Genomic DNA, 72,067 nt, shown 5'->3' with positions numbered 1-72,067 from the left:
GAGCTGAAAGCAGGCCTGTAATGACAGAGAGCTGCGTAGATGGACTGGTGTTTGGTCTCCCCCTTTCCTTTTGGCTTTCACAGTCCAATCCACAGACTGTTCTGGTATGATTTTCAGTGTTCAGCCAGCAGAGTTGCTGCTCTGAGTGCTGAATTTCAGAGCAAATTTCACAGCTCCAGCTGCTTTTAGGGTACCTACATGAGTAGTAGTCTGTGTGTGCAGCAGAGAAAATTCTGCTTTTCCTGTAGCCCTGTTATGGCACCCACATCTCTCTACCTTCTCCACCAAAACCCCGTCAAATTTGAGCAAACTATCTGAAAGGGTGCATACAAAGAAACAAAACTGGAGTGAACTCTACTTAAAACAGTGTTTAAGTAATTTGTTGTGCTGATGTGTGCAAAGACAGCAAAGGTCTTTCAAGATTCAAGCAGCGATCCCATTTGCAAGTGAGGTGCTGTTTCTCATGATAGGTCAAAAAATGGGTCACCCCAGGACAGAACTCTTGGTTCTGTTCCTCCCTGAGACTCCCTGAAGCCTCACGTGTCATGGACTAGCAAAGTCTGCTTCCCAGGAAGGGCTGGCTACCTGTCGTTCTTCCATGTCTCTTCAGGACAGATATTATCACAGACACCCCTGGCAAAGCCCAGAAGTGTCTGGACTGCCATCTCTCTGCGAGGTGGGCACTCAGGCAATGTTTGATTGGCCTGGGAATATTCCCAGGGTGTGTTACTCTATAGAAATAACTTAATGTAGATGTTTGCACCCTGTTTTAGGTTTCCCCTGCTTGCTTTGCACCACAGCAAATAAACACTGGCTAGGGACAAGCCCGTGTATAGACTTGCAAGCTGGAGTTGCGGTACAGAGAAAGCAGGGGTAAAGTAAGAGAGCCTCTTGATAGAGGGTAACATAAATCTGTAGTATCGGACTGGTTGTCTGAGGAAGCCCCGTGAGGTATAGGAGCTCCTTCAGGTGATGCGAGGCCATCAGAATGGCCTGAACTGCAGCTCTCCAGCATGTGGTGCTATCTCTGAGATAATCTTCAGGACCAAGCAGGTAGGAATAGCCTTTCACAGTTTGGAGTTACCCAGGAAGTGTGTAGCAAGGTAAATGGTTAGTGCTCTTCGTTTTCCTCCTGGCATCAGTGCAACAAAGGGGGTGTGTAAGTACCACCCCCTTATGTGAGGCCCCTTGTCCCTGAAAGTTTCAGTTTATAGGAATCAGTTACTGTATATTTTAGTAGCTTAATTCACCTGTATTTTTTTTTTTTAGTTAGTTGGATTACAATTTTTTAAAATACTTATATCTAAGAGTGTAAGGAGACTGCTAGGATGAGAAAAGAGAAGGTATTAGGGTTGTAGCTGAAAGGAGCTGCGCATGATGCATGAAGTCATTATTTTAAATCTGTTCTTCATTTTTTCAGCATGTGTGATGAAGGCTTCCTGCTACATCTCAGTTAGATTTCCCAACAGAAAAATATCCAGGAAAGAGCTGGGGTGAAAAGAAACTGGTAGTTTGGAAAGCAGTTTAAGAATAATGCTGCCTAGAAAAAAAAAAGAAAAAAAAAAAAAAAAGAAAAGCTAGAAGAGAGATGAAGGGTAAGGAAGGCTGTAAAAGAAGCAGCAGCAAAACAGATTGTTTTATAGTCTATGGATGAAAGCATGACAGAGCTGTGAAGTAATTTACTAGATTCACTGATATATGTATATCTGTAGGTATAACTCTATAAATGGACAAACCCATGAAAACCAGATTTTTCAGGTAAGGACAAAAGCAGCAAACTTTAAACTGCTTCTAAATGCGTATGTTTTTTTCTGACTGTTGGTCAGAAAGCTGTTTGTTGGTTTATTTTTACCTTTCTGACAAACATCTCCTTTGTCTAAAGTTGGCATGAGTGATGAGGAAGCAGAGAAAGACGGAAGAAAGCACATGGATTTGAATATGAGAGAAATCTTGCTGTTTTTTAGCAAGTGCTATGCAATATTTAAAGTGTTCCCAAGCAAAAGAAAATACTTACACCATATTTGTGTGCAATTTGACAAAAAAGAGTTAATGGGGCAGCTGGTGGGGTGGATATTCCAGGTGCATGGTGGTAACAGGTGAGTTCCTTAGCCCCCTCCTAGCAGTACAGCCAGTTAAGGAAGTGGCAGGCTGAAAGGAGAGGAGGGTTGCATTACTTTAGCATGTGTGTTAATTTCAGCGCTGGAGTCTGAGATGTCCAATTGATATTTACTTTATAAGTAAATTTCTCTCCTGTCCACCAAAAGTATGAACAGTATTCCAAAGTCAGTAAGTTTGTTTGACATCCACTTTTTTAAGGTTTTAGACAGTAATCAGATTTTTTAAGAACTGAAATATAAATGCATTTAAGCAACACAAAGTCTCTTGGTTGAAAACAAAAGTAAAAAAATACATATTCTAAAAATACTTTAGAGATGTGTTTAGCAATTCCCACTAGCCTTTCCCAACATATAGTTCTTCACAATGAAAGTCAAAGTATCAATTATGTGTTAGCAGAAATAAAGGCACATAGGGGCTGATCTTGAACAAGAGTGGCAGCTGGGAAGTGCTTGAAATATCGAGACAGTAATTGAATGTCAAATGGTCCAGAAGAGCTAAGGAGGTGTCAGGAAGATTGAGCTGTTGATAGGCAAGCTTCTACTGTAAATATGACAAAACCAAACATGTAGTCAGCGGGATGTATTGGGAAGACTGCTCCATTTGGAAGGCCTACAGTCAGTCAGGAGAGATGAGAATGGCTGTAAGAGTTTTCAAAAAGATAAGATGCTGGCTGATTCTGGTTGTGTTTTTTGTTTCATTTTGTTTTGTTTTTTTTTTTTCTCCATTAGCTGGAGTTGGCACTGTTAGACCCAGACACAGATGTATTAGAAGGACTAAGGTGACTGCAGACTCCAATGAGCCCAGCAATGTGCAGCACATTCGTGTCTTTCTTATGGTTCAGCCATGCAATTACCCTTCCTTCCCCTTTCCTTCCAGTTCAGATGGGGGCTGTGTGTGGCCCCACAGCACTGATGGCTGTACAGGGTGGAGGCTTCGGGCTGCAGGGCCGCCCCGCTGTGGATGACAAAGGCAGAGCTGTCCCCAGACAGCAGTGGGAGGCTGAATGTGGCGTGTTGCAAGCCAGGGAGAACAGCAGAACAGCAAAGAAAATAAAGACAGTCCGTCACCAGAAGATATGCTGCCAGTGGCTTTCCACTTGGTCTTTTTATTACACTTAAACATCGTGCCAAAGGTTTGGGAGCCTCACTGGCTCATGACCAAACAGTAAGGCTTGTTTAGCACACACAATTTCAGCATGAAGCCAGTGCAGAAAGGGGGTGGTGGTAGGAAGAGAGAAGAAAGTATGAGAACTGTTCTGAGAAAGAAGATGGATTTGGGTGTAGCCACACAGAGTAGGCGAGTCCATTTTTGACAAATTCCATAAGATTAATGGATTCGAATGAAAGAAATAGTAAACTTTGGGAGGGGAGTGGAAACTGAAAAGTGGAGTTTCCTGGAAAGGAGAGAATGGGAGTTGAGGAGAGCTTGGGAGCAGAATCTGGGAGAGGGAGGTGGTGAAGGAAGTCATGAGAAGGACAAGCATGCAGAAGGCATACAAAGAAACACCTGAAGAAAAAACAGAGAGGTGTCTCATGAATGTAGAAAGGGAGGGTGAGAATCAGTATTCTGCTGGGAGGCTCATCCACACAGGGTGAAGTTTGCTGCAGGACTTCCAGATGAGAAATCTGGGAAGGGCTATGATTTTTCTGGAGCTGTTTGACTGGATAAAAAATATGGGTCCTATCGAGACACCAGAGATGACTATGGGGGAAATTTTCAGACTGCTCTGGAATATCTTCTCCAGGTGGAGAGCATTTTATACCATAAATGAAATGTTAATAACAAAACCACACTTATTCTATTTTGTGAACACAGTAATTACTCCGGAATAAAATCAGTTTTATTCATGCTAGAGAATTTGCGTGACTTATGCTAGTGCATTTGGCAAAGTACAGAGGTCCAAATGATGGCTATAAAACTTTTTGGGTCTTGGACTGAATACATTGAAGTTGTGTTGTTTTATTAGCATATTGTTTTTTACAATCTTGCTGTTAAATGGTATTGCGTGTTATGCTTGAGGGATGTGCCTTTCTGATTATGGACTTATTTGGGTGGAGGAACTAGCAGAGAGAGGAATGTGACTCAAGGAAGGGATGTGGGGGTTACTGCTGATGCCTGCGGGAGAAAGTGGAATCAGAGATCTCCTGAAAATTTGTTAACTTGTGTAATGTCTTAGCTACTAAGCAGGAATGGGCTCAGGAGACAGATGAAAATGTAAAACCTCTTCTACTATTACTCTAAACTCTTTTACTAACCACGTAAAGGTACTTTGTCCAAGATGGATAAACCACAGCCTTACTTACAGGGTACTTTTGCCAAGATGACTGTCACACATGGTCTGCCCTTACACACCAACTGATGAATAATCACAACTTTAATAATTAAACTTCAGTTATCCCAGTGTCTCTGTAGTTTAAAACACAAAATCAAAAAAATACCAAGATACCCCAATGCAACTTCTGATTTATGTAATTTCTGTTTTCTTTCCTGCGTTTTCTTAATGAGCAGAATCTTTCAGAAGTTAAGGACTCGGGAATTTGCAGTTAGAGTGCAGTAACTCTTTAAAATGCACTTCTAATATGAAAAATTATACAGCCATAACCAAGAAGTAATAGCAGTAATATCCTGCAAATCGTTGATTTATAAGACTGTAATCCTTGTTTTGATGCTTGGGTTTTTGTTTGAATACGTTCACTTTTCTATCCCGTTTGTTATGAGGGTAGCCCTAAAAATCAGATTTTTCAAGTGCTTTTGAGCTTCAGGAAGTCTGATCAGTTGTGACTGGGAAGTGTTCATATCTGAAGATGAAGCAGTACACTTTTTAAGCTTTAGTACACAGCATTTGTGCCACTTGGTGCAAGCAGCAAAGAGGCTGCCATCCTCACATCTGCAGGCAGCGTTACTTAGCGTTACTTCTTGTGTGGAGCGTACATGGTCACAGTGTGAATGTCCCTGTATAAAGGACAGTAGGGATTGTGACCTGAGCAGTCCTGGGTGTGATAATGACCAAGTGCTCCTTAGGGATTGGCTGTGTGTGGGGAAAGGGATGGGGACGAGCACAAAGCTTCTCTTCTGGAGCTTGCACACCGTGTAGAAGTCCTGCTCAGCGTCTATGTGAGGTTGGCTCTGTCACTACACTGCTTTCAAATAAAGAAGCTGACAGTCTTCAGGCACACAAAAGTATGATATTAATTTGTACTCTACTGTGACTCACTAATATAATTAGAAACACACTGTGTTTATTTGTCTCCCTAAAACTAATGAGCCTAACTTACTCCTCCTTTAGGAATATTGAGGTACATCCCGTGTTTCCGTGGATCACAAGCAGAGGCTAGCATTTTCACACTCACCATCTTTGTTTACTTAAAAATTTTATAATTCCCTACCACACATTAATTCCCAGATGCAACCACTCATAAATCAATACAGAGCAGCTTGTTTATCTTGGGAGTGAGGCATCAATTCAGCAGGTTAGGAATTTTGTAACAAAAGCATTTTGGACAACTGTGATTTGCTGCAATCACAGCTGCTAATGAGTGACTCAGAGTTGACAGGACTTTTACTGAGGGTGCTCACTGCATGCAATTTTTGCTTAAAACCAAAGAAGCTCCCAAAGCAGCACCCCTACAAGGAATGCTGATGCCCTGCAGTTAAATAGTTGTCACATGTTGGACTGAGGAGGGACTTCATTGAGTTTCTTATGTCTCAGAAGTGCTTTGGTGTGCCTGTCATGAGCAATGTCAGGGCTGTCCTATGCACTATGTTGAAATTCCTGGGAAAATGAAAACATGTGGCACCTGAGACCATAGGAATGGATGATTTTGTGGGTTGCAGGTGAATAGTCTGATGATTTGCTCCAGCTGATACTTGGATGTCTCTACAGTCTGTGCTGGGTCGAGCAAGAGTCAGACAGAAAGAGCCATGTTACGGTGTCCATATCCTCATGAAAATGACTTTCAGCTGGCTTGGGGCAGACCCAGGAACCAAAATCCTGCCCTGTCAGAGGAGCCTTCCACATGGGTAATGTGATTGCCAGCTCTGAGTCTCTGATCCTCAGTTTCTTTGCAGGAAGTCTTGAAGGATATGGTTTTCTCCCTATGTGGGGTAGGGATATGTTTCAAAGTTAGAACGCTTTCCAGGCATTCCTACTAACCCTTTCTGAACTGTAATTGTCTTAACATACAGTATTCTTTAATTTTACTAGTAAAACTTATGAAATACCTGCCCAGTCTTATTCAGTAAGGGTAATGTACAATCTTTATTTTTATGGTATATTCAGTTACTGTAACAAAGGTATAGGAATTAAGGTAAAATAATGCATCATGAGGATCTAGATCGTGAGGAAACTAGTAGGGTGTAGCAGGATGAGGTATCTAAATGTAGTCATTTTGAATAACCAGTCCACATCACAGTTGTCACAGAAAGTCAAATTTTCACTATTAGATCCTAGTGAAATGAAGGTTCATATCAGCATTCAGTGCAGGTTTTTCTCCTACTTTGTATGTTATCATTTAGAAAATAAAGGTGCTCTTTTTTTTTTTTTTCCTTCAACTTTTCACTTTTCAGAATCGTTTCCAATTTGTATGATTAAGATTGATTATGTTGGATGTCAGTACATTCCCTATTTTTATAATAATGTGATTTTGAAATGCAATACATTACAGTGCTTGGTTTAGTGTAATATGACTACACCACCATAAAAACAGTTTGTTCCCCCAAAATCCAAACAAACAAAACATGTTCTGTGTTTACTTGATGGGTTCAACCACAAGAAATTTGACCTTTACTGAATTTGCATGCTTTTTCTGCAGTTGAAAATGTACTACATCCAACACATTCATCTAATCTTGTATTAAAACTACTGTAAGAGATTATTGTTTCAATATGTAACATCTCAAAATAATACAAGTGGAGCATTTTTTATTTGCTATACAATGCAAGAGCAAACATTTAATACTTTAAAAAGATAAAAAGACTTAATTTCAGGTGGCAGTTGATATTATATAGGGAGAAAGCTGCCTGTGTTTGTGGATACCATTATTTGTTTATGTAGGACTTTATATATCTTTATATCATTCTCTTTATCCCTCTGACCTCATTTAGTTTATGAAGGTTGTAGGGAGGGGTTGCAAGCAAGACTTACTGACTTTGCTGGCTTATGCCATCTGCAGATTTGTCTTCCTTTGTCTTTGGTAACCAGAAGTTACGGGATCAGTAAACTTGGAGACCAGAGCACTGATCGTGGAGAATGTGGGTTCCAAAAAAATCAGGCTAGTTTTTATAAAGTACAGAGCTGAACTTCCCAGTAGTGCCAACCATCTGGGACTCTGTGCAGAATCAGCAGAAACCATCAGACAGTGTAACTGTACATTTGGAAAGAGGACAACAACCCTGCAATTTGTGTTTCTGGGTGTTAGAGCAGAACTGATCAACCCAGTTCCCTTGTAGCCCTTGCACATCAGTGCATAGGGTTGAGATGGAATAAGGGAAACTGGAAGCTGGTCTCACAGTGAAGCTAAAGTAGCTTTATGTAACTATGTCAATAATGTTTAGTTAACGGGGCCAAGAGGTTATGCAAGTTTCACAAAAAATCTTGAAAGTAGAATGAGGGAATGGATGCTGTGACCAAATGTGCCAGTGTTGCTCCATGCATTTTTGTACTCTTTTGTATTCTTTTGGGACCGCTGCAATTCTGGAAGCCTCTTGGGTGTTACAATCTGCATAAACTCCTCCAAAGTGTGCAAAGATTAGCTAAGACTGGCAAAGAGTGATCTAAACAAATCTGACTGTTTCTCCAGGGTTACCTCAATAACAACAAGCTCAGCATCATTTTGAAACCACAGGCCATATCAAACCACAAATCATAACATTCCTAAGTGGTTCAAAATATGGCTATGTGTGCAAAGACAAGAAGGTCACATTTAAAAAGCTGTGTTTAAGAGGCATTTGAACACCTAACTACTGTAGCCATAAGCCTAGGTTCATAAAGTAGCTCCGTGACTCACTTTCTGATTTTTTTTTTCCTTTAGATATCAGTTTCTGTCTCCAGAGAGTAAAGTCCTTAAAGAACCGGCCTAAATAAAAATTCCCTCTTCACACAGAAGAAATCTCTGCCCAGAACAGAGATAAAACCACTGTCAGCCCCGCTGCACATGAATGTACTAATGAGAGGCTTTGCTTTACCACAAGGAGTTGCAGGGCTCTGTGTACCTACCTACTGGAGCTGGTTTCTGGAGCTTAGGAACAAAATGATCCATGTCAAACAAGATGTAAAATAAGAAAGAGGGAAAAAAAAAAAAAAAAAAAAAAGACTGGAGCACCTTCCTGTTGCCTGGATTTCACTGCCCAGTCTCTAATGCAGTGGGTTTTTAAGAGCTAGGCCTCTGAGTAAATCCACCAAAGCGCAATGCATGGGTAAATAATTGCTAGAGGAAAGAAACGATGGCGAAGTGTTAATAAAAGCCTAAGAGCCTATGCCTTCCTGAGTGTATTGTGTTGTGGCCAGGTGTACCAGTATTAACCACTCAATGGCAAGATGCTGGTGTACATGACACCAAAATACATGATTCCAGAAGGTGCTGCATACCCTGGAGGTCCCACCGACCTGGTGCTTCTCAGGGTTTGCTAAGCACCAGAGCATCCTCGTTTGGTCCATGGCCAAGCTGATTGATAGGCAGTTTGAAAGCAAGCAAAACACAAGTTGGTTATTTGTTAAATTTTTGGAAGGATAAAGGTGTACTAGTATTTCTAGTCCTGAATTTATCTTAATAGATCTAAGCCAATCCACTGACGCTGTAAGGAAAATGCAGACAGCTGCATGATACTCTTAGATGTCTGGTTAAATAGAGGTAAATTAATGACAGCAAAAGGGAGAATTTTTATGTTCGGGTTTTTTTGAGGGTGGGGAGGCAGTGAAATGTTGCAACACACATTTTTCCAGTTGAAGCCTTATCTGGAATTTGTAAATGCATTTGTCTCCTCCTTTCCACACAGCTGGATGTGCAGGTTGTGTCCTGGAGCTGGAACGATCAGTCTTTCTTATCTGGACAGTGTTAGCCAAGCACTGCTTTTGAGCAGCAGCATCTCATGGCACCTTTGTCTAATGCATAACAACTAGAAAAAGAGAAACTGTGTTTGAAGAGAGTTCTTAAATATTTACACAATTCAGAAGATGCTATTAAAATACTTCTATTCCATAAGCTTGCTGAAACACAGTAAGTAAACCAAAAGGGAGGAAAGGTTATTCCATGAGCAATGGAGCTAATGTAGCATGATTTCCTCCAAATTTGTATGTTCTGTCACCCAATACCTCTCCCTGCAATAGGCCAGTTTCCTTTCCAGTCTCCCATGAGATCTGCATGTCAGTAACTTGAGATCTTCTTGTCCTGACAGTATTTCCAGTCCAGCACTTGACTCTATGATCCTGTTTATTTTTTTTCCCTTGTGCTTCTGAGGTGAGAAACACAAACTAGAACTAGGAATGGGCTGATGAGCCAGGCAGCACCATGTGCTGAGGGGTCACCCAATATACATGCACTGAACAGCCTGCTACATGATGCCAAAGGGAAATGGGAATAACTTGTTCTCCAGATCTGACCTCTTTAAGAATCTCTCTCTCTCTCTCTTTAAAAAAAAAAAAAAAAAAAAAAAAAAAAAAAAAAAAAAAAAAACAAACAAACAAACAAACAAAAAAGAAGAACCATAGAATGGCTTGGGTTGGAAGGGACCTTAAAAATCATCTAGTTCCAACCCCCCTGACATAGGCAGGGATGCCAGAAATCCTCCTGTAGATATTTAACAGCTCAGTCATTAGCTATCTTTGAGATACCTAGTTTAGTCACACAAGCTGAAATGGATCAAGTTCAAAAGTGAGAACAAGAGACTGAAAAAGCTTTCTTCCCTGGACAGGTATGCTGAAAATATGTAAACTAGTAAGAATATCTGCCATTTAGGAGTAATACACATAGTGTAAGCTATCTGAGAGATATTGAATGCATGTAATGATTATTGTATAAAAATTTATATAAATTAAAAAATGGGCAATTTATTAGTTGGGTAATTCAATGTGTATAAAGTTTGGCATAACAGCCAAAAGGCTGCCCTCTTGTGCCATTGAGCTGGAGGTGTCATTTGTAAATTAGTAAATGGGCTCAGTGCCTGTTCTTAGTTTTTTAGTCTTAATTATCTAGTTTATGAAGAACAGAATTCATGCTGTACATATCCTTTTCTTGAAGTGCCGTCCTCTTTAAAAGAAGAACCAAAAGGATCTCTGACTTTGTAGATTACTTATTGATTAAGGTTGGATAAATGTATTTAGGCTTTTGAAATTTTATTTGTTTTCCATCACTCAGCCGTGACAACTTTAGTCTACTAACTAAACATTGGTATATGCAGCCATTCAAAAAAATCTAATAAACTGAGTTTATGAGAGCTGTGACGTCATATCCACACTGCATATGTAATTTTCCACATATCTTCACTTACTGAGTGCTTTAACCCTTACATGCACACAAATCCTGTCCTTCTCATATTAATATATTTTCTCATCATTTTTGATGTCTCTATAGTTCTTCACATAAGAATACGGTTTATCTGAAGTTCTTTCTTGGAAATAGTATATATGAAGCTCTTTCTACTATTTCGTCTTAGCATTTAAAATTTGATTTCTATGTTTTTAATAACCCATACCATTGTATGTGGTGTAACTTGGTTACTTCCAAGAGGTTTTCTAGTGTTGGTCACACTTGGAGAGTTTTCTGCACATGGCTCTGGCAATTACATTCAAGTCTCAAGAAATGTGACTGTATGCTTAAACTATTTTCTGCCCTTCTCTTTCCTTCTGGACCAGGTGGTATCTTTTTGGCAAGGATCACCCACGTCCATTGTGCCCTTTGGGCGGCCTTTAGTAATTGCTGCCCATGCCCATTACTACTGCAACAAAGCATCCTGGGGTGGGGTGGCTGCTTGCTCTGTCAGCGTCAAAAGATACCCTTCAGAACTGGAGAGACTTTATTGCAGGTCATTATGTTAATTTTTTAGAAGGGCTCCTCCTATGTTTTGTCATATGTTCAATCCAGGTTGCTCATCTGTCTGATACCTGAGCTACCTGGTCGTCTCAGAGTTTCTCCTGCCTCTCTCCTTCAGTCTTCATAAGATTCAGCTCAAATAATATGTTAAAAAGAGCAAGGGTAAGGCAAACATGCTTCAAGAAAAAGTGGAATTGAAAAGGCGCTCATGAGAAGAGGTGCAGAGACAGGTGAAGTATAGAAAACAAGAAAGGGTAATTCAAAAACCTTGAGCTGCTTCTTGGTGTTTGTATGGGATCTGGACCTTGTCAATGCATCCTCAAAGAGTACCTCTGCTTTTACGTGATCTCAGGGTATCAAAAAGAGTCTCTGTCATGTGAAATATAGTGTGTCCTAGAACTGTATAGCTTAGTTATATTTTGTGGGTTTTGGCTTAGTTGGTTTCTGAGTAACAATAACAGAATGTAAATCTTCATCTAAGCTTTCTCACCAAGACTCTCTTTTCTGATCATTTCCTGTCTGGAAAACTTCTTGTTGCCTTCTACCAGAGCCTTACTCTCATCTGTCAAAACCAGATGAATTAACCATAGACTCCTTGAACCCAAAGGGACCTCTTGTCTTGCCTGGTTTTACAACTGAACAAATCTGATGATTATCTCTGACTGAGCATTTTTATTATTATTTTTTGAATCTTCACATCTTTCCCGTAACCTCCATTTTGATGTCCATTTTAAGCAAGATTAATTTTATATGTAGAGAGCCAATTGGTGAAGCTTTTTCCAATGCTCCAGTGGCAGCATATGCTGTATAATCTTTCTCGACAATTTGAAAGTACTGCTGGTTTATCTGAGAGTAGGATAATGCTCTCTATCTTAAACGGGTTAAAATGTTAAATGCTGAGGTAGTAAAATGCTGAACTGAATAAGACTGGGACCAGGTGTCTCCAAACACATGGTGAAGTCAGACTTGTGGCTCTCCACTGTCTGATGTAGTTTTTTTAACCATGTGCTGGAAAACAGTTCATGGCCATGTCAGCATATTCTGTCTCTTGATCAAAAGCTTGTTATGGCCTACACTTTGTCCAGAAGTCCTCCCAACCATTCCATAAATCCTTTACATTTTTTCAGAGGCAGATGGTTTATATTTTCCATTCTCTGTTAAAGCTGTTTTGGGATAAAGTCTTTTATCTTTCAATGACTTGAATTGAGAAATAAACACCCATCCATTATATTATTTTTCTTCAGCTGAGAAAGATTCTGCAAAATGCTCTTTAAGATTATTACCTTTGCACTAGAAGTCTTAGGACTATGTAAAGGGGTTTTATTTGAAATACTTACCATAGGGTTTATAACATTAAGTCACAAATCAGTCTTAATTTATGCTGAATTCATATAGTGCTTTGCAGACAAAGTATTTTATAGGAAAACTCTAATTAAGCTCTAAAGCTGTTTCTGAGGCAGTGAAAAATGGATGAGAATGCCTAAAGCAGATATATGGAGATGCTAAGTAGCCTGAAGTGGTGCTGCTGCAGGAAGGAGACAGAACTGACTGAGATCCCTAGTTTCTAGGCTCCAGTGCTTAGCCGTGGGACAGTGCTTTTCTGACTATTGGTCGAGGACAGTATTTTTTCCTGTCTTCTGGGCTCCAGAGAAATAACAGTGTTGACCTGTTTCCTTTCTCATCTGCTCCTCTGAGAATGAATTGTTTGTTTTAATGTATTTTAACTGGAAACTGTCTTCTTCAGCCAGTGCTGCATAGAAGTGGGTGTAGCCTCCATGCAAGTCATTCTTTCACTAATTGAGCAGTCCAAACATAAAGTTCAGAGGAAGCAAAGTCGTATCACTTGCAGTAAATTTTCTTTTGCTAACATTCTTAATAAGAATCCAACTGTATTATGCTAACCATGAATTAACTCTAGCTTGTCAGCCTTCAGACATCTAGATTTTAGTTGGGAAGAGCCACATGACATAGTGAGCCACATGACCCAGTGAGCGATACTCTACGTGCATTTATGGTATTTACCTTAGAGATACAAAAATTCATCCAATATGAGTGGAAAGGGACAATCAACAATTCACCATTTCTATACTTCCCTTCTTCTTCTCTCTCTATTTTTTTTTTAAATAAGGATGGGGTGGTGGGGGGTGGGGAATTGAGGGGGGGGGCTCACATTCTTTCCTATTGCTTTCACAGAGAGTAACACAGCTCAGCACAGGAGGGGTGAACAGCTGTATGGGGCAGGAACAGAAAGTCAAGAGTGAAGGAGGATGGGAAAAAACAGTGTTGCCACTAGACACATTGTGCAGTGAAACTGCACCCTCTCTGATACCAGAGTCAAGATTTAGTAATGTACCAAAAAGTCGTGTGGTGATATTCTTGTCTGTATGCATTGAATCACCAGAAAGCAGAGTTAGCTGAAGCAAGATACAGTTCTTGAAAAATTCCTGCATCTCTACATGTTTTTCTTTTCACCTTAGTTGAAGGATATTTTTTTATCTGAAATTTAAATCCTTCATTTTGAATTTAGATCCTTGTATATTGTTGAGGGATTTTTGAAACAGCAAAGATCCCATGGCTTGCTGCAGCTGAGCAAACCAAGCTACCAGGACGACTATGAGAAGTTCCCTTGACAGTGTTCCCACATCGCCCAATTGAGGAATTCAGAAAAATATTGTTGCCAGCAGCTGGCTTCAAGGACAAGGTCTATGTGACTGCTAATCACAAGGGGGTTGTTTTCTTGCAGGTGGGGTTGTTTTCGTGCAGTTGTTTGTCTGAGTGCTTTTGACCAATAATCTTGTGTGAGACACTATCCGCCCCTGTTAAGTTCACTATAAAAGTCAGGCTATTCGGGTAATAAAATGGAGCATGATCTGACCATACTAGTGTCTGTCGTGATTTCAGCTGCTTTTCCTGCAACAGTAGATATGTTGCTATTCCTTATTTTTATAGTTACCAGTTGATCATATATCTGTCCATAGTTACTTTTTTGCTAGAATTATAATTAGTATTTTGAGAAGTATACCAAATGGTAATTGCTGCCATTAGTGAATGATATTCAGATATTTAACTGTTTGCTGTTCATAGCTGATATTAAAAAAGATAACACAAAATGTATAAAAATAAAATAAAAAGTGGAAAAAAAAGTGAACAAAGGTAATTAAGATAATTGTGAAAACAAACAAACAAACAAAGAAACAAACACAATCCAATCCAATCCATTCAATGTTTTATTTCATTGTACTTTATTTGCTAATTTGAAGTGTCATTTTCAGATTTTTCACCCAAATTAGTGCTTTCTATTTGCTGTGAAAGATATCTACATATCTATATCTGCATCTATATCACTTATATCTATGCCATCTATATCATCTATATCTACATTGCCTATACATCCTACCACTGCTATATAGCAGTATTTGTCTTGGAAGCTGAGCTAACACATGTACATACAACCTTCTTCTGTCTGTTGTTGGCAAAAGCAAAGCTAAGGATTGAGTCTTGAGTGGGACATCTCAGGTTTTAAAGGCTTTTGAAGAGGAAGCAAGAAGCAATAGAAGAAAAAAAAAAAAAAAAAAAAAAAAAAAAGGAACAAAGCCTGCAATACAGGAATACCAAATGCAACACACTGGTATTATTTCACTACTTAAAGCCTGTATTGCTAAGCTATTTTACTCCTTATCTGTTTTGCTGGAACCTAACAATCTCTCCTAACAATAGCTTCTCTTTATTTCACCAGTTGGTCACAGTGGATTGAATGTTCAAGATCTGATTTCTGAAGGTATTGGAGAGGCTGGTCCTCTCTGTGTGTTTAGATGGTTTGTTAGTTCTGTGTGTGCATTTTTTGATACTGCAGCCATTTTGTGGTGGTAATCATTTTTATGCAAAAGAGAAAAGATAAAAGAGTTTTGGAAGCAACCACAAGGACTTTTAGGTATTTGAGAAAGGAGTGTGTTTGCATGAAGTTTTTAGCATATGAAGTGTAGTATTAGATATTTATTGTTTGTTTGTTCATTTGTTTGTTTTGCAACAACAGTCTTTCACACCACTTTGCTTGAGCCCCCCTGACCATCATGGGTCTTCCCTCTAGGTCAGACCAGATGTCTTCCAGAGGTCTCTGACAACCTCAACCAATTCTGTGTTACAAATATTAAAACATGCAATGCAAATAAGTAAGCAGATGTTCAGAATTTCCCCTCTCAGTCTCTCTCCCTCCCCCCTCTTTCTCTCTCTCTCTGTTCAAAACCTATTGTTCCAGTTCTATAATTGTTTGGACCCACTCCTGGAATTCTTATTTTTAACTTAAATATTCCAGAAATTTGTCTTGCTGTTTGTCTCCCTCATTCTTTTCCAATTAGAAACAAAACTGCTTTGCTGACAGTACTTACAATACAAAATAACAGAATCTTTAAATGCCTGTAATTCAGTTGTACATGTTCACACAAAATACTCTAACAAAACCATAAAATGGTTTGGTTTGGTTTGGTTTGGTTTGGTTTGGTTTGGTTTGGTTTGGTTTGGTGTGGCTTGGAAGAAACCTTAACGGACACCCACTTCCATGGGATGGGACAGCTCCCACTAGACCAGGTTGTCCAGGGCCTTGTCCAACCTGACCTTGAACACTTCCAGGGATGGAGCATCCACAGCTTCTCTGGGCAGCCTGTGCCAGCTCTTCATCACCCTCTGAATGAAGGATTTTTTCCTTATATCTAATGTAAACCTACACTCTTTTGGTTTAAAACCATTACTCTTTGTCCTGTCACTCTACTCCCTGACACAGAGTCCCTCCCCAGCTTTTCTGTAGGCCCCCTTTAGGTACTGGAAGGCCGCTAGAAGGTCTTCCCAGAGCCATCCAGGCTGAACTCCAGGCTGAACAACCCCAACTCCTTCAGCCTGTCTTCACAGGAGAGGTGCTCCAGACCTCTGATCATCCTCATGACCCTCCTCTGGACTTACTTAAATAACTCTGTGTTCTTCTTGTGTTGGGGGCCCAAGAGCTGAATGCAGCACTCAGGTGAGGTCTCACAAGAGCAGAGCAGACCAAAGGGGAAGAATCACCTACCTCAACCGGCTGGCCACGCTTCTTTTGATGCAGCCCAGGACATGGTTGGCTTTCTTATCAGCCAACATCCCGAAGCCCTTTTCTTCAGAACTGCTCTTAATCCATTCTCTGCCCACCCTGTACTTGTGCTTGGAGTTGCTCTGGCTCAGATGCAGGATCTTGCACTTGGTCTTGTTGAACTTCATGAGGTTCACACAGGCCCACTTCTCAAGCCTGTTCAGGTCCATCTAGATGGCATCCCTTCCTTCCAGTGTGTCCACTGCACCACATAGCTTGGTGTCATCAGCAAACTTGCTGAGGGTGCACTAGATCCCACTGTCCATGTCATCAACAAAGACGTTAAACAGCACAGGCCCCAGTACAGACCCCTGAAGAGCACCACTCATTGCTAGTCTTCACCTGGACATAGAGCCATTGACCACAACTCTTTGTGTGATCATCAAGCCAATTCCTTACCCACCAAGTGGTCCATCCATCAAGTCCATTTTCCTTCATTTTAGAGGCAAGAATGCTGTGGGGGACAGTGTCAAATGCCTTGCACAAGTCCAGGCAGATTATATCAGTTGCTCTTCACTTATCCACCAATGCTGTAATCCCATCATAGAAGCCACCAAATTTATCAGGCTGGATTCACCTTTAGTGAAGTCATGCTTGCTGTCACCAATCACCTCCTTTTTTTTCCATGTGCCTTAGCATAGTTTCTATGAGGATCTGCTCCATCACCTTGCCAGGCACAGATATGAGACTGACTGGCCTATAGTTCCCCAGGTCTTCCTTTTTCCCTTTTTACCAATGGGGATGATTTTCCCCCTCTGGGGGCTATTTTTCCCCTTTTTCCTTCTGAGGTCAGTGGGAACTTCATCAGACTGCCATGACTTCTCAAATGTGATGAAACATGCTTAGCAACTTCATTGGCCAGTTCAATCAGGACCCTTGGATGCATCTCATCAGGTCCCCAGGGACTTGTGCACCTTCAGGTTCTTCAGGTGGTCTTGAACTTGATTTCTCACAGTGGGCAAGTACATCATTCTCCCAGTCCTTGGATGTGGATTCTGTGAATTAGGCAGTGATAGTAGTAAGGGAAAAAGCATGGCAGCAAAGGTGGCAATAACAATAAACACAGTCGTTGGGCAAGAGTCAGCTTAGTCCCAGTTTCAGAGGGACAGACATAATGTTAAAATGAAATCACCATTCCCCATTGTGAAGTCTTCAGTTCTTGAGTTCTTGCTTATTATGATCACACCACTTTTTTTTTTTTTTTTTTTTCACAGATGACACAATGAATTTGGGTAGAGTACTGAGATAATCCTTGGGATATACTCCAGCCATCATTGTTTCTGCTACATGCTACTCACAAAAAGGAACCATTAAGATATTTTGTTTGATCCCAGATTGTCATTTTATGATACAATAAAATATGTTGATGTAACTGAAGTATTTATTATGTGAGTGAAGAAGAAAATGATTAAGTAGTAAAAGTAGCATGGTGGCAGAAATTTAGCTTTTTTTTTTTTTTTTTTTTTTAGATATAACAATTGTGTTAACTAAACTTTGAAAATATTCCCAGTTTGAAAAATAAAAGTAATCAAAGTGAGTAAATTCTGTTGTTCTATTCAGAGATAGAATTCTGTATCACTGCATTTGGTCCAATAAGTTTGTTTGGGATACTTCCCCTAAATTTTTTAAAAGAAAGTACACAGTATCTGAGCAAATTCTCCAGCAATAGGATTGATTCCATAATTTAAAGAATGAAAATGGAAGTAATGAAACTGAGAGTGGGATAAAACAATTTAATGGTGTGCTTTAACACTCGTATAGAGTTATTTAAGGGTGACTTAATTACCAAGGGATAGAAGAGTAATGTGTATCTGGAGAGGTAGCTCCTAAAGGTGTAACAGAAAGAGCAAATAAATCTTCAGATGAGAGCAGATATATCTTTAGAAAGTATATCACACACTGTGCTCAGTGTTGCTTTTTTTTTTCTCTTTCATTTAACAACATTTTTCTGGCCCTGAGAAGCAGCAGTTAAATACAGTATGCCAAACAATGCCATATTAATGGTACTGCCATGATATATATATATATGTATATATATATATATATATATATATATATATATATATGTAATATTATATGTGCTGTGCTATGCTCATTTCCTGAGTAGGCTGCACCTACCCTGTATCTTATTACAGCATTGGCCAACAATTACAATCCAGAGATTTGTGGAAAGAGCTCAGCTGCTGTGAAGTCTGTGTTTTGCCCTCTGTGCTTTCCAAATCAAAATGGAGAGATGATGTTAGAGTTCAACACTTGAGGTTTCCAGGTCTTTTGAAATGAGGTTTGAAAGAATTATGTGAAGTGCTGGGGTTTAATGTACTCTTGTTGCTATACCAATGTTAAGAAAGAAAATACAGCCCTAACAGCAAAAATATGAAAAGGGGAATAAGGATGAGGGAGAACAGAGTCAGATTTGGCAGAAGGGTCAAAGGGTCACTTGGGGTTATTAATGTTTTGCAAAATCAGCCATCCTGGGAGTTGAAACATCTGTAATGGCAAGCCCACGTCAAATAAATGTGATGCCAGTAAACAAATCCAAGGAAAAGAAACTGGAGGTTCTCAGGTAATGACTCTGCATGTTAAACACAATTCTTCAGGTCCACCTACAAATATTGTGAATCCCAAAGACCTCCACGTACAAACATGGAGTTTGTGCATGCCTCTGAGGAAATCACAACCAGCTGTCTGCCTAAACAAGTTCTCAGAGCCCAACCCCAGGGCTAGCAACATGCTAAAGTGTGCAGAGAAGGATGATCGGTGGACAAAAAGGATGAAAAAAATTACAAGTGATTATTTCTTATTGCTATGGGGCAACGTATTCAGTTCTAAATCAGTTCTGTGATTTTTTTAGCAGCAATATTTCTTCCTTTACAAATTCTATACAGTTCTGGCACACCAGCATAGAGCAGAAATTAATCTGATGGAGTAAATGGGATACATATGTGAAAGTGAATATGAGACAAGAAAGTGATCCTTTGTTTAACGTCAGTGAGATGTCTCAGCATTTGCCTGTGTGATGATGGAGGTAACTGTTCGCTGAATATGCTTTTATGTATAAACTTTTGTTGTGTAATCCATGAAAAATAGGAGTGTCCATATGGATGACCATCAAACTATTCAAATACAAACATCTGCATGTTGTGGGTAATATTCACTTTGAAATATGTTATCTCTGGTTTTATCAAGGTAAAGAAAAGCTGATGAATGTATTAGTAAAATATAAGTAATGTAATTCTATGCAGTGGTCTCCAAAAATGTGTTGCCATAGAGGGCCAGCACTGGTACCATTTTTTAACAGCCCTTGATAGACTTTCTTGCCTTTTATGATTCATGACAAAATCATTCTGCATTTTTACACTTTCCCTGTTACTCATTTGCCTGTGTTTTGAAATGTCTTGATTTGTGGAACAATGTTCTACTGCAGCTCAATGTAGCTACAAACACAAGGTATTACTGAGATGTAAAGACATGCACTGCCCATGCTGAGATTCACCTTTGTGTATCAACCACTGCAGTAAAAAAAAAAAAAAAAAAACACAACCTGTGCTGTGAAGTATCTGTTTATAACCTCTGAGATGCCATCAGCTGAAGTAGAGTATGGAACAGTAGCCATCTGAACAGGGAAGAGAACACTTTGTTATAGTACAGAAATAAACACTTTGGAGCTTACATATTCTTGGCACAATGACTACTGTGAGCACATGTTAAGGAACGAAGTCATGCAACAAGGGACTGAGGGAATATTAAATGAGTAGATGGATTGAGGGGGTGCTTGAATGGGGTAATCAAAACCAGGAGGATTTGATATTTTAGGAAAGGAAACACTACAAAGCATAGACTATTCATCCTGGACATAACTTGGAGTGTCCACAAAATGGGTGTGGGGTTGGTAATAATGGCTGAGCTTGCTTGAAAAGCATCCAATATCGTCCCATGAGATCTCCAGAACAAAAGTTATTTTAGAATTCCTTTTTGTAAGTGAACCTATCATAATCCTGGTATAGCTATGTTGGACATCTGCTTGGGCTTTGAGGATTATCTCTCCATCAGGGTCAGCTTCAGGGTGTAGAACATGGATCTTGTGGGATGAAATTTTTCAGTTCTGGTCAAAATTGCTGTTGTGACTGCAGGGTTACTTCATTCCCATTGGGAGGGTCCGCAGGGAAGAAAATAAGACTCATTCATAATGTTAGGGTCAAGAACTGTAAGCATCTGACTCTGTACATTATTGTTCTTATGTAAGAGCCCTTTCCTTTGTCACAGCATTGGAGCCTCCACAGAAAAGGCCTCCAGCCATTCTTTTCCTTCTGCCATGTACTTACACAGATACAGGCATGAAGGGATGCTGTTCAGACTTTATGTGATTCTTTCCTTTGCACAGACTGAAAGGAAATTTATGATCTCTGCACGGGTCTGTTCTGACTAGATGTGACTGGCATAAGCCCAAGAATAGTGTGTGATGCTAGCAATGCATCCTTCAAAGAAAAAGGGAGATCTAGAAGCATGCTGGTATTTAAGGATGGATGTGACACAGTCAGTATGAGCAAAGCAGCAAAGGAAGCATGCTGAGCCAAAGAGGTCCACTGAGACAAGAATGAAACCAATTAGAGACAGCAGTTGGGAATATTACCTAGGTAGTAAAGTTCATCAAAAACATACCAAACATTTTTCTCTCTAAGTCTCTGAGTGGATTATTCAATTTCCCAGAAGTGATCAGCCGACAATTAAAAAAATGACGGTATGTGACGTAGACAAGCTTTAAGACAAGGACAGGTGACTTATCTGTTTTGCCATTCATTGGATTCTCTTTTTTCACACTGAGACTGAGGATACAGTTTTTTAAAACTGGTATGGATGGCTCACCAAGCCCAGTTTAGTCATCACAGATCTCCCCAAAGGCTCACTGGGCAGTAGGGTGGGATGAACCCCAAGGCCACCCTGCTCCCGAGTGGCTAGTGCAACAACTCAGTACTCTTCCCCTGTGTTCAGCATCAAGCTCCACAAAACCTGGAGCTTTGAACACTTTCCCAGAACATTCTTGCTTTTTCCCTGAATTTTTTTTGGGTTATCTGCCTGCTAGGCTTCCCTCTACTCTTGTCTCTCTGCTGGATTTGTTAGTTTCAGAGCGAGGAGTGTGGCTGGGCACCCATTACTGCACTTCTCTGACATAATTCTTTTTGCTTTCAGAACAGGCCAAAAATATACACTGCATGCACCCAAACTTTCTGAGTCTTGCCTTAATTATTTCATTAGCCTGTCAGAGTATTTGGTCATTTCTCATTTTTTGGAGGGAGATCTGTTTCTGTCACTCCTATAGGAAGCACAAAGAATTTGAGATAATCCTTTGTGTGATGTGTTTCTCTGCCCCTTACAAAACTTTGAGGTAATTTTAACCACAGTGCACTTAGGAGTGGCACCTGCCTGCTGATGGGAAGCAGTGAATGAATTTCTTGGTTTGCTTTGCTTGTGCATGTGACTTTTGCTTTACCTGTTGAACGGTCTTTATCTCAATCCATGAGTTCTCATACTTTTACCTTTCCAATTCCCTTGCCCATCCCACCTGGGGAGAGAGACTGAGCAGCTGTGTGGGGCTCAGCTTCCTGCCAGGAAACAGTTGGTAACTTTACTGTTGCACAAAGATGAGTTTTAGGCAAAGACTACTCCTGTTCTATTGTGAGTCCTATTTCTGTATCCTGTTCTGTGTCACATTCTCAGTGAGAAAGTGACCTGTAGGACAGCCCTGGGTGTTTCCCTTTGTGTCTCTACCCACACAAAGGTTTTATGAATCATATTTGGAAATTCATGTTTTTCAATACCCTTCCTCGACTTTTTCATGTACAGGTTTTCCGGTGCCATGTTGCATTTCACCAGGCACAAAGATTTGCCAAAAATGTTTAAACTGTTAGCCAGCCAATCATACAGGCTTTGGTAGAGGCCTTCCTCTTTTATGAATGAGTGTATCAGACAGCCCAAAATCACTTGAGAGTTTGTAAAACCAAACCCAGCAAGGAGGAACAGAGAAGTGCAGTGGGATGGCAGGCTGCACCATGGCAGCAATGCTGAACTCTGTGCTCTGAGATTCAAGGAGATTAAAGGAGCTGTTTTCCTCCATTTATACACCAGGTTCAAGCCTGAAGTAGGCTCTCTGGAATATGTAAGGTTGCACAGATCTCTGGCCAAGTTGATCAAAAAATGCAACCACATTCTGTGAAGCAGGAAAAAGCACCAGTCCCAAGACAGACCACTGAGGGACACTGCTCATCACCAGCCTCCACCTGGACATAGAGCCATTGACCACCACTCTCTGGGTGCAGCTATTGAGCCAATACCTTATCCACTGCTTGGTCCACCCTACAAATCCACATATTTCCAATTTAGAGATTTTGGTTTAATTTATTTGAAAGGAATCCAGTTTGTGCACACTGAAACTTCTCTGCAGTGTGAATCAGAATCTAGTAATAGAAATGACTGGGAAACTGACCTCAGAAGTGGAGAAGGACAGAGCGCTGCCCACCAAGCTGGACAGCCATGCTGGCTGGCACCTGCCACATGAGGATAAAATGTTTATTTCTGAAAGGAGCAGTCATGACTCACTCTTCTGCTGTCTTCCTCATAGCAACAGGAGAGCAAGACCAATGCTCCAAGTTTATTTATTTATTTTTTATTATTATTATTTCTCTTTTGGTTCCTCATGTGGCTCTAGGCTGAAGTACGCTTTGTGAAGCATTTCCTGTATTGGGCTGTTGCAATCTCAGGCCTGCATACCATACCAGAGCCCTGCTTGCAAGAAAACAGATGAAATGAGAATAGACACGTGTCCTTGCTCCAGTGTTGTTGGTCTATCACCATGGGTGAGGAATAGTCTATGGTATCTCAATATGTCATTTCCTCAATTTGCTATTCCTTCTGGAGAGCTGGTAAATCTTAGCACGCCTAGCACTCAGAGGACAAATACCACATTGCTGGTTCTTTTCAGTGATGTTGACAGAAAAATACTAGGCATCTGAAAACTGAATAAAAAAGCACTTGATAAAAAAGGCCAAAAACTCTGAGAATGCCACCATTCATCATATTAAGAAATATCAATCTACTGACATTCAATGCCATTTAAAAAAAATAAATCCACTTGTAAGTGATTTCTGGTCAAATGTTTACTTGTTTTCATGCCATCTCACAAGACACGAGCCCAACAATGTTGGTACATTTGGAGAAAAGTTGATATCTATTCAAGTTTCTAAATGCACTGACAATCAGAAAACATTAAATATCACACACACAAATTAAATTCCGTTTGGAAGAGAGCTTCACATGCTGCAAATGATTCATGCATTCCCTCATCCTTTTCTTATTAAAGCCTTAAAAGATGTTCAAAACTTCATTCTAATTAACGGTGCATTGTTAATTATTTTTTTTTCCTGCTAAACAAACCGGTAAGAACATGATACACATCTTTCCTGTATATCCTCAGTTGCAAGATTTGGTTTTATCAGTCTTACTGATTGCCCACAAAAGCTTAGAAGCCAGCTGATGGGTAGAGTTACCAACTATACAAAGAAATTACTGATAAAACTGTGACCTCCTAAATTCCAGCTAGCAGAACCTCTTGCAATTTTCATCTCCTGTTCATATTCTGGATAGTGGTTTTCTCATCTGCTGTCGTTACTTCTTTGTTACTTTCTGGTTCGTTGAGTGGAGCTTCTTGTGTTCTCTGGAGATGGTTTTGTGACCCTCCTCAGGGGATGTGACTCTCACAGGTATCATACCTGCAGACAGGGCTGCAGGCCTCTCTTGCATGTTTGAGCACCCTGAGGTGTTTGGAGGGAGCCTTCTCCATCCCTGAGTGAAACTCCACCCAACTGATGCAATCATTTTGTTGATACTCTGTTTTATGGTTCATCATTGTGGTTTTACCCATGTCATTTAGGTATTACTGTATTCTCCTCCACAAGTAGAAATACCCAATGAAGTTATAACAGAATCACAGATCCAAAAAATGGTTTGGGTTTGCAGGGTCACTTCCCACCAGACAGGTTTCTCAAAGCCCCATCCAGCCTGGCCTTGGACACTTCCAGGGATGGGGTATCCACAGTTTCTCTGGGCAACTGGTGCCAGTGCCTCACCACCTTCTGAGTGAAGGATTTTTTCCTTGTATCTAATGTTAACCTAACATCTTTTGGCTTAAAATCATTCCTCCTTGTTCTACCACTGCACTCCCTAATAAAGAGACCTTCCCCCAGATTTCCCGTAGGTCCACTTGGGGCTGGAATGTCTCCATGGGGTCTCCCTGAAGCGTTTTCTTCTCCAGGCTGAAGAGCCCCATCTCTCTCAGTATTTCTTCACAGGAGAGGTGCTCCAGCCCTCTGAGCATCCTTGTAGCACCAGTGCTTGCTTTTGCCCTCTTCCTGTCTTTTCTACAGCAGTGTTTACTTGAGGTTGTTGTTGCTGCCTCCTGTTTGTTCTGGAAGATCCAAACCAACATGTTGATACATAGGTCCAAAGAGGTAGTCAGCAAGGTAAAAGTTCATGGCTCATCCCTTGAACGAGAACAAAAGTTTAAAACAAAGTTTTGCATTGTTTGGTAGCCAGTGAGACAGCCAGAGGATTTTAAGTGTCTTGTTCATTCAAAATACCAAGGAACAATTTTTAATTAAAGCATCAGTTAAAAAATACTTTACAATATCAGACATCATTGCCAATAATGGCAGACTTTCAAGCATCCTCCCCTACACAAAAGTTTTGAATACAGGTGTATGACTAATTGTGGTGAAAATACTTTTATTTCTTACATGGTGACTACTGTGCAAGGACATCTCACTCCAAACCTTTCATTAGCTTGAGTTTTTAATATCAAGTCTTTTGTACAGGCTCTGATGTTTGGTCAAATGTGACTATTTGAAGTTGGAAGCCTGCTCTGTATTGCCTTTCTCTTACCTACCTGTACCAGTCAGTTAAAGCAATCTTGCCAATACAAATGCGGATCTATGCTTAGTTGTGGCTGCGCCACCTTGTAACATGAAATCACCAATAGATCTATACAGAGAGCATACAAAATCTCCTTAAGAACAGAAACATTTAAACTGAGATTTTAGTGTTGTATTCTTTTTTCCTTATTAAGGAAAGGAGACCACCTTCTTTTGAGTCTAACCTAAACTTCTTGCTAGCTAATAACACCTATGTTGACCTTGACATTGAAGATACATTCACCTTGAAAGAGGATGTAAAGTAGTTATCCTAAGCCTCCAGGAAAGCTGAGTGCTTCTTTGATGTGCCTGGTAAGAAGTTTTGGTCCTCAACAGCTCATGCTTGGCTCACTGTGCTTATTTATAACTAATTCTGCCTACCTATATATCACACTTCTTCAGATGTCTGGGAATCTTGAAATATCCATTAAATCAAACATACAGAGCAACAGCAAATGTCTACAACTTCAGCATTTCCTATGGAGTAGCTCCTGCCAAAGATACTACCAGGCATTACAACATTTTCAGCTCTGATACGTCATTTATCAGTTAAAGAAGGAAAATAAACAGTGCGTAGGAAATCATAGTCCTTAAAACAAACAGCTCAAATTAAAAAATAAAAATTAAAAAATGGAGATTTCATGGACATGAGTGTAGATGGTACACATGAATCCCTCATGCCTAGGGGAAATATTGTTCTAGCTTTGTAAATACAGCAAAAATGAGGCATCTCCATAAAACCTGAAAAGAAAACAAGATTACAGTTCTGTTAAAAACAAAGACAAAGTTGATCAGCAGCAGTGCCACTGCTAGAACTGCTAAGCTATTGGAAACTCTTAAGTCAGGTTGAATGAAACACGAGCAATATGACGTAGGGAATCATCTTTCAGCCTAACAATGATGTCACTTTACTTAAACACGTGATGAACCTTTTCCTTATCATTTGGTGTATGATTTGCACTGATAGCACAGAATTTCTTTACAAAAACAGTACTAACAACCTGAAAATCTTGATGAAATGGGTGACTGCAATATTTTGCTAATTGAAATTTCATGCCAAATTTCCTGGCCAACTAGCACGTGAAGTGTAGTTTACCTTTCTGTGCCTTAGTGGATAGCAAAAATCGTGCTGCCATATGCGACCTTCTCTTGTTTAAAATTCAGGGAACATCAATGGGACTTTGAACAGCCAGCAAGCATGGCACAGACCCCTTAGGCTGGAATGAGATAGTTAAGTTTGTCAGGTGCTTTGGTGTCCTTCAGAGTGACAGAGCTGTCTGAGTCCATTTATAACAGGTGATTTGTTCTACCTCCAGGTGTGTACTAGAGGCTTTGGCTGACTTAAACACAAGTCTCCTGTTTCCATCCAAGGTCAGGATTTGGGCTGAGCTGTGGCCTGACATGGAATTGTGTCCAAGATGTCATAGCCACAGTACCTGTCCCCGGCCCATGATTGCCATGGCTTTGACTTCAGGAACACATTGCTCAGACATCTTAACTCTGTAAATGCACTCATCAGGTTGGCAAACTGTATTATCTGCAGCAGAAGCCACTTGCCTGTATTGCACTGCACCAAAAGTGTTTCAAACGAGTGAGTGTCTGTGTTACCAGTGTGGGGGGGGAATTCACAACCGTGGGTTAATAAAAGCCTTCACCCATCAGTTGCTTTGTAGGGTAACTGTTCTAAATCATTTGGGAAAAGAGGTTAAAAAACTTTTAAAAATACGTACTGTAGGTCATTACTATTGTGCTTTTATTACGTGCTAACTTAGGAAAGGAATAGGTTTGAATTCTCCACTGCAAGCAAGAGAAAATAAAGTATGTTTAATGGCTATGATTTGTAAACATTAAAACAGATCCTGCACCATTAAGAAGGGCAAAGTTCCCCTGGAGTCTCTACAGTTTTCAGGCTTATTGCCGAGCAGTCCTGCTTGTTTTTGCAGACACGGAATGAAATGGCTCACAATTTTGATTTCGCCTGTGCCTTGTTTTGGGGGGTGAGTGGGTAAGCACATTTTTACTGAACAATGTTGAAGCTGTATTTGGAATGCAGGACATTAAAATCCTCTATAATTTTCTGCAGTGTGTGGGCTTTTCCATTAGAAATGCTGGTGCCCTTCTACAATTTCTTCTCCCTGTCAGCTCTTCCTTTGCAGCACCGTCCTTTCTTTCCTGACCTTTCTGGGAGTTCTTGACCACTCATCTCACCCAGGCTCTGCAGTGTGTCAGCACTTGCACTGAACAGCCCTCAGGGCTGTCTCTGGGCTTCCTGCAGGCACCATTGCAGAAGAGACCCATGGACAGCAAACAGTTTTCTGGCAGTGAGAGGGAGAAGATGTCTGCCTGAGAACCCCTGAGAACATTTTCTATGCAGTCATTCCCATGACTGGTAGTGGGTCACACAGGTGCAAGGGCTGTTAGTGCAGGGCTGTGGGTCCAGGGACCTCCAAGGAGTGCTCTGTCCAGTGGCAATGCTGCAGTTTGTAGGAGCTTGTCATGAAGCCTTGCAGTGAAATAATAGATGTTGCCAGGCAGGCTGGAAGAAAAGGGAGAAGTTGTTGATGTGCAGGGTGAAAAGAGCAGAGGTGTATGAGGCATGAGGAAGGAGAGGAGGGTGAGAGAACGGAGGATGGAGTGGAAAGAGCATGGAGGCCTGAAACAGAGACACAGAAAAAGGTCCCAGGCATGGTGGAAGGGAAGACTTGGTTAAACAGGTGGTAAACGAGAACAGAGTGAGAAGAGAAGCACAGAAGCAGAAGTAAGCACACACAAATCTCCTGAAAGATAGCAGAAGGAGGTGGGGCAGTGTGGGAAGCCAGCCTGTTGGGAAACCAGTGGGTAATGGCAGCACAGGCACCGGGCAGAAGGCTGACGAGGCGAGCCCTCAGCCAGCAGGATGGGCTGGCAGAGGGGATCCCTGACATCCCTCCAGCAACAGGCAAATGGCAGGTGCTGGGACCAGAAGCTTTCTTTGTTCGGTGGCACGGATCCGTCCCCTAGACCCGCAGCAGCCAGCCTTGCTGTGCCTAGCAGGAGGAAAGTGATAGCTGCCTTCTGTTCATTACCACGGGACGGGCATCTCTCTCAATTAACAGATATATATTATCAGGAGGGATGGCCTTTAGTGAGGCCTTTGAGGTGAATTTACTTTAGCCATCTCAGCTTTACCTGTGGTGGCAGAACAGAGCTCAGTACCTAACCCAAATGCCTCGGTTTTGTAGGCATCGGGGGACACATTTAGCGTTGGGCGGCAGCTGTTGTATGAACCACGAGCCCAAGGAAATGGGCTAAGATCAGAACAACAGCAAAGGAAAAAAAAATAAATAAAAGTGAAAAAGGAAAAGGAGAGGAGGGAAAAACTGCCTGCCATCCAGATTTGGGAGTGCCCGAGGCTCTGGCACGCAAGGGCCGCTGTCCCTGGCTGCTGCCCCGGCTGCTGCGGGGCTCGCGGTGTTTTAGGGGACGAGCTGCAACCAAGCAAAACCGGCGGGCAGGGCTGCGAAAGAGACCGCGACTGAAGCTGGCGCTCATCTGCCGCCCCGTTTAGGTACCGCTCCGGGCCGGCAGCACCACACGGGTCCCCCCGACACATTTCAGGGCGGTCGGCGTGCGCGGGGCGACGGGGGGGTCCGCGGTGTGCGTAGAGGGGGTGCGGGGAGAAGCGAGGGACCACCCCCTACCTCCTATCCGCATCCTCACTCCCCATCCCCATCCCCATCCCCATCGCTGTCCCTACCCCTACCCCTACCCCTACCCCTGTCCCCGTCCCCGTCCCCGTCCCCGTCCCCATCCCACCCCTTCCCGCCGCAGGTGCCGCCGCCCCCCGCACCGCCCCCCCGGCTCCGCCGCCCCGTAAGTACCGGGCGCTCCGGGCGGCCGAGCAGCCGCGATGGGCGCCCGCGGCGGCTCGGGGCTCTACGTGGGGCGCCGGGCGGCCGCCCTGGTGGCCGCGGTGCTGCTGGCCCTGCTGGCCGCCCTGCTGGCCCTCGCCGCCCTCTACGGGCGCTGCCGCGGGCAGGCGGCGCCCCCGGCGCCCCCCTCGCCCCCCGACGGGGCGGCCGGAGGAGCCGGTGTCCCCGGGGGTCCGCCGGGGGTCCCGTCGTGGCGGCGGCTGCCCCGGCACCTGCTGCCGCTGCACTACGACCTGGAGCTGTGGCCGCGGGTACGGCCGGGGCAGGCGGGACCCTTCTCTTTCGTCGGGCAGGTGAACATCACGGTGCGCTGCCGGCAGGACACGCGGGCCGCGGTGCTGCACAGCGCCGGGCTGCGCATCCGGGGAGCAGCCGTCCGGGGACCCCTGCCCGAGCCGGGAGACGCCGTCTGGGGGTCCCTGCCCAACCCCGGAGTCGCCGTGGAGGTGCCGGAGCCGCCGCAGGAGGCAGCGGGAGAGGTGGCGGTGCTGGAGCTCCGCGGGCGAATGCAGGCCGGGCGGCGCTACGTGCTGCAGCTCGGCTTCCAGGGCCACCTGGAGGAGGACCTGGACGGGCTCTTCCTCACCCGCTACACCGACCAGGGGCGCAGCAGGTAGGTGGCCTCGTCGGCGGCTGTGTGGAGATGCGGGCTCCTGGCTCCACGCCTGACCGCAAGGGGCTGCAGGGTGCATGGTGCAGGAAGATGTGTCATCCCAACGCTGTCCCCAAACCCATCATGAACTCCAACCCCATCCCCATTACCATCCCCATTCCCTTCCCAGTTTCTGTCCCCATCCCTGTCCCCATTCTCGTCTCCATCCTTGTCTCCATCCTCGTCTAAAACCACATCTCCAACCCCATCCCTATTCCTGTCCCCAACTCCATACCTATCCCTGTCCCCAATCCCGTCTCCAACCTAATCTCCAGCCCTTTTCCCATCCCCATTCCCGTCCTTAACTGCAACCCCCACCTGCTGAGAGCACTGCCCAGCACCATCTTCTCCTCCCCTCCCCCTGCCATCCCCAGTCCTCTGCTTTTTGCCCTATGGCAGTGGGACCAGGGCAGTGTGAGCCTGCCAGACAGGCCATCACTCAAATCAGGTTTTGTCCTCAAAGCAAGGCATGCTTGCTTATTTGTTTATTTTAGTTGGGAATCTTCTCAGGGTACTTTTCATTCTGAATGTGAAATTTCCTGCAGACAAGTGAAGCTTAAGTTTGTGATTTCAGTGGTTCTGGTTGCAGGCAAATTTCTCAAAATAGGTGTTTAATGTAGGGGTAGGAAAAGCGCTTATTTTAAAGGTACTTCTAGGTACTTATACTTAAAGGTACTTTCTAATAATTAAAGACGTGGTGAATTGCTGCAGGACATGAAGCAAGTCAGAAAGGAAGCTAGAGTTAAAATTCAAGTGTTCTTGGCTCCCAGCCCACTGATGAGTTCACCGACGAAGTAAACTCCCTCAAGCAGTTCATGGAGCTCTGGTCCAACCAAGTAATGCTCAGTTACCTGCAGGATCCATATGTGCATGTCACTGTATGCATACTAAAAATCACAAGCCATGAAATAAATAGTTTTTATTGAAACAGAAGAGAGCTGTGTGACTTCTCTGTAACAAGTAGTAGCCTTTTTTATTTTAAGGAGATAAGTTGATTATCCTTAGAGAAAAGAACAGTATGTTATTGAGGGATTTTAAGAAATTTCTTTTTCTTTCTTTCTTTCTTTCTTTCTTTCTTTCTTTCTTTCTTTCTTTCTTTCTTTCTTTCTTTCTTTCTTTCTTTCTTTCTTTCTTTCTTTCTTTCTTCCTTTCTTCCTTTCTTCCTTTCTTCCTTTCTTCCTTTCTTCCTTTCTTCCTTTCTTCCTTTCTTCCTTCCTTCCTTCCTTCCTTCCTTCCTTCCTTCCTTCCTTCCTTCCTTCCTTCCTTCCTTCCTTCCTTCCTTCCTTCCTTCCTTCCTTCCTTCCTTCCTTCCTTCCTTCCTTCCTTCCTTCCTTCCTTCCTTCCTTCCTTCCTTCCTTCCTTCCTTCTTTCTTCTTTCTTTCTTTCTTTCTTTTTCTTTCTTTCTTTCTTTCTTTCTTTCTTTCTTTCTTCCTTCCTTCCTTCCTTCCTTTCCTCCTTTCCTCCTTTCCTCCTCCTTCCTTCTTTCCTTCTTTCTCTCTCTCTCCCTCTCTCCCTCTCTCTCACATTCTCTCTTTGTCTCTCTCTCTTTTTTTTTTTTTTTTTCAGTTGTTATCTCTTTGTTCAGTTAGTGTCATTTACAGGTATATTTGTGCAAGTTTTGATTCAAGGAAAATCCCAAATTCTTTGCCTAACTTTCATAATTAAAAAAAAAAAAAAATCTAAATTAGAATGGAACAACCATTTAATTGTTTAATACTGTATCAGTGTACTTTATGGTGCCATATTAATTTGGTCAAAAACTATTTACGAAACACTGAATTAGACTGACATTTTAAAATTCATACTGTGTACAATTCAGAGAATCCAAAACAAACAAATGTTTTTAGCTATTGTCAGCTTTGCTGCCAAAGTAGAAAATAAGAAAAAGTGCTTTAATATCATTAAAATAATGTGTATCATTTGATTTCAAGTTGTTTAAAGGACTTTTGGCAATTGTTCTGTTTAATTCTTAGCTTATCATGAAGCACTAAGGAAATGTGAGACTGCGGTCTAGTTTAAAGAGATGCCAGTGGTGTTCAGACACTGAAATAAGTCAAAGGGAATCCACTGATTGCAGATAAAACATATTGTTTTAGTTACTTGTTCCTGCCCACATTCCTGATGTTCTTGAATGGATTTTGCATATCTTTCTGCTTTAAAAGGCTTTCTCATCAAGAATAGCATCAAGAGTATGCAACACAACCTTGTTATTTTTTTCCTTTACTAAGAATGAAATCATCACTTTACCAGCAGTTTCCTAATCTGATGGGATCCAGTTACACTGAAGGGGTTTTGCCATCCCCATTTTGGAAGAGGTGCATTGTGAGGAACATATTTTGTAAGCTCTAGCAAGCTGTTAAGGATGGAAGAAGCTGTATTCTGATGGTTATATAGATCACAAGCGATTTACAAACACTCAGCGTCTTTCTGCTCCAGGCTGCAGTACAAAGCCCATTACTATTCTGCAAGGAAACCACTACCTCCTGTGGGTAGCCCTGTAGCTCTTCCGCAGGGACTTGTACCTGGCTCCGTCAGACCTTCAGGATCTAATTCCTGCACAGGCTTCTGACTTCAGTTTGTAACTGAAACCACCAGCTGCAGCAGACAATGTGCTGTTTATTTGCGGTCAAACAGACTCTTGTATTTCTTGCATGCGGTAGAAGTTTTAGTGGTTTTGTAATTTGTGTTTCTGGAACCACTAGGGACCTCTCATTTCAGAAGAGTTTAGGCACAGAAGGGCAAGTTTTCAGTAGACAGCTAGATCCTAAAGAGAAGTGAAGTCCCTGAAATCTGTGCCTGAGCTTTGGCACCTCCTGGTTTCTTGCTCAGATACCTACATTGCTCTTGACAGGCTGGTAGAATTAGCTGTTTGACATGAAGAGCTGTTTTTTCCTTGTCCTTCCAACACAGAGAAGAAGTGCACTGGTGAGGCTGTGAGGAAAAGCCATTTGCAATAAGAACTCTCTGATGTTTTCAGAAATGCTAGCCTCACCTCTATGGAAGTCGGAATAAACCAAAACCCAAACTTCACTGAATTTCCAGAAGTTCACAGAAACACAGAAACTGTTTACAATCTGACTGATCACTGGAGACTGTGCATTATTTACCATTATTGATAATTTGTACTACCCACTCAATCAGGTCTTACACATGAAAGAAAATTCTGGAAAAATGGAAGCACTACTTATTAGTACCACACGTCTACACACGTAGACACAATGTATATATATAAAAAAAAAAAAAAAAAGATACAATACGGTCCATGTCTACAGTGACTGCAACAACAAAGGAGTTGAAAGAGGAGGATGCCCCTACTTCACCAGCACTAATTATCTGTAAAGATTTCTTGTTGGAATGGGATTTTGTGTTCTGCAAATAGCTGGGAGAGTCATGCTAGGGTCAGGGTAGGCAGAAAGATTCAGAAACCATCTTTGCCCTTCTTCTTTAGCAGCACTGGTGCAAACATAAACAGTGCAGGAGGTTAGACTGAACATCATCCTACATGCTGATACTACGCTGCTGTGATTAAGCTCATGTATGCTGCTCCAGGCTTAGCAGAATAACAATGAGTGTGCTGTGAAGAGCGGGCTGTATGTGTACTGGGTTTATGTGGTAAGGGTTTGGTAGTGGGGGGCTGCAGGTGTGGCCTGTGTGAACAGAGCCCAGCAGCTGCCCCATGTCAGAGCAGAGCTAGCTCCAGCTGCTCCAAAAAGGGACCCTCCGCTGGCCAGAGCCGAGCCATGAGTGACACTGGGTGGGCCTCTGGGACAGCAGAGTTAAGGGAGGGAAAGAACTGCTGGGCAACAGCAGCTGGGAGAGAGGGGTGAGAGCCAGCCCTGCAGCCCCCCAGGTGAGTGAAGCAGGAGGGCAGGAGGTGCTCCAGGCAGGCAGCAGCAGTTCCCCTGCGGCCTGTGCAGGGAGAGGCCCCTGGTGGAGCAGGCTGTCCCCCTGCAGCCCATGGGTCCCACATGGAGCAGATCTCCACGCTGCAGCCCCCCCATGGGTGGAGGAGCCCCCGGTGGAGCAGATGGATGTGGCCTGGAGGAGGCTGTGGCCCATGGAGAGCCCCCGCAGGAGCAGGCCCTGGGCCGGAGCTGCAGCCCGTGGAGAGGAGCCCACGCAGGAGCAGGGGGTCTGGGGGGAGCTGCCGCCCACCCGTGGGGGACCCGTGCTGGAGCAGTTTGCTACTGGGGGATGGATGGATGGACCCCGTGGGACGGAGCCGTGTGGGAGCAGTACTTGAAGAGCTGCTGCCTGTGGGCAGCCCCCCAGGCTCAGCTGGGGAAGGACGGCATCCCTGGGAGGGACCCCATGGGGAGCAGGGGCAGAGAGGGACCGTGAAGGAGCATAGGAGATGAAGTGCTGTAGACTGACCACAACCCCCTTTCCCTGTGTTCCCCAGTGCTGCTCAGGGGTAGGAGGTGGAAGAGGGTGGGTGGAGGGAAGGTGTTTTTAGGTTTTTATTTCTGGCTGCTCTAGTCTAGCATTAATTATCAACAAATTAAATAAGTCTTCCCCAGCCAAGTCTGGTTTGGCCATGATGATAATTAGTGAGTTATTTCCCTGTCCTTGACACACACATTCTTCATGTTTTCTCCCCAGTCTTCCTGGGGGTTCCCCACCTGGTGGGGGGTGAGAGGGCAGCTGGGTGGGTGGGTGCCTGGCTGCCAGCTGAGGTCAACTCTGCAAATGTAGTCCTATGCAACTTCTGTACAAATACCTGGCTGGGTATGGCTGGTGTTAAAAGGAATTCAAAAACGTGATCAAATGCAGTGTTTGTGCTGATTTTTAGCAGTTGCTGACGTTCGACTACCAGAATGATGGAAAAAGGGGGTTAGAACAGCATTGACACGGCTAATTGGGCTTTACAGCAGGGAACCTGAATGTTTTAATTCTGTTTCATATGAATAATTGAATAAGATCATCAAATTCATGCGACAGAAATCAGAGCAAATAACAGGTTTGGTGTTTTCTTGGGTTGTGTGTTAGCACTGAATATCATATGCCTGAAAAAAGGACTAGTGGTTCAGCCATTGCACAGAACAGGATTCTGTTCACTGTAATACCCTTGTCCTTTGAGCCACTTCAGGGTTTGCTAAATTATTTAGTTCTTACATATTTTTAAAGTGAAGAAAATCAGACCTAATATATGTTAGCACAGAAAAATATCATACTGATATATCATATTGATATCAAAATATCAATAGTATTGTAATACTATTAATATTACAAATAACATCACCTGAGTGAGAAAACATTTTTACAAGAACAACTTCTTTTGCATCATCATGACTTATTTATTTTACAATAATGCTGTTTTTTTTAACAAGTGAAGCAGTGTCCATGAGGTATTTATAAACTACACATGAATCATGCTTCATTTTTCCTTTTTCTGTTATTTTCACGGACTGAAAATAATAATAATAATAATAATAATAATAATAATAATAATAATAATAATAATAATAATAATAATAATAATAATAATAATAATAATAATAATAATAATAATAATAGTAGTAATATAGTCTAAGTCGTCAAAGCTTTAGATCCTGTTATCAGTTTGTTTCTCTTTATTTAAAAGTAGCATGTCTTTGATCTTGTTTTATAGGAAGAAGGAGGCATAGGATAATTAAGGAAGAAAAAGAAAACTATGCACAAAGGTACAGGAGCAAGAGAGGAACTTTTTTGTCTGCTTATGCAATGTTAAGCTTTGTTGAAAATAAAATTCCTTTTGGGTATTTTTTTTTTTTTTTTTTTGTGATACAATTGTAACATAGAACACAGTTTGGTATTAATTCAGTTCATGCTAATACCTTCATCATTTTTTTTTAAACAAGCAAAAAAGAGCCCCAATGATGAGTAATTCTGACAAATGATATGAGGTAATGTGTGTGTGAAATGCCAATTATTTGTGTAACATGCATGAAACTTTCCCATTTATCTTTTTTATTTGGAGACCTGCTGAAAAATAATATTTAAACTGTCCTCAAATTTCTTTTTTAATGTTGATGCTTTAGCCCAATGTCTGCTATTTGGTGCTCCTGAATAAGAATTTCTTGTGTGCAAATTTGCTAAATGTCTGTGTTAGTTTCTGCTGGCATGGAGCCTGCAGAGGCAGTGATGCCTCTGGTGTTGCAGAGTTTGCAGTCATGAGGTTGCTCCATCTTTTCTAGAATGACAATCAAATGCACAACAGCATACTTTCCTACACAGGAAGACAGTGATTAGGGCAAGAGTATTTCTGCGATTGATTCCCTTTATGAAGGCAGGGGACAGCCACTTTTGCTGCTTGCACAACCTCAGCAGAAGGTAGAGTCATGTTGTGTCACCGGGCACCACAGAGGGGAGGTGACACAGCAAGGCAGCTGGTGGCTGGCACAGCACACACATGACTCTGCAGGAAGCCAGGTCCATCAAGGACATCTTCTACAATGATAGGCAAAAAGTCAAATACATCATGCTGCTTTCTCACTTTAAAGGAGGCATTGTGGTCCTAGCAGTCACCTGGTGACAGCACATGTTCCACGTGGGTTCTTTTATATGACATAAATTGTATTATGGTACAGCATCACGGCATATCTGTTAAATGCAAAGGATACCACATTTTGAGAGTACAGTTGTTTTGAGCAGGGTTAGGCAACACAGCTGTGAAAATGGCAGCAGCCAAACATCTTTCAAAATACACAAATTTAACGAGGGCTGATCTTGGGAATTGGGTGCAAAGTATTGCTGGGTTTTGCCAGCTCATCTCCTTGGGTCAACTTGCACACAATGCAATACATCTTCTGTGAAGTGGTGTACATATAAATGGAAAGCTAAGCCATTCATTTCAGGTACTGAAAAAGGGAATCTCAAAACATGGAACTTTAGGTTTATGTCCTCATGTCTCAGACATGGTTCAGTGCTGTATATCACAACCAGGTGGAGTCATGCTGTACACATAGCGTTGATCTGCACTGCAGGCCAGACTTGTTATATACTGTTACTTACTATAAAAATACCTTCCTGGTGGCCTCTGTCTTGTTTGCTAAGTGTGAACCTCTGTGAACCTTGCATTAGGGAACATCTCTGCTACAACTGAAAAATACTGGCCTTGTGATAGCATCCGGGTTACTGGAACAAAAAGACCATGCCATCCATGTATCCTCTCCGGGGACTACTTGGCTCAGTTTTGAAGTCTTCAGAACTTTCTGGAAGTTTTAATAGTTGAAGTTTATGTGTTTGCCTGCCTGTTCTGCTCAGTTTTAGCATGTGCATCACTGCTCCCTTCATTCACGTGTATAGCAGTCTGATTCCTATAGAGTCTTTCTTGTTGTCTTTGGGCTGATAGGTATGGGGCTTTGAGAAACATTATAGTTGTTTTCTTTCTAACACCTGGTGAAGATGCCTTGACGTGAACAGCCCATATCTATAGCTCTTTATGGAAATTTTTGCCACTAGGCTTAGTGATTCCATCATCATGGCCACTGGACATCTTGATTCCAGCCACCATGTCACAAAGATTTGCCCCAAATGGGTCAAAGCTGCACAGTGTAAGGTAGAAAATGATCTTGTATATTTTTCTGGGTTTGACAGTGCAGTGGGACATTCTTCTCTGTGTGGTTTGACAGAATTGTGCAAGTGCACCTATTCACGGTTACCTGAAACATACCATGTGTACAATTTTTTATTAAAATGCACCATTAAAATAGGACAGCATGCATTAGGTAAGCAGGTAAGCAGATGTATGGAGAGATTGTATTTAGAATCCTAGAATTATTGGGTGGAAAACACCCTCAAAATCATATAGTCCAACCATGCCCCTACCACCACTATCACCCACTAAACCTTGTCCCTAAGCACCACGTCCAACCTTTCCTTGAACACCCCCAGGGATGGTTATACCAACACCTCCTTGGGCAACCCGTTCCAATGCCTGACTGCTCTTTCTGAGAAGAAATGTCTCCTCATTTCCAACCTGAACCTCCTCTGGCACAACTTGAGGCCATTCCCTCTAGTCCTATCACCAGTTATCTGTGAGAAGGGGCTGACCCCTGCTCCCCACAACTGCCTTTTAGGTAGCTGTAGAGAGCAATAAGGTCTCCCCTGAGCCTCCTCTTCTCCAGACCAAATGACCTCAGTTCCCTCAGCCACTCCTCACAGGACTTGTGTTCCAGACCCTTCACCAGCTTTGTAGCCCTTCTCTGGACACACTCCAGCACCTCCATGTCCTTCTTGCAGTGAGAAGCCCAAAGCTGAACACAGTACTCAAGGTGTGACCTCACCAGAGCTGAGCACAGGGAGACAATCACCTCCCTAGTCCTGCTGGCCATACTGTTTCTTATACAAGCCAGGATGCTGTTGGCCTTCTTGGCCACCTGGGCACACTGCTGGCTCATGTTCAGGAGAGCATCAGCTAACACCTCCAGATTCTTTTTCTCTGCACAACTTTCCAGCCACTCCACCCCAAGCCTGTAATACTGCATGGGGTTGTTGTGCCCCAAGTGCAGGACCTGGTGCTTAGCCATGTTGAACCTCATACCCTTGGCCTCTGCCCATCAATCCAACCTGTCTCTCTGCATGGCCTTCCTACCCTCCAGCAGATCAACACTTCCCCCCAGCTTGGTGTCATCTGCAAGCTTACTGAGGGTGCACTCAATTCCCTTGTCCAAATTGCCAATAAAGATTTTAAAGAGGATGGGCTCCAACACCAACCCCTGGAGAACAAATTATGACAGTTGGCACCGTATCGCTTTTGAGCACCTGCCTGCTACGTGCAAAACTTTAACATACTCTGTCTTAATAACCAAACTAGAATAGCTTAAATATTGAAAATTGGGAGCTTTTTCCAGATATTAAAAACAAAACACACACACAGAAAAAAAAAAAAAAAAAAAAAAAGAAAACACCATAAACTAATTTAAAAAGACTGGTTTTCCCTAGAAGCATCCAAGCTGAGCTGTCTGTTAGGTGTGGCGATTTGATCAAGACTTGGAATAATAAACTTTTCGAAACCTGCATATCCATGTGATTAACTTTGTGCTTTGTATTTGGCATTTTAATGCACAGTATATTGATTTTGATCAATGTAGCATGCTGGATTTATCCTATTTGTATTTTGTATATAGCATGCTGATTGCTTCCCAACTGGAACCAACATATGCCAGGACGGTTTATCCATGTTTTGATGAGCCTGCCATGAAGGCCACATTTAATATCAGAATTATCCACGACCCAAGCTATGTGGCTCTTTCCAACATGCCTGCTATTGGTAGGTAAACAACAGTAGACTTATGTTTGTTTGTTTGTTCTTTGAGTTACCTTAAAAGAGGGAAAATTTACTTGAACAGACTGTAGATTTATCATCTTTTGCATTTAGCATTCTTTTGCCTGTGGGCTAATCTCTTGAAAATGTGCAGAAAATCTGTGTCTATGAACTTAAATATTTGGAGAGAATTATTCATAATTAATGTCTTTGATGGCAATAACTCCTTACTGCCAGTTGTGATGTGCTCTCCTCTGGCTGCTGGAGGCCATTCAGGGCTTCATTCTTACCCTTTACCACTGTGTCAGCATCTGTCTTACTGCATGACATCTGCTTAAAGCAAAACAGCAGCTCCAGTATGCAAAGCCTGTAATTGTGGTATTAAAGGATTGCATTTCATTCTAAGCTGCTTTTAAGATGTATTTACATCATATAAAAAAAGTATTTTAGCATACAGAGAGACTGCAGCCTCCTGTGTGTGTGCAGGATAAGGATAACAGGACTATAATGCTCTGGAAATGCTCCTTCTGCCTCTTGCTGGGATCTCATGTGAGACTCATGTTGGATATAAGATTCCAAGCAAATTCCATAAATTACTGTTCTTACAGGACTCTGTGGGATCTCTCGCCTCCTTCTTAATGCTTTTTTTTTTTTCTTCTTTTTTTTTTTTTTTTCCCTGCATTTCAGTGTCATGATTTTTGTTTCACCCAAATAATTTTCAGCCATGAGAGGAGAGTTTAAGATTTGCATAGAAGCAAAGTAATTTAGGAATTATAATGGATGGGACGTCTATGAGAATTGCTCAGAAGAATTTTTTCCCCTAAGAAATGTTTTCCCCTAAGAATTTTTCCCCACATTTAGAAGAAAGGTACTCATACAACGTATAAGTACTTCATAGTTCTCAGGCACACATAACCTATATTTGAATTGTAATATATTATACATTTCAGAGATATGCAGCATGGGATAAATTGTCCACAGTTCATCCACACCCTAAAACTGATGCAGTTTGATATGCTTCCAAGACTTTAGTAAAGAAGTTCAAGAGTAAATTTTGGATGTTTTCATGAAAAGTAATGACTGATCTACGGTGGTAGCAAGAAGTTTGGCTGCTTGCCTTTTACCAGAAGCATATGAAGTTAGTGCAGAAATGCAGCATATCAAGAGAGGTGTAACAACAACAATAACAACAGACATGCAGAAAAGACTAATTCCTTGTTTGTTCTGGAAGAACAATAGATTGACTGTTTCTTTAATTTGTTTTTCAAGACACATCTGAGATGAAGGATGAAAATGGAAGCCTGTGGACTGTTACTACCTTTAACACTTCATTGAAAATGTCGACTTATATAACTGCTTTTGTGATTTGTGATTTTGATTATGTCACCAGAACTGAGCGGGGAAATGAGGTAAACATGAGGCTGCATAACACATTATAGCAGTTTACGACAGAAGTTGGCTCTGTGGTGCATCATGTGCTTTAGAAGATATCAGAGACATAAACTGTGCTTTCCATTCCAAAAGTATTTGCTTATGTGGCAAAACTGCTAACATTAATCTTGCAGATATTTCTGCAGAAAGCTTTCCTTTGGAGCAATTAGTTTATTATCCTGTGCTGATCATTTCATATGTGCCTACAGATACAAATCCAAAAGTAGGTATGTGTTCCATATGTTAAGACTTTAGGGCAGCTACTCTGCAGAAGGTGATGTTCAAAATTCAGAATCCTGTTATCTTCTTAACAATCTTGATTGGAAAAGATGCCAATTTCCACTGCTGTGACAAATCATTGAAGTGCAATGTATTGTTCAAAGATGATGTCTGTCATGAATTCCATACTAGCAATACTCTACTCCAAGCCTTTTTTTTTATAATTCTACTTTAACTGTTTTGTTTATTTATTTATTTTCCCTGCAATGAGCACATTTTTTAGCCTTTAAAAGTGTCTGTTTTGTGTTTGAAGCCTTTTCATCACTGAGGATTCTGTTTTCCTCTTCTACTACAAGAGTCAAATCTTCTTAAGGGAAGCTGTGAAAAAATAATGCCATGGCACTAGCTGCTTGGCTTTCCTTCTTTTGTTGAAAGTGAACAGGGAAGAGATGTAACAAGTTGTCCCAAAACAAAAGGTGAAGTCAAGCATATAGCCCTACACTTGCTACCCTTCATAAATGAGGTCTTGGTGCCAGCTCTATGATTAGTTCACTGTCATCCTACTACAGAAAGGCAGGACAAGGTGAGAGGACAGTGCTGAGGTGTAGCAGGAAGCACAATATAAGCTTATTTTTAAAGCGAAGATTGGACATGCATGTCATATCTGCTGTCCCCTGCATAAATTCTGTTGGGTTCTTTTGTCTCTTGCTGGTAACTTTGTCTTGGACAGATGTCTCCTGACAGCAGTGAGCCAAACCAAGCATTAAAACTAGTGTTCTTTCAGAGCAAAAAGGCACCACCCATGCTCTGTTAGGGGTAAGAGGATATTTTGACCCCACGTTTCAGAGGTGTTCAGTTTATGCCTCCAAAGTGTTTGTGTGAGCATGTTCATTGTGTCTGTTTTATTGTTTCCAGTAAGTGAATTACAACCCAAAACATGTGTATTGTATTTCAAAAGTCATACTGGGATTAGGGTTTTAAGTCTACCCATTATGTCTAGGTTTTGTAAAATGAAGAGATCTGTTCTTTGAAACCTCTCTGAAGCCTTGGCTGAAAAGAGGGGCTCAGAGGCTAAGAATACTTTGTTGACCAAATATGCTTTATTTTTTCTCTTGTAAATTAAATCCTGATGGTTCCCCAACTGTGCTATTAGGGTTTGGCTGTGCAGCTCCTTGTGATACCCTCCATTGCATTTATGTGCAAGAAATGTTGAGCTTTTAAGCTGGTAGGCACTTGGAGTCCTTGTATCCAGGGATACATGATGGAGACATAAACCTCTTCTCAGTCTGCTCCATCACTTTGGGCAAACAGCTGCCCTCTTCAGTACCATGACATAGCAAATGGGCACTGGGAAGGAAAGCTTGCAGCTGCTGTCTCCGTTATTCAGAGGTACAGGGATCTTCTGCTCAGAGGTTCCTCTCTGTCTAGCAGCAATGGGAAATCAGTTTTTTGTTTCAGGCAGTAAGAAAGCTCAAGAAGAGTTTTGGAAGATAGCAAGAGCACTCTGAACTTCCATTTCTCTCTGTTTGGGAAAATAGTGGAAGGTCTTCCACCCATGCCCACTGGCTGGAATACATTGGCTTAAGATGTGTGGATCTTAGTAGTTTTACAGCATCTTGTATTTAATAAAAGAATAATTAGGAATCCAATTGCTCCAATCATCTATAGTTGGATTCAAGTCTTGGCCTTTCTGAAGTGCTGGAACTCTCCCTGATTTTTTAGCAGGATTAGGCTCTGGGCCATACTTTGTCAGGTCCAGCAATATGTGGGCTGGGATTTTTTTTTCTTCAAAAGCTCATTACATGATATGGTGTGGACAGACAACATTTTCAAACAATGATTCATAGAAGAGAAACAAGGAAAATGAAAATATTAGGGTTATCTGAAATAATGCTTCCTTTTTTTTGTTGCAGATACGTATTTGGGCTCGGAAAGAGGCCATTAAAAATGGGTATGTTGACTATGCTTTAAATATCACAGGCCCAATATTTTCATTTCTGGAAGACTTGCTTAACATCAGCTACCCGCTGCCAAAGACAGGTGAGATTCATTATTTTCTTAAATGGACCAGGAATAGTTGTTATAACATTTACGGAAACAATGGGTTCTCTCGCAGTATTCTCTTCTTATAACTTACCGGTATAAAACGCTTAAGCTTTAACTCACTGAATTCTCCTTTCTGCACCATGACTCTTCTTAACCTGTCATTCAGCACCCTTATCTTCACATTAAGCTCATTCTTTAAAGTAGCATTTCCTAATAAAGTGGCAAATAGGTCTATAAAGTGGAAAAGGAGTTGTTTAGTCATTTGGTCTATGCATCCCAGAAAGAGACAAAGATGCTGGAGTCCCCAGGTGTGCCTAAAAAATCCTTGCTTACTGTAACACATGCTTCCCTGAAACATTCCTTGCTTTCTTCAAGGTTTCTTCACCTGAATGCTGAGCTGGCTGTATGTTCATGCACATTTCTCCCTGGAAAAAAAAATCCCATAGGAAAACATTATTTCTATTTAAAATCGACATCAAGTTAAGTCACTTCAGTCAAGAAAGTAGGGTGCCATCATGTGGTCCCATTGTGCAGTTTGCTGCTGGTATTTGGACTCACAGAGGCTTCATTCAGCACTGATGTCACGAGGGAACTTGCTCTGTTACACAAATCCCTAAGACACTGAAAGCACTGAAGGTAGAGCTTACCTGAAATGACTTGAGGACCTGCCCATGATCTTGGCAGATCTGGGGGAGAAGAATTTCCTCCCTTTCCTAACTAGATAGTGTGCTTATTTGTCAAATCTGTATTTTGGCACTTCAAAGAAAGAAATTTTCATCTGGGTAAATGTAATATATGAGTACAGAATAATATACAGAATTACTTACCGCACTTCCTACATAGAATGTAATATATGCAGTTGTTGCTTTTTTAAAAGTTATTTTAGTAATCGTGCAAGGTAACCAAAGACTGTAGACAATTATTTTTCACTGGTGAATTCCTCTTTTTAGCAGCAATGTCAATATGTTGATTAATTGCTATAAGAATATTACAAAAGTGGTGTAGAAGAGTAGTATCACTGATTTGCTATTAGGTAGGATTACAATTTCACATAATGCTGTTAATACAGTTGCAGTCCCCACAGTAATACAATACTGCATTTCAGCTGCTTTTCCTACTGACTTTCCTTGAAGTTCTGCTTAAAAATCAATAGGATTAGATCAAACAAGAATAGCCTCTTGTAAATGCTAGAGATTTCTGTTGCAAATTAAAAATGCAAACCAAAACATAAACACATTTAAATCTAGGGATATTTATGGATTTGTTTTCAGCTGCTTTTAATCCAGTTACAAGTGAGATCTTTCACCCCAAGCTGGCTTTGCTGTAAGCCAGCAGTGATAAGCCTGGGTGAGATGCAGTCTACATCGCTTGGGTTCAGTGTCATGCACATGTTAACTGAGTAGATTTTGGATTGGAAATGGCCCATGGACTGCTGAATTTCAGTACAAGCTCAAGTCTGCTTCGAAAACTCCGTGTACCTTTTGTGAAGTTTGTGCTCTGCTGCTGAGCTCAAGCAGTCCTCCTCTGAGATCCTTAATGTTCATCCAGGGCACATCTCCATTTCCTCCAGCTCCCACATTTGAACTGGAAAACTGCATAGGTAGAACATAGCCTTCATTTTTGTTCAGAAATGTTCTGTGTACAAGATACAGGACAGATGTGGGCTTTGTGGGTGTTTACTATACAGCTCCCTGAAATATTGGCAATCATAGATGAAAAATGACAAGGGGAAATTTTGCAAAGTATTTTCAAGGGTGTTGCCATAATATAGCAAAGAAAGGATAAAAATGTACTATCTTTTAACTACACACTGAATTCTTATCCAGTGTGATCATAAAATCACGTGAGCATTTAACTTCCAAAAATTTTTAAGATACTTTTTTTTTTTTCTGTTTGAATCAATTTAGATCTGGTTGCACTGCCTGATTTTGGAGCAGGTGCTATGGAAAACTGGGGGCTAATGACTTTCCAAGAATCATCACTGATGTACCTCCCAAGTGATAAATTCACAAGCAGAAAGGCAATGATTGCCATAATTGTGTCACATGAGCTAGGACACCAGGCATGTGGTAAAAAGTTCTGTACATTTATTTGTCTATAATTTTTTTTCCTTCTGTTGCTGATGATGCAGTCACTGATTATTGATAAAATAGTGACTTAACAGTAGGGGGTGAGAACACCAGAGGGTTGAAATACTATTCATGTGATCTTTTGTTCTGCTGATAGACCAATATTAAAAGCAGATTTTGTCATATTCTGTCATATTATAGGCTGCATACTGACTGCATAGGACTCATTGACAAAAACCTGTTAACAGAAAACTTTTTTTTTTATTATTTTTTAAATCTTACATAGTAACTGAATGCCATACTAGAAGATACTGCAGGGAAGTAGGGATGATAGTACTGTCTATATACTATATATTTGGTACCTCAGTGGGAGAATGAATGGACTTCATAAGGGCTACTTCATAATGGGATTGCATGTACATATTGAAAAAGGAATTTGCTTTTCTGTAAGAAAGCCAGTGATATCATACAGCAAATGGAACATGAGCATATTTTACACTTTTTTTTTTTTAATTGACTAAGTCTAATTTAGTGTTCTTTGCCGGAAGAAAGCACCTAGTCAACAAAGTTAGCACAAGATTTTAACTTGGCTAGTACACTTGTATGTCCTTCTGACAAGGTCTGTAACTTTTCAGACCTTCAGATGATCAGATTGTCTTTATTGCAGGCCAATAAAATAAATGGCAGCACTTAATTAAACTTTACTTTAAAGTAAAGCTATAGTCCAAGCTTTTAAGAATTAACAAATAAAGTACAAATCTTCAAATTATCATTTTTTCTTAAATATGAACTGCCAAATATGAGTACATAGCAGCTGTTGTGGAAGTCTTATTGCTCACTAGGATAGGGATTTTCTGATTTTGGAAATGGTTATTTCCCCAGTTCTGTTTATTATCCCCTTGACAATTTCCTTTTGTTAAGAACATGGAAAAACAAAAGTTATTATTTTATTTATGAGTGACTCTTTGGAAAATGTTTTTGCAATTGTTTGATAAATGTACTATTTTTAATCGTAGCCTGATATGATCTTTTAGATCTGTAAATTTTATTGGAAGTGTTTAAAATTAGAGTAGAAGACTGACATAATGCACTGACGTGCTTATGGCATGAAATTGTAGGCGAAACAATTAAAAATAACTGACTTTTGACTTTTTCCGAGATGCATTTTTTTTCTACTTAATTTTCACTATCTGCAGGAATACCCAGCATTATATTTGGTTGACATGTACATGTTGAACAAAGTTCCTTCAGCGATGATATTTAACCTATAAATGAAAACAGCAATCTGAAGAGATATTAAGACTTTTATTTTTTTTTCTTTTTATTTAAGTGGTTTGGAAATTTGGTTACAATGAACTGGTGGAATGATCTGTGGCTTAATGAGGGGCTGGCATCTTACTTTGAGTACCTGGGAGCTACCTTTGTTGAACCCAAGCTTTCACTGGTAAGTGCTAGCAGTTACTGAACTAAGTAAGCTAAGGCACTAAAGTTCTAGCATGTAGGAAGAAAAGGAAAATGCAGGTGATGGAATTTAATTAAGCCATGGCATTAGCATCTTCACTCCTTTGGGAATGAACAGCAGCTCTTGATTCTTCCCTTGAGGGCTTCCATCAGCTGGGGACTGTGATCATGCCCAGCTCTCTTACACCTGGCACAGAGGGAAGCTAGAGAGCTGTGACTTTATGATGACAAGGATCTAAAGAACCGTGTTGGTGTTTTACCCCCAATCTGTGATTCAACAAATTTAGCTGTTTTTTCCTGGATTCTGAAGCTGATGGTTTCCCTCCCTGTGTTTCCAAGCTCTGTGTGAGAGAGCTGGGCACCCCATATCTCAGGTACATTTACTGGGCAGTGTCTAAGCTGTTTCATTCTACTTCTTCAGGTCCATGGATGTTTGGTTGTGGATGAGGCAAATTGTAGTGCATGTAGCCCCAGCTAATCTGATGGGAGGGTAAAAGCTCCTTCTTTCTGCCCAAATGGGAATAAGCATAAATCCCACTCTGTATTGGAAAACTACATCCATCATTAATCTATGCAGCAGGAGGATGGGTGCCGCTGACAGTAGCCATGAGTTGAGGTGCACTTGCCTCTACACTCAGAAATGTGTCTGCACAGTGCCCTCAGCTTCTGAAAGAAGGAGACGCCCTTAGTTTGGGCAGACCTGAGACTGTAGATAATCCAGTGTGCTTTTCATTTGGCTCAGATGGAATACTATTCATCCCTTTCCTTCTCTAATTTGCCAGAGTACTTAACTACATGCTTAATTGGAAACTAATACAAGCACGTCCAACAAATTATTTAAGAAGGATTTTTAGGTCATGGGATGTGCTAGCCTCTTCCTCTGAATTTCAACAACAGCTCACTTTATTCTCTGTAGTGGAATTATTTTAATATCATTGAAAAATACAAAGGTGGATCAGTTTTAAATTGGAAGTAAGTCCTTGTTTCCTTTTCATTTTTAATTTTCTTATTTTGAAGCTTGCCCTTCTAAAAATCAGCGGTTGCCATTTTATTTATGCTTGTAAAGTAAATTTTAATACTGGTATTGGCACCTGCTCCAACCCCTGTTCAGTTAGGGACACCCAGAGCAGGTTGCCCAGGACCGGGTCCGGACAGCTTCTGAGGATGGACAGCCCAGGACACTGTTAGCCTTCTTAGCAGCAAGGGTACAATGCAGGCTCATGTTGAACTTGGTGTCCACCAGGACCCCAGGTCCTTTTCTGTCAAGCTGCTTTCCACCCAGTCAGCCCCCAGCATGTACTGGTGCTATGGGTGCACCCTGCCCCATCATCCAAACCATTAATGAAGATGTTAAGCAAGACTGGATTCCTGGGGTACACTGTTAGTTACTGGCCTTATAACAGACTTTGTGCCACTGATCACCACCCTGATACAAAGTGAACCTGGAAAACTATATTCACTGACTGTTAACAAAGAGAAAAATTAAAAGCCTGTGTCCTTCTTCTTGAGAAAAGAAAGTGCTCAAAGTGGCCCACAGTGTTTTAAAAAATTATTAGTTTTCTTAACTAACTAGTTATGTCATTTAACATTCAGTGATAGGATGGATAATCAGCTGTGAGAAAATAAATAATCGTTTGACAAAAGGAGAACTTCACTGATTTACACCAAAGGAGTAATTTTCCTTCTGTTATTTTTTTTTGCTGGGTGACAGCCAAAATGCTGAACAGTTAAACCATGCTATACTCAAGTATTTAGTTTTTGGTTATTTTTCAGGGTTGCAGCAGGAGAAATACAGAATTTAGGAGGAAAATGTGGCATGCTAATGACATATCAATGTAGATGAGAAATATGTTTTAAGTTTTCAATGTTCGCTTATTTGCTGGTTAATGTAGCTGACTTCTTCTTCCCTGAGGATTAGAGTGTAATCATCTTTGTCAGGCCCAAGCCCAATGTCATCTCAGATTTAAAATTTTCACTGCCAAAAGCAGTAGCACATGGAAAATGTTGGGATTGAGTGTAAAGTCCTTTTTACCTCAAGGGGAAGTTATGGAGAGGGAAAAGGATCATCCCTTGTTTATTGACAGGCTATTTCTATTAGTGCTAATACCATAATCCACAGTATCTGCCTAAGAATATGTATTTTCTATTCAGCTCACTTAGATTTGTTTTTTTTCTTTGCAGGATAAAATCTTCTATGATCATGTTGTACAACCTGTCTTAAGGGAAGACAATGAAGTAGGAGTTCGATCACTGTCACAGAATGAAGACAAGATCAAAGGATCATTTTCATTAATTTCTCTGTTTGACAGCATCACGTACAACAAGGTGAAAAAATACAAAATTCTTCCTGTTTCTTGTATATTGCGAACTAACGAGGTACATGGTATGTTTGAGAAGTAGAGTGGAATATCCTCTTGAATTACAATGCTTTGTAGTTTTGCCATTCAAAATTTATTTTTGCTGTGCACACAAACATATCCGGTGTTGCAAATCTTTCTCTGAGAGAAACTGTGAAAACATTTTTAATCACCATGAGCTATGAAGCATAGGAGTAAACTAACTTTTCTGAAATAATTTGAAAAGATACTGCAATAATAATCACAACAACAGAAGTTTTCTCATAGCTTGTTTTGTACTTTAGGGGGCTTCTATTACCTGGATGCTTTCTGGTTTTCTGACTGAGAAGTTGTTTATCAAAGCTCTTAATGTAAGTTTGGAAAACTAACATCATCATCCTGATTTATAAGCTTGAAAATGGCAAGTGTACTAAGTACTGTCTGCCCTTCTGATGTTTTTTATTGAACTCTCATGAATTCTGATTCTTCTGCTTGTTTTCCTGCAGTTATATCTGAAAAAATTTTCCTTTTCAAATGCTAACCAAGATGATCTCTGGACCCACATACAGATGGTACTCATTTTATCTTCAGTATTTTGCTCTGGGGTTTGGCTTAGATCAAATGTAGTGTACATACTACTTGCAGAAGACTGCACTGGATTTTGCTATGCCTAGTGCAGTCTTTCTCTCTCACACACACAAAAAAAAATTGCTTTGCCAGCTCTTTTGGCTTAGGTCTTCAGAAATGTTTATTTGGCTACTTAACAGCACTTGAGATCATTGCAGCAAAGTACAAGGAGCAGAGAAATGAGATGGAAAATTAGGGTCAAGTGGAGTTTTCAGGCTCATGGATTGCCTTAGCCTACATGAAATTGCATAGCCTGTATTTTCTGGAGCTTATGTTTTGCCAGATTAATGAGTATGATGTTTTGGGCTTGGTGATTAAGGATGCTGATATCTCACAGATCCAGCAAAGCCTGTAGTCTCACAGTCCGACAAAGTCCAGGGCAGTAGCTCAGCATTTCATCCTTTGCTGATTTTGGCAGAAATCCAAATAAGAAAAAAGGTGCTAATGATAGGTTTAGTTAAAAAACAACCAAACAAACAAACAAAAAAAAAAAAGCAAAACAAACAAACAAAAAAGAAAAAAACAAGCATTTCCCTATTCCTCTAAAAAAGGCTTTCATTGCACTACAGAAAAAAGTCTTAGGTTAAGAACAAGAGTGCCACAATTTCAGATATGCAAGTCTGTCACATCTTCTATACCAACAGATACCAATTCACACTGGTTGGAACTCTAGCTTAGTATCTTTTTTGGTATATCTTTTCTGTTCAATTTGTATATTAGGCTGTCACTTAAAAATCTCTTGTCTTCTGGTAGCTTTATTTCAGTAAAATTAATAAATTGAGTCTGTCACAGCCATACAGGGCTGCAAGTATACTAATACTAAAAAGAGAAAGGTTAGCAGTCAGGTTATAAGAATGAGAAACATCTTCTCCATATGTCACAATTCCTGTTTGTCCTTAACCTTTCTAATTCCTGTTTCTCTTGAAGGTTGTAGATGCACAGGATGAAGTTCAGTTGCCAGCATCTGTAAAAAAAATAATGGATTCCTGGACATGCCAAAATGGGTTTCCAGTTTTAACATTAAACATAACCACTGGCACAATCAGTCAGGAACAATTTCTTAATAAAAAGAGTGAAAACACCAGTACTGATTCTTACAAGTATGTTTAGTTTGTGTCCTTATCATATGTTTATTTGTTTATTCCATTTTTTTATTTTTTTATTATTTTTTTTTGTAGCATGAACTGTAAAGTAAATCTTGTTTAAAACCGGAGTTTGTGATAGTTTTTCAAGTTGCTTGTATCACTGAAGATTGTGTTCCTCTGCAGTAGTGACTTTTCTAGACACATAATATCTTTGTAAGGAAGGACATGCAGGCCATGAATATGTTGCAAGGCAGGAGTTTTGCCTGGCATTTTCTTCAGTCTTCATCTCAGTTGTCCAGACTGGGGACTGGGGACTTACCTGAACCATGTGTCAGCTTCTTTCCAGTTGACATATTTCCAGTATCATCATTGTAGAAAAGACAAAGGGGTTGTTGTTGATGACTCCTTACTCAGAAAGTGCTGAGTACCTGACATGCAGTTCTAAAGCTCCTGACTGTCAGTGAGTGTTGCTGAGTTCCTGGTACTTTTGAAGGCTGTGCTGCATATTTAGATACCTAAGTACGGTGATAGAAGGAGCTGTCTTTGGTCATCTACTTGGGAAACTCATGGCCAGAGTTTGAACTTCTGTGAAATTCAGCACTTGTCATGAGCATTGGGATGTATGGAGAAAGTCCATGAGATGAGTTATCACCTAGGGAAGTATAAAGGGGAACATAACCCAAAGCACTTTTTTCCTGGCTGCTGTTGCTAGTCATGCAGAGAGCCAAAAGCAAAATTTTGATGAGAACCATAGAGTTTCCTTTGTTTCCAAGGTCCAGGAAATGTAGAAAACTAGTCCAATCAATGTCTTTGGCTATTTTAGATAAGGAGTTCCAAGTTACAAACATCATGTCTGTTACTCTAGTTACAGCAGGAGGCAATACCATGTGAATTTAAGCAAATCCAGGACAAGTATTACAGAATTTTTCATTTTCATTGATGACTTCAGGCTGTCATAGCTTTTATCTGTTTTCACTGGGAGATTTAGATTCCTCAGAAAGGAAATTAAAGTCATCACAATTACAGTTGTGTTGCTTGCCTGGATCCTTTTTTAGTAGGCGCAGTTCTGAAAAGAATCTTTACAGTCTCCAGAAATAAGGTGAAGAAGCAGGGAAAATAAAATTATCACCTGGAGAAGGGCAGCCAGAGCACAGGAGTGAAGTGATGTAAGAAAGGTCTAGCACAGAACAGTCTAAATATGAGTGCCTGTTTAAATCCAGGCTAAAAATCCTTTATCATCAATGAACCGAAGTGCTGATCCAGCATAAGTACCACCACCTGACACTGTTTTGTGTATCAGAGAGGAGAGATAGTAGATGGAAATTCCTGTAAGAACTCATTTGCATTTAGGTTAGCAACATCAGAGAATATTTTGTTTGTTTGTTTGTTTGTTTTAGCAAAATAATTAATTCTCTCTCTCTCTCTCTCTTTTTTTTTTTTTTTTTTTTTTTTTTTTTCTTAAGCAACACATGGATTGTTCCTATTTCTTGGATGAGAAATGGATCATCACAACCTCTAATATGGCTAGATAAAAGCAGCAGTAAGTTACATGTTTGTTCACACATGCTAAAACCAAGATGATAAAAACATGTTTAATACTCCTTTAAAGAAAATATATATTTGAATTAGTTAGAGAGATAAATCTTTATTCCACTAAAGTCTACATCTAACTATTGTGTTCTATTCCTTTTATAAACTGAGATTTCCACAGTAATTTTAATTTTAATGTTGTCATTTTGTACACAAATCAAAATTTCCAGCTCCTCATAGTTCTGTATTATTATTACTTTAGCAGATCCTACTGACATTAAAGAGAGATTCTGAATATAGGTAGCATCTCAGAGTTTGTCTGCGATAAATCAGAAAATGATCAAGCTCAAAAAGTAGATATGAAAACTGAAAAAGATTAAAACCAGCTGTGTTAAGAGGAAAAACATTGTTAAGGGTGGATAAAACCAGAAAATGAGCTTTTTCAACACTGTGTATTTTGTTTATGCAAATTTAATGCAAAAAGTAATCTTGACAACAGCGTAGACTTCCAAAAGGTTTTAAGAGTTTATAATAAAAAAGTGAGTTTATAGGCATCTCTAGTCAAATACAAATCCAGTTTTCTCATTCTAGTGCTTCCCAATTAACAGCTGTATTTTTTTGAGAAAGAAGAAAAGTAATAATTAGGATGGGTTAATTAGTTTTCTTTGGTAAGTCACTCCTCAGCTCCCTCAGACTTTGAATCAGTTACAAGTAGGTGCACAGACTGTAGTGTTCACTGAATACCTAAGAGCCAAACTACAATACTACAATAGTGTGTGTGTTTTGTCACTCTCTGCCCTCTGTTTGCAATGGTCTTGCCCTGCTTTTTAGGCAATAAGATAGCTTGAGTGATTATTTCACAGTATATGGGCAAATGAATAAGCAATCAGTGGATGTTCCAGTGAGGTGAAAAATCAAAAAATTTATAGAAAAGAAGTGTTAAGCACTGCTTGCTTGGAAGGACTAGTGTTACATGCTAGGCTTATATTATTGAAATGACAGCAATTCTATGTGATTTTGATCTTAAATCACCCATTATGTGATTTAAGAGCTACAGAAAAAATTATGAAATAAACATTGTGTTGCATCTGCCTGAAGGAACTACAATAAAGTAGAAATTCAGTCTTTAAAATGCATTCCACTAGTATTTGAAAGCTATGTATGAAACTTCCCAGACGCTAGACTTCAGCCAAGTGACTTGCTTTCAAACTTGAAGTTTTTAAAAAATAATAATATTTATTTTTTTTTTTATGACTTTTTGATGTAGAGATAAACCAGATGGTTCCTTACAAGGGTAAAAATGTTGAGATATTTTTCAATTCAGTTACCATTTTGCTCCTGTGAGACTGAAATGGCTTCTGGTTGAGAACTTCTGTTACTGTGATGATTCAGAAGTGTTCATGAGAATGGTTTGGGTAAATGAAAATGAGGGATTTGGTATGAAGTACTGTTTTGTCTAAAATTTTGGAATAGCTTCTGCAGTGATATAACAATACATAAAAAGGAAACAATTCAAAAGTGATGCCATGTATGTTTATTTTTGATGAAAAGAGCTACATGGGAGTTGATTTCTTTTACTTCTAAACAGGTTAAATTGAGTCATGAGCTCCATACTATCAGGTACCAAGCATGTTCTTTCACAGCTGTGCTATAAAGTGTTAACAGCCTGTCCTGTTGGTTTAAGGCTTCTCTGGCAATGTCTAGATACTTATCTTCTGCTAATATAATTGCATTGGTCTCTGGTAGGTAAAGACACAATCCCTGAGTGATGCACATCTGCTCAGTGAATGTACAAAACACAAGCAAACCATGCTGCTGTGGTAGAACGTTTCACTTGGCCTGTAGGTGTAGCTTAGGAATGGGCTGCATTTCTGAGCATGTTTGCTATTTTAGATGCATCTAAAAGTCCTTTTGATGATTAGCAGAGCATTGAACTAGTATATGGAAAACACTGCTAGTGCCATGTCCTAGCCACCCACAGTCTTTTAAATGCTTAAGTTAGTGTCGTGGTTTAACCCGGCTGGCAGCTAAACACCACGCAGCCGTTCGCTCACCCTCCCCCCTCCCTCTCTGGGACGGGGGAGAGAAATGGAAAGTGAAGCCCGTGAGTTGAGATAAAGACAGTTTAATAAGACAGGAAAATAATAATAATAATAATAATAATAATAATAATAATACAATGATGATAATAGTACTACTAATAATAATATGTACAAACAAGTGATGCACAATGCAATTGCTCGCCACCCGCTGACCGATGCCCAGCTTAACCCCGAGCAGTCCGGCCCCCTCCCCCCGGCTAGCCACCCCTATATATTGTTTAGCATGACGTCAGATGGTATGGAATACCCCTTTGGCTAGTTCGGGTCACCTGTCCTGGGTCTGTCCCCTCCCAGCTCTTACTGCACCCCCAGCCTGCCTGTTGGCAGGACAGAGCAAAAGGCTGAGATGTCCTTGGCTTGGTATAAGCACTGCTCTGCAACAATTAAAACATCGGGGTGTTATCAGCACTCTTCTCATCCTAAGCCAAAACACAGCATTCCACCAGCTACTAGGAAGAAAATTAATTCTGTTCTAACTGAAACCAGGACAGTTAGTAACTCTCATGTGTGACATTTTCCTCTTGTTTTATTTGTGAGAATGACTCAGGATGAATCCTGTAGTACTTGCTCTGTCAAAACACACTGTAGTCCCAGCCTTCTCACCAATACTGATTTATTGTCTTATGAGAGTTTGCTGTCTTCTTAAACCAAGCTGATCATACCCAGTTGAAGCAGACTCTGAATCCCCTTAAAGCCTTCCAGGCTGCTCTGTTCCCTTACAGTGCACTGTAAGCTGTTGGGAGCAAGTAATCAGACAAACACCTAATGTAGGCAGTAGTGAAATGAAACAACTGAAAAAAAGGAGACTTTAGGATGTGATGTAACTCAGCAGGACCGCAGGACTTTTATTTAAAGTAATCTTTTTCAGTTGTTTGCCTCTCACATAAACCTAGGTGTTTTGTTTTTCTTGATCACCTATTACACAAATTCTAGTAGGCAGCTGTTCTGTTGGGTACTGAAGGTTGTGTTTTGGAGGAACGCTGGGAGCAGCAGGTGTGCCAAGGGTGCATGTCTCAGTATGTGGAGGTATTGAATCATAGAATGACTTGGACTGGAAGTGACCTTAAAGATTGTATAGTCCCAAGCTGTTTACTTTTAGATGACCTCACTGAACTCTCCAAACTGATTGTCCCATTCTACTCTGCACTGGTGTGGCCTCATCTCAGGAACTGTGTGCGGTTCTGGGTAACACAGTGTAAAAAGGACATAAAACTATTAGGGACTGACCAAAGAAGGGCTACAAAAATGGTGAAGGTTCTGGAGGGGAAGACATATGAGGAGCAGCTGAGCTCCCTTGGTTTGTTCAGCCCTGAGCAGAGCAGGCTGAGGAGAGGCCTCACAAATGTACCCGGCTTTTGTTGATTCTCAGTGTATCCAGCCTCAGACCTCTGTCTCAGGGGATCATTGAGTTCGCTGTTCATAAATGCAAGAGAATTTATCAGGGTGCATAAAATAAAATAATACTTTTTAATATCATTTTACAGAAATTTTTCCTGAAATGCAAGTGTCAGAATCAGAATATGACTGGATCCTGCTAAATGTAAATTTAAGTGGATACTACAGAGTGAACTACGATCAGTTAAACTTAAAAAGATTAGTACACTTGCTTGAAAATGATCCAAAGGTAAGATATATTTTTTTTTAAACTTATAAATTGCCTTCTTTCCATATATTTCTTCTTGCAGTTCTTAAAAGTAATAATTTTGATTATATTATACATGATCACATAAGAACAAATGATCCACCATTGCATGACTAAAATTACTGACAGACTTCCATAGTGGAATAGAACAGGGCCAAGTAGTTTCACATAAGCATTATGTTGAAAAATAGCATACGTAAGATGGCATTCTGCCTTCAAAGTTGTCTTAACAACTTGTGGTTCTTCCAATATCTTCAATTTGGCTTGAAGAATTATCAGTGTGAATGTATGACAAAGCCTTATCTGCTGTTAGGTAAACATGGAGAGGAAAGTTAGAAGAAAGTTTTTATTTCCACATTTTCTCAAAGCACAGTATTTCTGCCAATGAAACAGCAACAACAAAAAATGCATCTGATGGAGTTTTTGGGTGTTTAGGGCTTTGTGTGTGTGTTGTGTGAAGAATGTTCTGAGAGGTTCCAGTCAGTTCTGCTAGGGCTCTTTCAGTCCTCTGTAGACTATGCAACACAGAGGACACATGTCACCTCTGACTTGCCACAGCATGGGCTGGAGGTAAATGAGGCTTAGAGCAGCCCATCCATATCGCCGTATATAGGGTTGTGTGGTATTTAATGTTTCCTAGACCTAGAGTGAGAGAAAGGCTCTGGTAATAATATTGGTTCATTGGTTTTGATATCAAAGCTGAGAAAGTTTAAGCTTTCTGAGTCTGGGGCACACACTAATAACCTGCAGTCAGATGACTTACCTGGGAGGTCTCAATACGAGGCTGATGAGAACACACAGGTGTGACCAAGCTTCTCTATGGCACACTGGCTTCTTTTTTCTAAGCTTTTCTTTCACAGTAAATCTAAGTCAGAATGAACTGCTGACTTGGGTACTGCTGTGCTTTGGTACGGGTTGGTGGTAAGGACAGCTAGAGCATCACCCAAACCTTACCAGTACGGAAACAGGGAGGAGATGAAGAGGGATAAGCATGAGATGTAGGCAGTGCCTACAGTCCTTCTCCAGTAAGGTAGTTTGTGATGGTTGTCAGACACTCCAGTCTAGACTAATGTGAGTATGTATTCTGAACTGAAGCCTCAAAAGGAAAAAATGTGCCAGAATGATACAACAAGGTTATTTTTAGGAAATGTACAGTTTCTTTATTTTTATTTCAGCATTCAAAGAAGAGGGGTCTTGAAGTTCCACACATAGTGTTTTGCAGTTGTGTATTTATATATATGTAAATGCTCCTAAAATCACATAAACAATTTCATCTTAAAATATAGGATATGTTTCAATATGTTTTGTAGAAGATTTTGGCTTAGGAAAGATGTTAGGGACTTGTATTACACATATGAAACCTAGTACAGCTTTTTTAAATTCTTAATGATGTGTTTAAATCTATTAACACGGTATTGATGCTTTCTGCAGGCTATTCCTGCTGTCAGCAGGTTCCAGCTCCTGGATGATGTTTTTGCATTGACACAGTAAGTATGTTTTGCATATGCCAAAGAAAGTAAATAAAATACATGATTTCATTCAACATTCCTGCTTCTGCTTCTTTCATTCCTATCCATATGTGCCTCATAAGAACGACAGACCGTTCAACAAAATGGGAGGGTATAAAGTATTCAGTGCATTCTTCTGTCAGTGTTGAGTGATTTTCAAAATTTCTTTTAAAGTGTTCCATCTCTTAGCAAGTATTTTAAATGACGGCACCATCATGAATGTTTTAGTGACTAACCTAGATTTGTTATAACAGAAAAAAAAAAAAAATGAAGATAGTGAATTTTCCTTTTCTTAGTTTATTCTGGGGAATATCAGTTGTGCTGCCCTGTGTAACTCATAGGACCTCCTTCATTTCCTCTGCTGGTGGATGAGTTGGTCACTCATGTCTTGGCAGAAAAAGATCACGTTACTCACACTGCAGGTGCTACAGTTCTGTAGAAAATCACTTTAAGATAACCCAATTTTATATCAGTTTTCCTGTCACTCTTCCCTCCTTCTGAAAGCTGGGCAGTTCTTAGAGGAGGTTCATGTTTAGAGTCTACAGGAACATGCTGCTGGAGAGCTCAACAGTACCGTGGGGAGCCAAAGACATACAGTCCTGTGTCTTAGTCATACCAGAAATGCCCAAAGCCTCAGTCACCTATGATGCAGGATGTCACCTAGGGAGGAGGTGGCCAAAGCACACTGCCACCCTTTGAAGTCTATGGAGGTGGATCTGGGAGCAGGAAGTCAAAATTACCTTTATTCCTCTTGTAAAAGTGTCCTTTCTCATACGAGAGCTCAAGCCTGACACATAATAAGGAGAGTAACTGTGAAGTATTGAGCTATGGTCCTGTATAGGTATGCTAGAAGTGTTTCTGTTCTGGTGGATTGGGGCTTTAATTGTTTTATTTTGTTTTGTTTTGTTTTATTTTATTTTATTTTATTTTATTTTATTTTATTTTATTTTATTTTATTTTATTTTATTTTATTTTATTTTATTTTATTTTTTTTATTTATTTTCTGTGGGAAAGAATGGTTTCCATGCTAGCTTCATGCTAAAGTACAGAAATGCCATGCTCAAATCGCTAATCCCTGGGATAGTGTGCATGTGATTTAAACTGATTGACTTTTATAATGATGTTTATTCCATGAAAGAACCTGTATTGCAAATCTGTTGTCTAGCAGTAAAAAGATAAATGTATTAAAAGTGGAAACAGTGTTTTTTTCCTGCATTTTTTATTCTAGTGAGAATGACATGTGCTGTAAATGTGCTTAGACCTAATCCTGCGGACACACCCACAACTCAGTCTGCATGTGGCTGTGCTTACTGCCATGATCACCCCATTACTTGGATAGTGGCATTGTACTCTGCAATAAATGGCTGGAGAGTTAAGCTCCTAAATGATGAACCACTGTTTTACATTTATTCTAATTTTCCAGTGTCTTCTCCAGTTCACTCCCCATCCTGCATCATCAGTTTATAAATAAACAGATATTCATGATAGATAGTTAATGTGAATAAGTATGCTGAAATATAAGTGTTTTTTATCTTCAAATAGGTTTGGATATATTCAGATTGAAACAGCACTTGAACTAACAAAGTACCTTGCCAGAGAAGATGAACTCTTCATATGGAATGTGGTATTGTTAAATCTAGTGCCCGAGAATTTGGAAAGTACTCTGAAAAACTATGAAGTATATCCACTTCTAAAGGTATCACATTTTTTATGAGCAAAGATACTAGCCCTTTTAAATAAAACAGACTAAATTGAGTGCTTTATAAATTCTCATGAAAGTAACGAGTATGATGGGTCATAGTTTTAATAATTCCCTTCGCATGACTTTGCCAACTTCTTCTTTAAATATGAGGTTCTTATTTGTACATACTAGTAAATGATGCACATCACTACACTATGAATAATTCTTACTATAAAACAGAAATATGTTTACATTCTTAATATTAACCTTGATCTTAGGGTTTTGTTTTGTGTTGTTTTTGTAAAACTGAGGATCAGGAAAATCTACATGGAAAATACAAACTGGCTTGGAAAACTAAATGAGATGATTCTTTCCCATATTTGTTACATGAGATGGTATTTTCTTATTTATTTATTTGACTGCTATTTGACTGTACATTTGTTTTAACTGTAATACCACAACAGTGATTCTCTTAAGTACTTAAAGTATAGGCATGTTTAAAATATGTGAGAAGAATACTTTTCTTTTGAGAACTTCTCTTTTTTTTTTTTTCTTTTTTTTTTTTTTTTCTGTCTTATTCTTTGAGAATAAGCATTTATCTTCTTTGTACTGAGATCAAAGGTGTTAGTGATGTGAAATAGTAACTTCCCACTTTGAATAGTACAAGTGTGTTGAATTTTATATAGATCATTCATACTTCATTTTAATGTGCTATATTGTCAAGAAACTAATAGTGGTAAATTTTTAGGATAAATCTGAGTAAGTAGAGACAAACACAGTATAACAAAAATGTGCATCTACATGAAAATAATTTTTCTTTCCCTTCTTTTAAAAGAAATACCTTTTAAAGAGAATGTTGCCAATATACCATTATTATGCAGGTTTTATTCGTCAAAATGTTGATGCTTTGGAACATGACTATTTTGCAAAGTAAGTATTCCATTGTTCTCAAAAGTTTGGACTGACATGATTGGATCTGATACACTGTAGTTCACTTTTATAAGTTTAAATAGAAGACAGAGAAAATAGGTCTAATTTGAATGCAACTGAATTGTTATTCTTACTGTCCTTATGTGTGTGTTACTTATGATGATACTTCTAATGAAAATGCAGTATCAGGGTTGCTTGGGATATTTTTAGTGTATTTAGTGAGCATAAAAATGATACCTTAACGATCTGAATGGTAGCTCCTGTTTATTGGAGAACAGGTGTAACATGCTGCTGCTATTTGGGGAAATTCCTGTAGCAATGAACTTCAGATGTGATTTATAGATCAATCACTAGAGCTTCAAATATTGCTTTTTGCATTGCAATTGAAAGCCACAGTCTTGACTGTCAGAATGATTGAGACTAGGTGCAACTAGAGCAACAGATCTATGAAGCACACAGAAAGCTAATAAAAATAAGAGTACATGGGTAGCCTCACTAATATCCGTGACTACTGGTGTCAGGAATCCATTATTAGCAATTTTTTTTTATTTTTTATTTTTTATTAAACTTCAAATAACTTTAGTAGAAGTTCTCCTGGGTTAACAGCATAATGTTCAATAATTGTGGTCAAGCACAGTCTGAGTACTCCAAATGTGGAATACCTATCTTTTATTCTTGCTGTTTTGGCTTCCCTTCAAGAGTGTATTTGGAAAAACTTTTTGCAACAGCATGCTGGCTGGGCCTCCAAGACTGTTTGGACCTGTCATATGAACTGTATACTAAGTGGATGGACAACCCTCAGTACAAGTAAGAACAATAATGTGCTCTTAGAGGTGTGCATGTGTAAGTGAGGTGGGAAGTTAGTGGGCTATTACATGGGGCAGGCAGAATGAGAAAGGCTCCTATACACTGCTTGTTCTCCACAGACCTACAGAATTTGAAAAAAACAAACAGAAAATCACCACAAGACAAGAAAATGAACATAAAGCCTCACCACTTCACCAAATCCCAACTTTATATTGATTTCATAATTACTGTTTTTTGCATACAATTTACAGACCATAGTCTGTTCAGCCACATAAGAGATCAAGCATAGATTAGGGCTTAAATCCCATACTGTCCAATCCCTTTTCCACAGTACAACCTTGGGGGCATCACATATACTGACTCAATTTCTAGGCTTCTCTAAGTAGTAGAGAGTGAAGCTGTGTTTGTATGATATGGGTTCATGTCCATATCATTTGATGGGTGAACCCATCACATCATTTTGCATGTTCTCTGTTTGCATGAACTGGGAGGGGCTGTCAGCTCTTGTGCTGAGACTGGAGCTTAGTGGTTAGGTTTCTGCTTTGTGAGAATGGAGTCTGGGCTCTACCAGGATCAGACTTTCTGTATTAGAGTACTGCATTGTTAAAAAATATTACAATGTATTGAAATTCTGATTCTCTTTTCCTTCCTTTTTCTTTTGATTTTTTTTTTCTATGCATTAATCATATAGTATTGGCACTGGTGAGTGAATATTTAAAGTTTATTTCTTCTTTTTATTTGTTATAGTGGTAAAAGGTTAATGTTTTGGTTGTTAGTCCTGCCTCTGTTGATATGTGTGACTGGCTAATTGAACTGAACTTGTATTTGTATTTTTTATTAGCATTTAGTGACCATTCTCATTAAAAAAAAAAAAAAAAAAAAAAAAAAAAAAAAAAAAGTGCTTTGGAGATGAAGCAAAAAGTTGAAATGGGCTAAACACATTCTGGTATGTTCCAGAAAGAATATTTGTACTATCCCACACTAATAGCAAGAATACTATTCTGAGCTTTGAGACTATTGTCAAAATAGTCACCCATTTTCCCCTGTTAAGAATACTCAGAATTATTTTTTGCTGATGGAATTCTATATACCTTATCTGAGTTCAAGAGCTGACAAGTCTAAGAAATATTAGCTGATCTGGTTTTGAATTACATGGAGAAAATTAATTTAGATATCTTTTTTTTTTTTTTTTTAGAACTGAGATAAGTTCGAAGAGACTTCACAGCATTGAGCTTAACATGGTTAAAATGTGGGGAAATAATGCAATTATGCATTTTATTATGTGAAAGAAATCACGCTTCAAGGAAAAAATCATATGAGATAGGAAACTTCTTAGGTTTCAAATGACAGATTGCAGTTCCTGTTCAATTAAAGAGGAAGCTCTTCGTATGCTGGATAGTAGGGGAAGAGGGCACAATACACTTTTGACTCATACTTCACAGAAAAGGTCCCTTTATGTTACTTTATGCTACGCTTGTGTGCTCTCCATTCTGAGAGCAAAAGTCCTAAAAGTCAGTAGTGCTTCTCCTTTTCACATAAGGTAATTAGCTTTCAGCTGAACATTTCCAAAGGGTTCCTGGCCTTGCAGAACTTAAATGGACTTGATATGGTACATTTTTGTGGGTGGGTGGGTGTGTGTGGATATGGTTAAGTAGGTAGGTAACAGGCTAAGAGCCATGATTCCCATCCAGTTTCTCAGTTTAGCTCATTTTTTTGCTTACAGGATTCAAGTAGACCTATCTAAAGTAGTGTTGTAAAGTAGTGTTCTCTGTGGTGTTGTATAATGCTGTTGCACTCAAAGGTTATGAAACCACAATGTCATCTCTGCAGAAGCTCCAGGAAAATGGTTTCAATCAATGCACCTTCTTTCCAGAAGTTTTTTGCATCTTCCCCAAGAAGTACAAATGAGAAAATCCTGGCCAGTAATCTCAAACCACACACCTATTCTCAGGAAAAAAAAAAAAAAAAAAAAAAAAAAAAAAGCCAAGATTAATAAACCCCATCCCTCAGCAAGCATAACCTCAAACTCCAAATTTCCCTAGTGCCACAATGGGCTTCCTCTGTGAACTATACAACATAAGTGACTTCAGGGCCACCTTAGTTGTCACCAACCAGTAGACCAGTGTCCCATAACGTGCTGCCTGTACAGCCTGCCTTGAATAGCCAACATCAAAGCTGCAACCGAAAGATATAAAAAGCTTATCTATTTTATGTTCACTCTCAATGGCTTTACACTCAATAACCAATGTATTCTTCAAACTAGTACAGCAGCTGCAGATATCAGAATAGTGGTATTTTAGCCAAGGCAGTTTTTCGTGAAGTATCTTGAAAATAATAGGTTAGCTAACCATATACCCTGTTATCACACATCAACCTACTGTGGCTTCTTTCTGAAAGATTATGAAACGGTTATTAAAAAAATTGCTAGACCCTGCAACTCAAATAAGATCCAGAAGAATTCCTCACAAAAACATCCCTTATCTTAATGTAACCACTCAGTTCCAGCAAGTATCAATGTTAGCAGCAAATTCCCTATGCTCCAGCACATATCCAGATAAAACATTCCAATGCTTTCTGTTATGCCAGTAAAATCACCCACTCCCAGCAGGGCTATCAAAATCCCTGCAGCTTGCATTTTCACTTCTCAACAAGCGATGCCTACCATCCAGAACACCCGTCTCTCTCCCTACAAAGTTTATAAATTATTTGTGTGTGCATTTTCCTCTGAATATTGCTGTCATATAGCCTTTCCTCTGACTAATATTGTCTCTGCTTATGCTGGTATTGACTCTGTTTTCTCTATGACTGCCTAGTGAAATTCAGAGGATTTTTTTTTTCTTAAATCATATATAAATTTGAATTTTCTGTTTCTGGTTTTGTGCCTGAAGAATGGCTTGTGTGACAAGAAACTTCTTTTCTTTTCCAAGCCTAACTCCTGATGTAATGGAAAATAGTTTTATGGCCCTACTTACCACCTTGGTCTTATCTAATGCTATGCAGATTAACGATATGCTACTGGGAGGTTAAAAGCTTGGTTTGTAGCAGTGAGACACATTCTGCTACAGGGAATTAGTTCAAAATAGCATTAAAGTGTTTTCAGATAGCTTGCAATAGTAGAGTAGTAGACATGTTGCTAATACTGGAAAGGGTTGACGTGTTGTAGTGTTAGTGACATGTCATTACCACGGGAGAAATTTTCTATTCAGCCTTTACACCTGAGGAGCAGTGTTATGCTCAAAATGCTTGCATTTATTTTATTTTATGAACGGCATTGCCATGTTGAGGATTGTCCCCTGAAGTCTGAGTAATGGGATGGTGCTTGTTGCATGGAGAAATGTCCCTTCTGTTTCCATTTGTGCTGCCCATGGCTCTTCTTCCTGGATGCACTCACTGAAGACACTTTCAAAAGGCTTGTCTGGGCTGATTCTTACAGAGTCATAGAAGTACATAATCATTTAAGCTGGAAAATACCCTTAAGATCATCAAGTCCAGCCATCATCTAATACTAACAAGTCCATCAATAAATCATCTCCCTAAGCACCAAATCCACATGTCTCTTGAATAACTCCAGAGATGGAGACTTCACCACCTCCCTTGGCAGCCTGTTCCAACAACTCTTTCTGTGAAGAAATTCTTCTTGACACGTAATCTCAACCTTCCCTAGTGCAACTTGAGGCCATTTCGTCATGTTCTATCACACCTTAGAAAAGAGACCAACGCCCTCCTCGCTGCAACCTCCTTTCAGACATCTGTAGGGAGAGATGAGGTCTCTTCTCAACCTTCTTTTTCTCCAGACTATACAACCCCAGTTATTTGCAGCTGTAGCCTCTTTAATGGTGTGATCGATACACTAGCTAGGATGTGCAGTAGTGGCATTGGCACAGTCTGTACAGAAACTGACTTGACCCAATTGCTTAAAATGAAAAGTTCTTGTTTTTCCTTTAAACTGCATTTTGTTAATATTTAAATCATGGATAAAGCAATCAAATTTAACAGTTTTATTTAGATTGCTCATTTATATTTCTCTTATTGTGCATCTTTTAACTGTAAAAAAACTTTTTTTTTCTTTTGTTATTTATCAATTGCTTGTTTTGACTTTATAACAATACAGTACCTTTTAACCATATTTTGCTTTGCAGAATTCCCTTTCTAATTAGGAGAACGGTCAGTTGCTATGGTGTTGCACTGGGAAGTGATAAAGAATGGAATTTTGCATGGGAAATGTATAACCATACCGACTCCACAAAGGAAGACAAAGACATCCTCCTCTCTGCCATGAGCTGTGCCAAAGAGTCATGGTTACTTCACAGGTGACCTTGATCAAAGCATATCTTTGTGGGTAGAAATCACACAAAAACAAATACTGCACCGTACGAACCTGGCAGAGGTTTGCCTGCTGCAGAGCCATGTGTCTAATACAAAACAGTGTCAGAATCTTAAGAGTTTTCTTACAGAGAAAATATGATAAACAGTGCATACACAAATGGTCATTCTGCTGGTATAACATCCTAGATGCCATTAATGAATGAGAAAAGGACTTCCCAAGCTGGTAACTAGTGTGTCATGTCTAACACTACCAATGGATGTGTCAATATACCTAAATCTCCTTTTGAACTAAAAGTATGCCTTCAGGTGCTACAGCAGATTGTGACAACATGTTCCATAATATTGCATGCAGTATGCACCTTTTGTATATATTGTATATATCTTGTGGTTTATTTCTTGTCATTTTTGTTTGCTTTTGCTGCCCTTGCTCTCTGCACTGTAAGAAACAGTATTTATAATTTGCAGTGACATTTTTCTCCACCATTTAAGATTTTATATTTTTCCCATAATGCTTCTCCCCTGATAATTTTATTTTCAAGCTGAAGTTTCAAAGCCTATTTAGCCTTTGCATGGAAGCCAAATTATCCTTCGCTATGATGAAAATTATAGTAGACTAGCTAGTACACTGTTCACTACTCGAAGTGTAGACTGCCACAGGGAAATAATTTATTTAATTTTCCAGTTAGGAATACTGTATTTATTATCTTTCAGTGACATCCATGTAAAATGTTTTCACTTTATCAATAAAAAGGTGTTGAAGCTGAGTTCTCTAATATATCATGTCCACATTGCCTGAGGAATATCTCACAGGACAGAAGTTTGCCAGTGATGATGGCCTAAAGAATGATTATCCACGTATTGGCATAATACAGTGGGGCTAAAGCTCTGAAAGTGGTAGAGGTGTTTCTGCTGCCAACCACCTGCCCCTGTGATGGTGGTCATTTGAGAAGGCAGAACAGACATGGCCGAGAAGATAGCCAGATGAATAGGGAAGACATATCTGAGCGGAACTATGCTATTTTCCACCTAACCAATTGTCATTTGATGGCTTTGTCAATGGCACAGACTAGCAGTAGTCCCTTGACAAGCTGTAAAATATGCTGTGCTCTAAACAGAAAGAAAACACCATTTCAAGAAGTTGCGATGACCTCCTTTCTCCCTGTGCTGTAGTAGTTGACAAAGCAATCTATATTTCTAAATGCCACCCTGAATGTCTTTTGGGTTGAGGAATGTTCAGCTGGGCTTTTCCTGGTCCTCATTACAGATTTTCCATTTTGTTAAGCATACTGGTGGCATACAAATGGGAGAAACCCAGCTCATCTCCTCTACCAGTAGTTTTCCATACTCTTTGAAAAGACTTTTTTTTTTTTCTTTTTTAAACAATGAAAACCCATTGAAAGCAGGAGACTGTAAAGTAATGCTCTTATGCAATAAAAAGAAGAGTTATTTACTTTTCCAAGATGCTCTGTCACCCACTACCATTGACATCAGTGGCAGGTAGTTAAATATTTCTGAAGTCATGGCTTAGTCTGCCTGAGGGTATCTTAGATGCCTTATTACTGCAGCCAGTCCCATCTGCACAACAGTGTATGTCACTGCTACCTCATTTTGTAGGCTCCATCTGTTTGGAGATTTCTCCAGAAACTTGGGAGCAGTTTCTCCTTCCACAGGGTTGTCTGGTGGGAGTCATTCTCTGTATTCTTTCTGTAATATATACAAAAAAAAAAAAAAAAAAAAAAAAGCAAATATATACACTGGTTGTGCTACACCCTCATTTTACTGAGAAATGGACAGCCAGTGTGCAAGACCAGGGAATTTTACCAACATAAGGACAAAACACAAGCTGAATACATGGCTCAGAGTGGCTCAAGTTTGATATAACTGTCCACATTCTGGTATTTGGGAAGACAAGAATTGTTCTGAACTGGTACATATTTCCAGGTTATGACCATTGAACAGCAACTGATAGTTATTAACTTCTTTTCTAACAGATACTTGCAATATGGACTCAGTGATACATTATTTTCTTCCAACTGTACATCAATCATCATTTCATATGTGGTGACTAAGGACATTGGGCACCGAATAGCCTGGGATTTTGTTACAGAAAATTGGCCCCTTTTAAATGAAAGGTATGGTAAGCAACCAGCTTTAGTTTCTCTTTATTTTTCTTTTTTACTCCTTTCTTCATCTTGCTGTATGAGTTGTAAAATCCAGGTACAGATTTTCCTTTCAGAGATGACATTTTTTTGGTAATGATTGATACAATTCCTTACGTACACAGACCAAGGTTTTCAGATCATCAGGTCTTAATGTCAAAGAAGAACTCAGTGTCAGATATAGAATGCTTTAAAATGAGCCTGTTTGTGACTGTCTCAGTGCTTTTAAGTGTAAACATTTATAGAAAATCTAACACTTACTTACCTACTTAAATGGTAAGCTTTCCCAGTTCTGAGACAGTAGAAGATAAAAATCCATCTCCCAGAGTATGCTTAAAATGTGCTTTGTAACAACTGGTAAAGGGAACAAGTAAGCAAGATATAAGTGAAAGTATGACTTAGTATCTGTATGACTAGCTGCTATGAAATCTATAGTTCCCTGCTTCTTGCTATCCAGGCAGCATTTCACATGGAACAGAACAAACTTTCAAAACAGGAATATCCTCGTGCTTTTACTGGTTTGGAAGAACAGAAGACTGCACGGCTAAAGTACAGTGATGGCTCTGTCACAGGTCCTTTGGATGCTGGATGTTAGGATGCCAAGAGACCATGGACAGAGTCTGATGGATTTTATTGTAATTATATGCATTGTCTACCAATATAATTAAGCTTGAGAGGAATATGAGCAGTATAAGCATAAGCAGAAAGAAAAGAGATAAGCCACTTGCTGTGTAGGCAAAGCACAGTACCATTAATGAATACTCTTACCTGCTGATAGGCAACAGTTAGAAAAGTTGTTGAACTCTCATGTCCTCCATCATGACGCTGGACATCTTGACCAGCCAGTGAGAGCTACCCCAAGTTGGGGCACTTTATTTGTGGGATCAAGACTTAGTGGCAATTGCATGATTGACAGGATGACATGAGTTATATCTTTCACATACAGGGCTGAGAACAAAGCTAGGCATGTTTGGGTAGCTAGTGATCCGTAAATCTGATAGCCTTTTGATGTCCCCAAGGAGAACATTGTTTAGACTATCATGTGATTGCTCACAGGTCCCTTTGTAAAAGCTGGCTATGCAAACACATTATACAAGTGTTCCCACTGACCCATGCTCTATCTGTGGTCAGGAGCGTCTCGCACTTTACACTGGCCCTGTAAACAAATGATTTCAGGAGCAGTAAAAGGAGAAAAGTGGTGGTGGAAAACTAAAAGCCAAGAAAATGAGTAAGAGTTTTGAAAATGAACAGACCTGATGGAAAGTGATGGAACAGGATTAGTCTCAGTGCTAGGAACATAGCATTGGACTTCACAGATGAAACCATCATTGACTTGACTTTTGTACGTGTTTTTATTCAGGCTGCTTGTAATATAGTGTGAGGCAATATAGGCTTCCTGTGGGCAACTGGAGAATCTTTCTAGTTTATCTTTTCAACTGCATAAATAAAAAGGTAAATTTCTTGGTACACATTCAACCAGACAGTTCCACAATCAGGAGAAAAATGCATAGCGTAAAAAAAATATAAATAAATAAATAAAAGCATGCCCCCATGTACTATAGAAATGGGTTTACCCACTATCATTTCATAAGCATGGGTGTAAAATGCAAAAGTAAAATTGTAACCTCTTTTCTAAAGACAGCCCCCTCTCTTTTTTTAGAGATGGTGGATTGGAACATACAGGTTTACAAGGGCTTCATGGACCAGTAATACTATTAATCACTGTCTTAAGTCCTAACCCATCTCCAGTCTACCTGCTTTGATGCAGGTGAATTGCTCATGAGCTTGGGCTATCTACAAATACCTTTAATACCTGCTAGAAGACTCCCTCTCTCCTTGCAATTCTAAAAGACAAACAGCTGTGACATCCGTCTATTCCTGCTATCTGTGGTGGCACAGGAGTCCCTCAGGACTCATTTGTGGCAACAAAACTAAGACCAGCCATCTGGGAGCACTGAAATGTGTAGCTATATTGCTAGCTCTAGTAAAGGCAAGTTGTAGCAGGTTGGTGTCACACCAGCTTATAGAGCTTTAGCTGTTCCATACTGCTGAGAAATATACTGAGAAACTGACATGTCATTTTCAAACAGGAAGAACACTGTGGATGTTAGCTTCATACACTATTCTCAAGACATGAACAGAAACACCAAGCTGTTAGAATTGTTGCTGCACAGCCTTTCTAGATGGTTTTGTCTGCATGGGCTCACAAAGGTTATCTTTTTTAAGCCAAAAAACCTACCTTACCAGAGTAGAAATACCAGATCTTAAAGGGAAATGAAAATGAAGGATAATTGGTGTGTTTCATCTTGTTCAAATGTCTAAATTGAACTTTAATGGTACTGCTTTAAAAGGGGGGAGGGAGTATACAACTGCAAATTTTAGCTTAGTTGGTATTTTCAACATGATAAATAACAAACAAATAGTAGGAGTATTTTCAAGTGAGATGAAGTTTAGTGTTTTTGCAAACATGCTCATGGAAGGACCTTTGTCTCAACTTTACAGGTATGGGAAGGAATTATTGCATGATGTATTAAAAGTCATGGGAAGATTTGTCAATACAGATGTACAGATCCAAGAGGTAAATGAGAAAAGCAATTAGTTTCAACTTTATCATCAGTATGCAAATACAGCTTTTTAAAGCTCTTTTCTTAAAGACATTCAGGGCATGTATTGTACAATGTTGTGTTGAAACGCTGAGAAAAACAATACCTCCTCATGAGAAATAAATGTATCAACATGCACCCACAGCTCTGAGTCTTTGCATGCAGTCAGTTATTCACCATGGCATTAAAATGAGCTTTTGCACAGGGATGGATGTTGTCCGGCTCTGTGTGGTTGCAACACATGAAGTTGCCTGCCCATGTGCTGAACAGGTAGCCTGAACATGTGTGAAATAGTTCTTTCCCTTTGTTTGCGTGGCAGCTCACGATTCTCACTGGGCTGATCTATGTTTGTAAAAAGGGGATAGATGGGGCTTGGGATACCTGTTGGTGGGTAGAAATCTGTGGAATATGGTTGTAGCTTCTCTTTGGGTTATTCCCCACAATAAGACCTCCACATATTAGTGTCTGTGATGAATGGATAACCATCACTCATTGTTGCATTCTCTTTGTCTCATTCTTTCCTCTCCAGTCCATCTGCCTAGATTCTTTCCCAAGGTACTCTCTATTTTTCCTGAAGAGTTCAATTTTTGTGCTGTCTGCATGTGATCAGCACACCTGTGTCAGCCCTGAACTGCAGTTCAAGAAGCACTTTTCTGTAATGACAGATTCTCACGAATAATGTGCTTTTTCAGCCATTGATTGATGCATGCATATATACAGAAAGTAACTGAGAATTGATGGCTAATTAGAAGAACAATTCAGTCAGTTAGTTTCTAAAATAAAAGAAATCTCCCCTAAACATGCATGAACTAAAAGATTTTTGTCTTTTGTACCTCAGGGAAAAGTTAACTACCTGTGATGACAAAAACAATAGTCCAGTGTCACCCTTTCCATTAACTTTCAGGTTTGGAATAGAGTCCCAGTAAATATCATCAAAGTTGCCTCATTTTCACCTTTAAAATCTGTCTGTAAAGATAACCTCCGTAATGTCTGTAGGCAACTTAACAGAAGTTAGGCTGCTGGCATGTTAGGTTGTCATCTGTGATGTAGACAGCTGCCTCATTTCTCTCATAGTACATCGCCCCCTTCCTCTCTTCCTCCCTTCCCTCCTCCCCCCCCCTCCCACTCCCCCATCTGTGTAAATTGCTTTGCTATTCTTAAGTCCTGACTTGTCTTCTGCTCTTTAGATCGATGGGAGAGACTTCTTGCACTGTGATTGTAGATGAAAAGGACAAGAGGATTCTGCTCCCCAACTAGTTGTAGACACCAGTGGTAGTGAAGCTGGCTGCATCTGGAAAGACCTTTAGAGGGATGGCAAAAAGGCACACTCCTTGTGTGCAAGGAGCACCTACTGTAATCAGTACCCTTGCCTTGTCCACTACTCTCTACAGTTGTTCCCTATTCTATGTCTAAAGGGTCTGTCAGATACATGGTTGTTTGTTTCAAGTGCAATTACATGGACTAACCTCACGTGTTTATTTATTCAGTTGCAGGTTTTCTATAATACTACATTGGAAGAAGATGAGAGAGTGACTGCTACTCTACTACTGGAGTTTGCAAAAGTTGAAAATGTGGAAAGGAGACAGCTTCTAACTAAAGTTGCTGACTGGTTACATAAAAATGTAGATGATTGACTTGGGAAAGCAATTTCCAGTATATTTTAGTGTGTGATTCACTAGCATTTTGGTATTCATTTTAAGATGTAATTAAAGATAAAGCACATTTTTATGAGTCCTGTGGTTGTCTTCCCAACTGGAAAGCTGGGCTAAACCAATTCACAAAGAAAAGAAAGATTCTGATTTCAGATCAGAAATAAGATATATATTTTCATATTGTATCTAAATATCTAAATTAATTCCTTACTGGGATGAGTTGTTTGTAGGGATGTGTTGCTAATAATAACCTAATACACAGATACAGCTCTAAATCTTTTTTTTTTTTTTCTTCTTTTTTTTTTTTTTCCTGCCTAAATATCAGAACAAAGGGTGTGGTACAAGTTTTTGGCAAAAACACATAAGGAAGCTGGAAAAGCTTTATATTCTGTTTTGCTTATCTGCACTCCAGCCTTGGGCAAGTCATTTCATCTGTTGCTTTCCAATTCTCTGTTTGTAAGATGCAAAGGGGATAATAATTTAGAACAGTGTCATGAAACATAAACTTGTTAATGGCTTCAGAGCTGTGGACAGAAAAGGAATAAAGAAATATCATCTTTTAATTATAATAAATTGACACCTTTGCATTAAAACTTTATTTTTCTTGAGCAGATCTGTAAAGGTTTGTACTGAAAGTGTTTACATTCACATTCATGTTTGATTAGGAATGGGCTTTTGAAGAGACCCTCCCTGTTATCTCTGTTATCATGCTTTAACCCCCAGGACAGTCTTGGGGTATGTAAACCAGATTCTTTTTGGAAAAAATTAAACAAGAAAATGATGAGCTCTTGGGATGCAAGTAATAAGCTTCGCCATTTGATGG

General features: G+C 40.1%; 1 protein-coding gene across 1 annotated transcript; it reads left to right on the top strand.

Moving 5' to 3' along the window:
- Positions 1-29,109: 29,109 nt before the first annotated feature.
- LVRN (laeverin) lies at positions 29,110-71,226 on the top strand (the record flags this gene model as incomplete). The annotated part of the gene is made up of 20 exons (XM_084305442.1): positions 29,110-29,744; positions 38,894-39,036; positions 40,300-40,439; positions 42,594-42,720; positions 44,634-44,788; positions 46,126-46,239; positions 48,438-48,581; positions 48,898-48,963; positions 49,099-49,164; positions 50,147-50,319; positions 51,768-51,844; positions 55,421-55,560; positions 57,010-57,065; positions 58,629-58,782; positions 59,603-59,697; positions 60,397-60,504; positions 64,644-64,814; positions 66,822-66,962; positions 69,492-69,567; positions 71,080-71,226. 20 exons carry the CDS (start codon positions 29,110-29,112, stop codon positions 71,224-71,226), a joined length of 2,928 nt encoding a protein of 975 aa, XP_084161568.1.
- Between the last annotated feature and the right edge of the window lie 841 nt (positions 71,227-72,067).

This window comes from Netta rufina, assembly GCF_964035555.1.
Source record: "Netta rufina genome assembly, chromosome: Z".
NCBI lineage: Eukaryota > Metazoa > Chordata > Aves > Anseriformes > Anatidae > Netta > Netta rufina.
This window is presented reverse-complemented; position numbering and strand designations above follow the sequence as displayed.